Source organism: Malus domestica, chromosome 16, assembly GCF_042453785.1.
Source record: "Malus domestica chromosome 16, GDT2T_hap1".
NCBI lineage: Eukaryota > Viridiplantae > Streptophyta > Magnoliopsida > Rosales > Rosaceae > Malus > Malus domestica.
In genome coordinates, this window is record NC_091676.1 from 30,420,231 (window position 1) to 30,492,319 (window position 72,089).

At 37.4% G+C, this 72,089-nt stretch overlaps 1 long non-coding RNA gene across 1 annotated transcript; it reads left to right on the top strand.

Annotated features, from left to right (window-relative positions):
* The first annotated feature begins 19,684 nt into the window (after positions 1 to 19,684).
* On the top strand, positions 19,685 to 21,286 carry LOC139192917 (uncharacterized). The gene is made up of 2 exons (XR_011577471.1): positions 19,685 to 19,772; positions 20,991 to 21,286. It is a non-coding gene; the product is annotated as an uncharacterized lncRNA (long non-coding RNA).
* The last annotated feature ends 50,803 nt before the right edge of the window (positions 21,287 to 72,089 follow it).

Here is a 72,089-nt window from a genome sequence, read left to right on the forward strand (position 1 = left end):
GGCACGGATAGAAAAGAAAAAAAAAGAGTGAAAAGAAAAAGTTTGTTAAAAAAGGGTCCAAAACATTGAATTCGGCCCTAAGTGTTGCATGAATCTTCCCTTTGTATTTAAAAGTTGATTCCGCATTCTAAAGTGAATTCCAAGTGTCTATTTCATTGCTTTGCTTGCTATCGTTTTAAGAACGTTTGTTATTGCTATCCTTTCTTTATTAGTCATTACCCCCAAGCCCTGTTACAACCCTTGACTTCAATCTTGAGTATTGTGTGTTTCAATCTGCTCACATATAACTAGTGTAAGGTGTGTAGTCAGAAAATATGTGTGAAAATAGAGAGTATCTTGTAAGGAATTGAGCAAATTCTCTAAGGCATGTTACTACATTCAAAATATCGTTTTAATTGGTTAATTGCGAACTAGTAAGTGGTGACTATAATTAAGTATGTGCTCAAGTGTGAAGATGACTAAAAGTTGTGGGAATGATGATTCTTAACATGTCATGTGCATTGGAAATCCCTGAGGCAAATGTTGGAAGTTTAAGTTGTGTTATGTTTGTTTTGATTCGTTTGTTTCTTTTGTTTTGCTCGAGGACTAGCAAAAGCTAAGTGTGGGGGAATTTGATAGGAGCATATTTATGCGACTGAGTTAGCTTGTTCTCATGCATTTATGTTGTTATTCCTTAGTAGTTTTAGTGTTTAAAGTCATTTTTGTGCAATTTCAGGTTCTAAGGACAAAGTATGCAAAAATGTGCATTTTGGAGCCTTTTGGAGCAATTTTGGGCTTGGAATAAATATCACATGCTTGGAACTAAAGGAATGGACGAAATTGAAGACCTAAAGATGAGGATTCCTACTTGAAGTAGGAAAGTTAAGCCAAGGTTCCCTATTTTGGTTTGATCTTTCCTAAATCCTAAATGTCCCTAAGTTCCAGCAACATTGAAGGTTTCCTATGCATTTTAGGACACAAATTAAGGGTTCCTTGTACCATAACAAACCTTTGCCGTGCACTCCATCCATGTTTAATTCTTGCATCAATCATCACTTCACTTTCACCTTTGAATCATTTCAACACCACTCCATTTTACCCATGCTTTGCATCATTACTTCACTTTCACCTTTAAATCATTTCAACACCACTCCATTTTACCCATGCTTTGCCTTGCACTTCCTCTATAAAAGGAAGTGTGTGTAACATAAATGGAGTTCATACTTGGTTAGATCATTCATCCCTATTTCAATACAACCTTCACCCAAACACATCCATTCATCTTCACATCCATTCCTCCATACAAACAAACCTTCAAACACTCACCAACACTTTGTGCCGTAGCAAAGGAAGGGAAGGAAAGTGCTTGGACGTGCTTGCTGTCCAACTTGGATCGTTGGAGCGCTTAGGTGTTTTCTATCTTTTGTTTCTAATGTTTAAATTCATTTCCTTTCATTTTGTTGTAAATATGAGTGGCTAAACCCCTCTTGGACAGGGGTGATTTCAAAGCCATGATTATGTGTGCAATATAATTTGATAAATTCCAGTTATGAACTCTTGAATCGTGAATGCAATTGGCTTAACTATTTGATTGATAACTTATTTGTATTTGTTAATTAAGGGTCGACACTTAATTGGCATGCATAAATTCGTTGCTAGAATATAAAGAAGTTTCACATAATCGTTACAAACTTTTATTCACATGTAGTGAAGGTCGCTTATAAACGATCGCGCTAAGTTCAATTCCTAGCATGAGTGACATGATGTCATAGTTGCAAGTGCTTTGTCAATACTTATGATTTTCATTAAACGTAATGATCTTTTATTGTATCTCTATTATGATGTCATGTAGGGAACTTTAGAAGAATGTTTTGGGTTGTCGAATGATGTCATCCAATCCAATAAAACAAGGAAAATCTGAGAGTTAACTAGTGATGTCACGGTTAATTTGGAGCATTGTCGTTCATAATTCAATGAAGTAGTAACTGGAAATTGAGTTATTTGCATACATGTCATGTGTGGAGAAAAAGCCTCTAGCTATCCCATCCATCATCTTATTTCTCAAATTTTTTTTACAATCTATCTAGTTTTTCATACTTGTTTGTTTGTTTCAACTTCGTCCAAAACTCAATCCCCCTTTACTTTAGTGTGTCTCCTTTACTTTAGTGTGTCTAATTAGTTAGAATCTGTTTTAATTTGTGTTTTTAAATGTTTTGATTCAAGTTAAAGTCAATTTTCATCCAAAGTCATTCCTAGTGTCTAGTTTAAGTTTATTTAGTTGTTTTAAGCTGTTTTGAGTATTTTAAGTTCGCTTTGGAGTCTTGTGAGTCTTGTTAAGTATTTTTTAAGTTTAGTTTTATGTTTTTTAGTCAGTTTAGAGGTTATTAGCAAGCCTTTCTAATCTCTGGTCCAGAACGATCCCTACTTGTACTTATACTACGATTGTCAAAAGAGGGTTAAATTTGTGTGTTAAGTTAATTTCGCACCAAATACCTTCCAACACAGTGATGAGGATTTGGTTTTTAATTGCATGACTGTTAAAGAAAGTTACAAACATGGGTGGAAGTTTGATATGTTCTTTGGTTAGTACTTGGTTGTAGTTGTCATTAATGAACTCACATGTAATCACAAAGCAAAAAAAATCAGTTTTTGTAACATGCTTGAAGGAAGGAACTCAAACTAACGCTACAACCCTGAGAAACTTGAGCCTAAACTTTATTTGGAGAGTTATTAATCCGTGATTTCTTGTTTTCTTAAGTCGTTGCATGATCTCATTATTCTTTGCTTGGTTGCTACGTAGAATGCGTTTTACCATTTTAGTTCCAAATACTAGAATTCATGCCTGTTTCATTCTGAAGGGAAAATTATGAGTTTTCACATATAGGGATTTCAAAATGACTATCATGCATATACAAATCAAATTTAATATACGAAAGCAGCGGAAGCATTTATAACAAATTATCAAAGCTATAGTCATGCAAATCCCCTTCAAGGTTCATAGGTTTATATATAATGCATCAAAACAATTTATAGAGAAGAACAAAGTGAAGGTTTAGTCTTATACCTCTTGATCTAGACTTGAGACCAAGGATGGACCACCTCCAAGCCCTTTGTTCCTTGAACTCCTTGAGCCTAGCTTCCCTCCTTGCCTCCTCCACTTTGATAGTATGAGTGCTCCTAGGTTCTCTTCAAGTTTCCAAAGTAGGAAACCTCTAAAGATCCTTACCCACTAGTGTAGTGAGAAGGATGAAGGAATAACCAAAGGGTGAAAGATGTGTTAGTAAAATCACCCCAAGGTGGCCGGCCTTTGATGTGTTTTAGAGAGATATTTCTTTTGCCTCTTTGTTGTTTTAAACACACAAAAACCCTGATGAACAATATCTCTATAAAGTTCCTTATATAGACAAAAGAAACCTAGCCAACAACTTGACTAAATATCTCACCCTTTCCACACCTAAAATGGCCGGCCCTTTAGTGTTTGGTTTGGGCTTTGGGCTTTTATTATTTCAAGTCATCCAATGCTTGAATAAAAGCCCAATGGGTTTAGGCCCAATGGGCCCAATTAAACCCGAACGTTTCTTTAAGCCCAAAACGATCTTTATCGCTTTTATGATTTCTTTAGACTTTCTAAATTAATCACAACACTTAATTAATCCAATTAATTATTTCCATCATCCATTAGTTACTCACTACAATAGTGTATTGGTGAACAATCTTTTAGGTTCTAATTAGCAAGGCAGTGAGGTGATTGGCATCAATCCAATTGATTATATTTAATTCAATCACTTAGTGAATTAAAACTTCATTTTAATTCACCTTTCTTCTTTGACGACTACATTTAATCATCTAGAAGAACTCACAAGCTATTAGTGACATCTAACCATATGTCATAGCTACCCAAGCTAATGTAGAAGTTTATTCGGAGAACCTATTCAGTTGGAATTACAATGTAATTCGATCCTTCTCTAAAACAATACTCTCAATCACATCATTAGGGTATGGATATATTATGTCAAACCCCTAATGTGATTATTCCTTCTTATATGATTCAATTGAGTCGTATAGGAACGCTTTCCTTTATTACGCTCGATACTTCGGCCGAAGATTCCCGAATCATATCTTAGAGTATTCTTCCTCTCTTATCGAGGATTAGAGATTCCTTGTTGCGCATACACTTGCCTTCATGACTAAGTGGCTTAACCCCAACTATGCCGTTGACATTCTGATAGAGTGACTTTTGACATAATCAAAGATCAAGTACTTAACCACAAGACAACGACGATGCCTCAGGTCAAAGGACTACTTACATTATTCCAACCATTAGAGTTACTTGCTTGACATGTGAGTAGACCTCCATGCAAGTACTCTCGTTCGATTGTGTTCAGTGAACTCATTCCCTTAATGAGCACCTACATACTTGTCTTAGTGTCACAACACGAATGGGATGAGACTTTCCATCCTTCCAATTGAAGCGGACACAATATGTACCGGTCTACGCATTGTCAGTATCCCTCCGACAATCCAATGACCAGGAACCTTTTTGGACATTTGGTTATGTGAAGAAGGTCTCTGTAGTCTAACATCATTAGATTACTTCTTCAATCGATCCATTGTCCATGGATACACTATTTAGGACATATATCGTTTATTGAGATAGTCCTAATTAGTATCTTTGCCATTTGATGTATAAGAGTCATCCATACATCGATTCAATTGTCCTGAAAGGTTTCTTCCAAAGATTGACTTTCAGGGCATATTTCCAACAATCTCCCACTTGCACTAAAGTCAATCACTAGTGTATCTTATACATCTTGTTGAGAGAGTTTATGCTCGTAGGTTAACTTGGTTATGTATTAATCCCTTTTATTATTCAAAAGGGATTTACTTATCAAATGTTTCCAAAACATTTGATGATGTCTCTTTATTGTGTTCGAATACTTTGATGAGACCTTGATTCCATGGCTTGAGCTATCGCCCCATTACGTCGTAGTATCCTACTAACGACCTTATGGTTTGGATTCAATCATTGGTTCTATAAGAACCTCTTCCATTCAAAACACCTTTTTGAAGCAGTTTCTAAAACTATATATCGACATATATTTCGTTTGTATACTTTATACAAACTTTGCTCCAACCTTGAGACCATTGTAGTACAATACTAACAATTCATTCATATGATTAGTACTTCATCCATTATGAAGTTCCATTTGTTAAAATGGCTTATTTTTCACTTTGGTTAACAACCTAAGTGAATGCACGCTTCCAGAGTCCCACTCTGATGTTTCTTTCTTAAAGGCAATAATACTCTATCAGTTGCTTTGGTTCTGATCCTGGGATATAGTAATATCTTAAAGTGACAAACTCAGTGGTTTCTTCACCTTTGGATATCTACTTCACAAGTCAATACATGTGTCCCTTTTGTGATTTTATGACACATTCATTATAAGGGTTATGAAAGTGATTTCCTATCACATAGGAAAATGCTTTCTTAAATCTACAACATTTGAGATTTAATTCCCATATAACATTATTGAGATAGCCTTGCTATATCAATAAGTCCAATTTCAAGTCTATACTTTAAAATTGACCGTGTCATGTTTTGTCATTTCTCAAGTAACATCCATGTTTTATCAAGTCTATCAAATAGACTTTATTCACATCTTGTTGCTCAAATTATGACATCACTCCCACTAGCCTTGTTGTAACTTAGCATTCATTCAAAAATAACAATTATATTTTTCTTGATTTGAATGCATATTGCTCCCACTAATTTAAATGAATCATACACAAAAGAATTCCTTCTCAAGTAATTCCTTTTGATATGTGTGACTTGTTTCATTAAGTCTATTCATTTAAATTATATGGTGTCATACACCATACTTCAAGTTTTAGTCATACTAAGACCTTTTAATGTAGTCATATAAGAATTATCCAAGTCTTTAGTGAAGCATGGCTCCTTCTAAGGATATAGAAACTCAACCATTCCTTCTAGGTGGTTAATATAATTCTTTATCAAAACTACATAGAGCAATATTGTTACATGAGATGTTGAATTTGGTTTGTCTTGTTGTTAAACCATATGTTGTGACTCATTTTGAAACCTTTTCCCTTTTGTTTCATCAACTTGTCCATATGCTTGGTTATTTAGCTTGTCCTCATAAAAGAGAATTATGGACAACTCCCAACATATAACCATTTTATGCTAGGTTGACAAAACCAACATTCAAAGACTATTCTTTAGAATGTCACACAACATGGAATTTTAACGTTTGAAGAGCTTGAGCCTTTTAACAATTAAAATTGCAAACTCTTAATAATAGTCAAGTACTATTATTCTTTAGACAACTATAAACCAATCACATTCAAGTTTATATCCATTTTCACACCTCCCACTATTTCTCATGACTTTAATGAGAAATCAATTCATACATTCAAAATGTATAAAAGTGGTATATATTGGAATAAGACATTGTGTAGTAGCTTTAAAACATTTCAAGCTTATTTGTTTCAATCTTCACTAAGTTAATGTCTTGTTATTAAGTGACTAAAGTCTTTAAACATTTTATAGATTTAGACACTTCTTTCTTGGTTTAATCACTAACACATTTGACATTTTAAAACCTTTTTAAAGAATGCCCAATTAGTTGTTCGAAATTACTAATTGAATCAAGAGTGATCTTGATCATTGTGTTTTAAGTGATAACCATATAAGAAACGTTTTTCTTATTACTTATATCATTATAATGTGATCTTCCTTTTCTTCAAGAAAGGATTCTCTAGACTTTTGTCAATTCATATAGAACTCATAAGTAGACAAATGGAACCAAATCTAAAGATTTATTGTATCCTTTTTATGTCCTACATGTGAGATCTATCCATAATTGATAAATATAAAGTTTGGTTATCACATTACAATAAGTGATATAACTCTTGTATCTCATCTAGGATACAACAAGACAATTTTCAATTCATAACACTATTTTAAGGAAATAGTATATTAAAAAGGCATTCTTCACATTACATTAATATGATAGTTCAAACATTCATAATGTTTAATACAAAAAGTATTAGCTCTATACATTTAGAGACTAATATAAATACCTTTATATATTTAGTCACTAATAGTGGTCTTCCATCATATGAAGCCACATAATAAGTTCTTATCAAAACAAGAAAGTTTAAAGACAATCTTTAATGCCTAACAAACTTCCTAAGTAGTGAGCAAAAAATATAGTGGCCCAACCCTTCACCACATTTTCCTTGCTTGTTCTTCTTCTACTTGGCTCCTCCACCTATATACAATTATACAAGTGATTAGCCCTTTATATCAAATATAAATATTTAGAAGATCTAACATTTAGAATTGAAGATAAGAACATAAACCATACCTTGTGGCTTGTCCTTAAGAGTTGCAAGGTATAACCTGCAATTCCTCCTCCAATGCCCCTCCTTTCCACAGTGGTGGCAAGTCCCTTTGGGCTCCTTTGCCTTCTTTTTCCTCACTCCTCCTTTTGGTTTAGGAGTGGGTGACTTCTTCTCCTTCCCTTTGCCTTTGCCTTGCGGCATGGCCTTGGAAGAGGATGGCTTGTTGTAGGCTACTGCAGCAGTCCCTACAACGTTCTCTTTCTTCATAGTCTTCTCGGCAGTTACTAACATATTTAGTAACTCAGAGAGAGAACTATCCATCTTATTCATATTGTAGTTCATTACGAACTGCGCAAATGAATAAGAAAGAGAAGCCAATACGAAGTCCTGGGCCAATTCCCCGTCAAGTGGAGTACCAAGGTTCTCCAATTGTTCAATGAATCCTATCATCTTCAGTACATGTTGGTGTACTAGAGCCCCATTGACCATCTTGGTCTTTACAAGCTCACAGACAGTGCTAAAGCGAAGGTTGCGCGTCCCTTCACCATATAACTCCGTAAGATGGAGTATTATGGAAAATGCACTGTCCATGCCCTCGTGCTGTCTCTGTAGCTCCTCATTCATGGAAGCCAACAAATAGCACTTGGCTTGTATATCATCCTCAACGTGCTTGTCATACTTAGCACGTTCATCCTCAGTAGCCTCAGGGCTGAGAGGTATGTGAGGTGGAGCCTTGTCTAGTACGTAAACAATCTTCTCCAATGTTAGGAGAATCTTGACATTACGGTACCATGATGGGAAATTGTGCCCCTCTAGGCAATGTTTGTCGAGTATTTTCGCGAGTGTGCTTCCAACCATATCTAAATACATAAACAAATAAAATAATTAGATTGATTGTTGATTAAGTCAAACGATTCGGGTCTTTAAACCGAATGACACCACCCACCATTTTTGGCAAATTCCATATCCCTCATGATGGAATCCGGGAGATTTCAAAGAAAGCTCCTAGCGGGTTATGGGAGACTCGCTATTACCAAGCCCACCTCACGATTATACGATGTTGGCTAGCAAAAATAATAATGAGAGGGTACACTTACCCATTCACAACAACCTCTTGTGATTACCCATCTATTTGGCCTCTAGAGAACAATGCCTCACGATTATACGATGTTGGCACCATTTCTCTTAGTTAAGTTCTTTCCCACCATGCCAGTTTAGATAGAGGTTCAAGCATGACCTCACGATTATACGATGTTGGCCACACTCGTTGCTTACCTTCACCTCATCAAATGTTTTAAATAAACTCCTCCTGAATATAAGCATGCACTTTGTCACTTCCCCATTATAGGGTGAAGGCGGTGTACAAGTCATAAACGCTTGGAGCCTACCACGGTGGAAGGCCACGAAAAAGTGTTCAAAGCACTCTTACGCTTACATATTGTTTGGTAGAGGGATTTTAAGGTCTCATCAATTTTATTTATTTAATCACAATCAAATAAATAATGTCCTATTACAACTACTAGTCCAAAGTTAATGAAATTAGTAGCATATGATATCCCCACTATTCGTTTTCATAAAACAAATCAATATCAAAACATTTTTCAAAATATTGGAGATATATATAACTACTAATTGTTTTCATTATTGTTTAGTAGCGTATGATACTCCCACTATTTTTTTTGAGAAAAACAAATCAATATCAAAAACGAATTTTTCAAATATTGGAAGTAACTACTACTACTAAGGTTTTTGCATTCCTTTGAAATTGGACTTTATAGTTATCTTAGGCTCTTGGATGACCATGGACTTATTAGGTTATTGCAACAACGAGCCAACATTGTTGAATATAAACTCGGGGAGGTTGTGTCAATTTAATTACGTGCTTATCAATCCAATTAAAACATTTTCATTGAGCCATTAGAAATGAAAGACAATCATTCATTGCTAATTAGGGCATTTGACCCATTTAATCTTTAATCTCATGTCAAAACCCTCTTTTAGTTATGTCTCCTTACCAATAGTTAAAGAAACTCTAGTCTAGCACTAGAGGGAATCAACTAACGAATAGAGATTAAGAAGTAATAAGAATTACAAACCGATTTGTACAAATTCCTATAAATTACATATACTAAAAGGGGAGAGATAGATTAACGTCAAACGTGACAAGGTCCAATTAAACAGTAATTAAAACACATTCCCAAGGTTCAAACAATTTGATTTTAGCGCCTTATCTCATAGCTCAATTATCGTTTAAGGCATAAGTCCATAGTCACCCATTTTATAACTATTTAAACACATTTAAATAATTAAATGGAATGCAACATAAACATTTAGATTTAGTGCATATGGGCATAATAGTATTATGAGTTTAAACAACTAACAAAATTAAAATCAAATATTTTAACTTTCTAGTTAGTAGGGGCTTAAATGCAAATATGAAAAAGTTAGGGGTCAAACCGTAAATACTCAAAAGTATAAAATATCTTTTTCAAATTACAAAAAGCCCCCCCCCCCAAGTGGATAAATCCACTAGGGTGGCCGGCCAATTAATGGGGGGGGGGGTGGGAAGTCTCACCCACATGCTTTAATTCAATGCAAAGTAGAAAAAATCCAAATTTTGCATGTCACTTGGTTTTGGCATTAAAAGGCTTTAATGAGAAAGGTGATGGAAATCTCCTAGACAAGTCTAGGGTTTTATAAGTTTTAATATAGTTATGGATGGTAAGAACATCATCCAAAACCATAAAACCATGCATGAAAACCAAATAAAACCATTTTCACCCAAAACCAAACTATGAACACCAAGAACAAAACCATGAACACTTTTTCAAGATTTGTGTATTCTTGGTGATTTTCAAACCCAAAAAACAAAAGTGACAAGGTTTCTACTTTCTAGCTTTAAAATGATGTGTGAGTGTCTTACAATAAAACACAAACACATGCTCAAAAAACCCCCAAAACCGTGCCAACCACAAAGAACAAAACCCCAAATTTTGTTCATGACTTATTCTTCATTAATGCATACAAAACATCTTTTTACATGCATATCTTTTTCAACTCTTGATTTATATTTTTCAACCATTGAAAAACAAAAGATAAACATACTTTTAAATGAAGAAATAATATGTCAAACTAGTTCTAAACTCATTTTTCATTCATGCATACAAAACATCTTTTGCATACATATCTTTCTCAACTTTTGACTAACATTTTTCAACTATTGAAAAACAAAAGATAAACATACTTTGAATGAAACAATAATATGTTATACATAACATTAATACCCATATGCATAAAATCCAAAAGGACACATTATACATAAACCTTTGGCTCTGATACCACTTGAAGGGAAAATTATGAGTTTTCACATATAGGGATATCAAAATGACTATCATGCATATACAAATCAAATTTAATATACGAAAGCAGCGGAAGCATTTATAACAAATTATCAAAGCTATAGTCATGCAAATCCCCTTCAAGGTTCATAGGTTTATATATAATGCATCAAAACAATTTATAGAGAAGAACAAAGTGAAGGTTTAGTCTTATACCTCTTGATCTAGACTTGAGACCAAGGATGGACCACCTCCAAGCCCTTTGTTCCTTGAACTCCTTGAGCCTAGCTTCCCTCCTTGCCTCCTCCACTTTGATAGTATGAGTGCTCCTAGGTTCTCTTCAAGTTTCCAAAGTAGGAAACCTCTAAAGATCCTCACCCACTAGTGTAGTGAGAAGGATGAAGGAATAACCAAAGGGTGAAAGATGTGTTAGTAAAATCACCCCAAGGTGGCCGGCCTTTGATGTGTTTTAGAGAGATATTTCTTTTGCCTCTTTGTTGTTTTAAACACACAAAAACCCTGATGAACAATATCTCTATAAAGTTCCTTATATAGACAAAAGAAACCTAGCCAACAACTTGACTAAATATCTCACCCTTTCCACACCTAAAATGGCCGGCCCTTTAGTGTTTGGTTTGGGCTTTGGGCTTTTATTATTTCAAGTCATCCAATGCTTGAATAAAAGCCCAATGGGTTTAGGCCCAATGGGCCCAATTAAACCCGAACGTTTCTTTAAGCCCAAAACGATCTTTATCGCTTTTATGATTTCTTTAGACTTTCTAAATTAATCACAACACTTAATTAATCCAATTAATTATTTCCATCATCCATTAGTTACTCACTACAATAGTGTATTGGTGAACAATCTTTTAGGTTCTAATTAGCAAGGCAGTGAGGTGATTGGCATCAATCCAATTGATTATATTTAATTCAATCACTTAGTGAATTAAAACTTCATTTTAATTCACCTTTCTTCTTTGACGACTACATTTAATCATCTAGAAGAACTCACAAGCTATTAGTGACATCTAACCATATGTCATAGCTACCCAAGCTAATGTAGAAGTTTATTCGGAGAACCTATTCAGTTGGAATTACAATGTAATTCGATCCTTCTCTAAAACAATACTCTCAATCACATCATTAGGGTATGGATATATTATGTCAAACCCCTAATGTGATTATTCCTTCTTATATGATTCAATTGAGTCGTATAGGAACGCTTTCCTTTATTACGCTCGATACTTCGGCCAAAGATTCCCGAATCATATCTTAGAGTATTCTTCCTCTCTTATCGAGGATTAGAGATTCCTTGTTGCGCATACACTTGCCTTCATGACTAAGTGGCTTAACCCCAACTATGCCGTTGACATTCTGATAGAGTGACTTTTGACATAATCAAAGATCAAGTACTTAACCACAAGACAACGACGATGCCTCAGGTCAAAGGACTACTTACATTATTCCAACCATTAGAGTTACTTGCTTGACATGTGAGTAGACCTTCATGCAAGTACTCTCGTTCGATTGTGTTCAGTGAACTCATTCCCTTAATGAGCACCTACATACTTATCTTAGTGTCACAACACGAATGGGATGAGACTTTCCATCCTTCCAATTGAAGCGGACACAGTATGTACCGGTCTACGCATTGTCAGTATCCCTCCGACAATCCAATGACCAGGAACCTTTTTGGACATTTGGTTATGTGAAGAAGGTCTCTGTAGTCTAACATCATTAGATTACTTCTTCAATCGATCCATTGTCCATGGATACACTATTTAGGACATATATTGTTTATTGAGATAGTCCTAATTAGTATCTTTGCCATTTGATGTATAAGAGTCATCCATACATCGATTCAATTGTCCTGAAAGGTTTCTTCCAAAGATTGACTTTCAGGGCATATTTCCAACACATTCAAAACTTCAAATTGAGTGCATAACATATAACAAGATGAAGTTGTTTAGTAGTTACCACTAGAGCCAAAAAGCCTTCATCCCATGCATTTATTTTGTAGGTTTAACCCCTTTGAGCTTTATTTAGCCTACTTTCCTTGTTAGCCACATTATCCCAACCTAGCCTAGAATAGGACTATCCATACCCTTGTTCTTAAAGTATAGTGGAGCATGACTTAGAGGGAATTCCTTTTGATCAAACATATTGTAGAAATCAAGTGTGGTACGTGAGTAGAAAGAAAAACGGGGAAAAAAAGTGAAAAAGAAGAAAAAGTTGAGAAAAAGGGTCCAAAAGTTTGAATCTGGCCCTAAGTATTATGTGAATCACCTCTTTGAATTGAAAGTTATTTGCTACATTCAGAAGTGAATTCTAAGTGTCAATTTCATTATTTGTGCTTACTATTGCATTAAGAAACTTTGTTTATCCTTAACCTTTCTTTGTTAGCCAATACCCTTAGCCCTATTACAATCCTTTGACTTCTATCTTAATTGTTATGTGTTTCAATATGTGGAGTTTGAAATTGGTACGAGCATATGGTATCCCTGGTTCTCGCGTCTAAGTAGTGATATCCCGTTCATGAGATCATATATATATACACATGCATTAATAATTTCAGAAAGTGCTTTCTTTACTTATAACATATGTGAGTGTTAGTCTACATGTTTACATCAATCTTCTCATATATACTTAGTGTAGAGAGTTTAGTCAGAAAATCTGTGTGAAAATAGAGAGTATATCCGGTGAGGAATTGAGGGAATTCTCTAAGGCATGTTACTACCATCAAAACCATGTTTTAATTTGATTAAATGCGAGCTAGTGAGTGGTGACTGTGATTAAGTTTGTGCTCGAGGGTAAGGATAACTAAAATCTATGGGAGTAGTGATTTTTAACATGTCATGTTTCATTGGAAATCCTTGAGGCGAATGTTGGAAGGTTTAGGTTTATTTTGTTTGTTTTGTTTACTTTGTTTTGCTCAAGGACTAGCAAAAGCTAAGTGTGGGGGAATTCGATAGGAGCATATTTATGCGACTTGGTTAGCTTGTTTTCTTGCATTTTCATAATTAGTTTGTGTTTATCATAGTGATTTAAGCTATTTTCGTGTGTTTGTAGGTCCAATTGGCAAAGTTGGCAAGAAAGTGCATTTTGAAGCATTTTAGAGCAATTTAGGCTGGATTGGATTGCATGCATGTGGAGCACAAGGAATGGACGTTTTTGAAGATCAAATGAAGCGAGGAATGTGCTAAAGAGATGGAGAAGTTAATTCAAGACTTGGAGGATGAGTAATCAGCTGCAAGGGGACCTAAAACCCTTCTAGAAGGCCTATCCCTTTTCTTATACATGTGCCGCACCAACCTTTCTAGAAGCCCTAGAAATGTGGCGCCCCAAACCCTTCTAGAAGTCTCAATTTCTGCACAAAACACAACCTTTCTAGAAGCCCTAGAAAGGTGGCGCCCCAAACCCTTCTAGAAACCCTAGTTATTTTCCCCCTTGGATTAGGCCAAGCCTTGTGCCGCAAACCCTAAGCCTTTTCCTCCAGAAATTATGCCAAACCCTAACCTATAAATAGATGTTTTCAGCCATAATTTCGACCGACCACCCCCTATATAATTCTACACCCCCTTTCAGCCGCAAAGCACCAATTAACACCCTTTGCCGCAACTTTGGAGAAGAAAAAGCCTTTCCTGTGGCTTCCATTAGAGAAGAAGGACCTTGTGCGCAAGCCACCTACAACCATTGGAGTTCTAAGAGTTCTTTCTTCATTCGTTTCTTTTCCATGTTTATTTTATGTTGCTTTTCAATTGTTATCAACATGTAGAACTAATTCCTTTTTAGTTAGAGGTGAATTCAAAGCCATGGACATATGTTTAATATGAATTGATTACTTTCAGTTTTTGTTTCTTAAAACATGAATGTGATTTACTTATCTGTTTGATTGAGAACTTATTCTTGTGTGTTGATTGAGGATGCATACTTAGTTTGCATACATGAATCTGATGCTAAAATATAAGGGAGTTTCACCTAATAGTTACAAACTTATATTTACAAGTAGTGAAGGTTGCTAGTCATAATCGTGTTAAGTAGATTCTTGGCACGAGTCTCATGCAGTTCATAGTTACGAATGCCATGTCAATGCTTATGATTTTCATAGAACATAATGATCTTTCATATGTATCTCTATCATGCTGTTCATATAGGGAACTTGATAAGAATAATTTGGTTGCGATGCATTGTCCATTCAATTCAATGAACTTAGGAAAATTTGAAAGTTAATTAGTGCATTCACAATTAATTTAGGGTGTTGTCATTCATGGTTTGAAGAAACAATACTGGAAATCAATTTATGTGCATATGTTTCATGTGTGGAGAAGGACTCTCTAACTAGTTTTTCACCCTTGAATTCACCTTAATCTCGTTTTAGCTTACTTTGTTTGCTGTAATTTACTTAGTTTTGTCAAATTCGTCAAAAAACCCCCCTCAGTTCTTATTTGGTGTCTTAGTTTAGTTAATTTCATTTAAATTTGTCCCCATTTAGTATTTTGAGTCAAGTTAGTTTAGAATTCATCCAAATCACTCTTTAGTAGTTGTTTTGAGTCTTTTTAACTTAGTTTTGCTGTTTTGAGTCAATTTGGTCAGTTTTGAGTCATAAAAGCCTAGTTTTGTGTTTTAAAGTTTAAATTGAGTAGATTAGCATCCCTTCTAATCCCCGGCCTAAAATGATCCCTACTGACATATACTACAATCATAGGGTTTTAATTTGAGTGTTGGAATATTTCACATCTGTATGTACTTATATTCAGAATTATGCAATACATGAAAATTAAGCCATGAAATTCTATTTGGCATTTGAGCCGAGTTGTAACCCTTGAAACCCCACCGTGTTGCTGCTGTTGTGAAAAAAGGGAAAAGAAATTAGCACGTATGTGTTCCTCGCTGCATCTCTGTAGCAAGTCATGACTGTGCCTTGTTCTTTGTTGCGTGTGTGCTTGCTGCGATGGCTGGTGTTAAAGACAATCTAGGGCTGAAGTTGGAAGATGGTTCACGCACTAACAATTTAGTTGTGAGTCCTGTGGTGATACATAATGATGCTTCAAACATACCGAATACCTTAAAACTCAATGGATCAAACTACCCTCTTTGGTCTAAAGTATTGGAGATGCATATTGTTGGGCGTGGTAAGAAAGGGTTTGTGACAATGAGTATCAAGGAACCCAAGAAAAAGAGTGCTGGGTATGAAGTTTGGGAAACCCAGAAGGCCACAAAACCATTTGAGGTCATCTTGGGCTCCAAAAACGCAATTTAAGCCCATAAACGTCATTTTCCAGCACCGCGCATCGCTCCTTTATTTTATTGCCAGAAAATAACCGCTTGGTGGGAAAATCCTAAATTTTGTTACAATCAAGCTAAGTAACTCACGAACGTTCTCCAACTGGAATTACTCCAAAATTCGTCCATTTGATCCAGTTTTGCTCCAGAGGAAGTCGAAAGTTTTATATAGAAAATACAATTCAAAGTATCAAAATTCTTCCAAAATATTAACCAAAATATACTAAGATTAGGGTAAAATATGTAATATAAAATATACTCATCAAAATACCCCCAAACTTAGCTTTTTGCTTGTCCTCAAGCAAAATAAGACTCAAACAAAAATAAAAACTTAACAAACTAGACAACTAGCTAAAATTAACTGACAAAAATTTTCACCTTCAAAGTTGCAATCCATAGCAAATTTTAAAAACTAGAACATCTTTTCAAACGTTTCAACCAATCCCACCATAGAGTCTAAGCCATTTAGAATCAATTAGAAAAGAATTCACAAACTTCCTTTGGTGTAAAGTGAACCAAAGTTAAGGAGACTCGACTAAAACTCTTACCTCTCGTCATTCTTTATTTCACACATACTAACTTTAAATATAACTATTTTTATTTTTCTTTTTCTCTTCAAATTTTTCTCTTTTTTTTTTCATGTATAACATTTTTTTTTTCAGTAACAGTAATGATCGTGCAATGTCAGTTCACTTAAGCTTTCGATCCAACCCATGTAGCGAGCTTTAGGTCAATGACTCCCAAACCACTAGGGCTTTAGGGCACTAGGTGTAGAACACCCCTAAGGACTTATTAACACGAGCTGAAAAGGCTATGAAACCAACTAACCACCCTGCCTCATGCCAAAACTCTACCGTTTGACGAGAGAATCACTATTGATTAGGCAGGACTAGCCCGGTTACTAGGCAAAACCTCAGGTGAGACAACTATTACTTTATAACACAATAATAACTGACTTTACTTAAATCAAAAATTAAAAATAAACTTAGACTAAAAGTAAGTGTTTTAATCTCACTCCCCAAAAACCATGTTGGTGTGATGTGCAAAGTTCAAAGTATAATTCATGAATTAGTTTCTAAGTAACAATAAATAGAAAAAACTCTACTATGGGATTAATCTTCACCATGTCCATTTGTTCTAACGTTTAAAATAATCTATGGATATTAACTTAAAAAGAATGAAAATTCTTAGTTGACATAAAAAAAGTAAAAGCCTAAAATTTACTTTCCCACCCCCAAACTTATTTCACACTTTGTCCTCAAGGTGTGGAAAATAAACAAAAGAAAACAAAAATATTAAAACCTTGAAAACGTAAAATAGCAAACATAGACAGAGAAAATAAACTAGGAAAACAGAAATAGCAAATAAAAGAAAGAAACAATAAAAGAAAGTATAAAATAACAAAGAAAACAGAAAATAAAAGAAAAGACAAGGAGATGGAGACACTTGGGATTTGAAGTGGTGACCTGGTGCAAGGAGAATATGCGTGATGTGAAAATTAAGTTGACACACAAATTAAACCCTATTGATGACAATTGTAGTAAGGATGCAAGTAGGGATCGTTCTAGACCGGGGATTAACTAGGGGTGCTAATCAACACAAATAAGACTCAAAAACACTAAACTAGACTCTATAGACTCAAAACTAACTCAAAACACTCAAAACAGCAAATAACAATAAAAAAGACTCAATTCTAGACCTAAAAAGTGATTTGGACGAAAATAGAACTTCAAAAACTCAAAAGACTTAAAGTAAACACGTTTTGACTCTAAAAACAAGATTTAAAAGCAAGGGGGTTGATTTGGACGAATTTAACTTTTAAAACATAAACTTTGAAAACAAACTTTAACAAAAACGATTTTGATGAAATAGAATGGGGAAAGGCTAGCTAGAGGGTTCCTTCTCCACACATGAAACATATGCATACGACTCGATTTCCAATTACTCTTTCAACAAACCATGAATGACAATGCCCCAAATTAACTAGATTGCACCAATTAATTCTCAGATTTCCCTAGATTCATTGAATTGAATGGAATACGCATTACAACCAAATTATTCTTATCAAGGACCCTAACTATGGAATACGCATGATAGAGACACATATCAAAGATCATTAAGTTCAATGGAAATCATAAGCATTGACGAGGCATTCATAACTATGGGATACGCATGTTACTCTTGCCAAGGATTTACTTAACACAATCGTGACTAGCGACTTTTATTATTTATGAATATAAGTTAATAACGATTAGGTGAAATTCCCTTATACTCTAGCATCAAATTCATGCATGCGAACTAAGTATGCATCCTTAATTAACACACAAGAACAAGTTATCAAGTCATATAAATTAACACACAAGATAAGTAAACCACATTCACGATTTATGAAATCATAATTGGAAGAAATCAAGTCATATAAAACATATGATCATGGCTTTGAATTCCCCTCTAACTATAAAGAAATTAGTTCCTCATGTTCGCAAATAAACAAAGATAAATAAATTTAAACATTGACATAAAGATAGAAAACACCTAAAATCGCTCCAACAATCCAACGTCTTGAATGGCATGCACGGCTCCAAAAGTTCTTCCTTCTTCTCCTTGCAAATTCACGGCACAATGAGGGATGGTTGGGTGAATGGTGTAGTGAAAATCTGGTAGAGGGTGGTGAGTCAAAGGGTGCGGCATTATGTGGTATTTATAGGCTTAAAATCCCACTCCTAGATAGCCAAGGACAAGGTTTTAAAGGCCTAATCTGTATAGGATAATAACATACAATCCTATAAGGAAAACAAGTCAAAAACCCAAAGGGATTGGGAGATAAGGTGCGGCACAAAGAGTGTGAAAAGATAAGGCTTCTAGAAAACCAAAATCCCAAGGGAAATAGGTCTAGGGTGCGGCACAAAGCTAGGGTTCTAGAAAGAAATACAAGGCAGATTTTTAGGCTTCTAGAAAGGTTTCCTAGGCGCCACCTTTGTAGGATAAGATTAGGTCTTCTAGAAATCCCATTTTAAACATCCTAATCTAGTTAGAAACCCTCCTAAGTGGCTGGAATGTGGATAGTTTAGGATTAGGATAAGATAGGATAGGATAAGGTTTGTTTGGATAAGATAAGCTAAGATAAGGTTATGGATGAGGTTTTGGATAAGATCCTTCTCTTGAGCTGATTCTTTGACTTTAATTCTTCTTCTTCATGTAGGAATACTTGCTTGAGTAGGAAACTTCATTCGTCTTGGAATCCATCTTCAATTAGGACTCCTACAGTGATTAGGAATCCTTCTTCATTTAGGAATTCTTCGTTTAAGCCCTTTCCTACTTCAACTAGGAAACTTTGTATCTTCAATTCTTCAACTTTGAAACGCCTTCCTAGCTTCATCAATCCTTCAAATTCGTCCATCCCTTGTGCCTCATGTGCATGAACTCCATTCTAGCCTAATTTGGCTCCAAAATGCTCCAAATTGCATCCTTTTTCTCACTTTGTCTCTAAAACCTGAAAACACATGAAAATAGCTTAAAAGACTAACTTAACTAAGAAAACACAACATAAATGCATAAGAACTAACTAACTAAGGCGCATAAATATGCTCCTATCAATGCGCTGGAAAAATAATGAAAAAGAAAGCACTGATTCATTGATTTAGAGACTTGAACGCGTGGCCTGAACGAAACTAGGAGTGCTGATGCCAAGAGTCCTAGAAGTGACTGTGATAGCAAACATGAAGAACATGAAGGACAGCAAACCCGAGATCCGGTGGACAAGAAACCGGTGGATTTCACGAGATCCTCAGATTCAGAATTACAAAGGTATAAAACATGCTTCCTTCATTGTATTGGCTGGGATTTCTTCATAGCATTAGGATGATGGCCCACTTAGAACTCTGATAATTGTAGTTCACCTCTGTAAATTTTTGTCTGTGCATGCGTCCATAGATCTACTATACTTATGCCATGTATTTGTTGTGCTTGCATGCCTCCATTAGATGAATGTTTAGCAAAAACATAGCATAAATCTGGATCTAAATGCTGGAGTTGACAAATGCCTTCCTCTGTGTTGCTTGGTCCACCCCCAAACTTGTATGTAATGGAATTTGTAAGTGAGAGAGAATGAGCGAAAGTTTCCAAACAGGGTAGAAAGTAGCACAGTAAACCCCCACTGTGAGTATTTCAGAACTGATTTTCATCCGTTGAGGTGTGATGAATGTGGATGAATGAATGCTGCAGAAAGCATGATTTAGTTGAATTTTGTGCGCATAATGGATATTTAGGCTCTTCGAGTCCAAATGCAACCTGCAAAAAACACAGATTTAAAATCTAATTAGAGTAAATCCCAAAATAAAATACTGATTAATGAAAAACAATTGTTGTTTTTGTGTTTTTCAATTTTTTGATTTTGTTTTTGTTTTTGTTTTTTTTTTTTTTTTTGTTTTTTTTGTTTTTTGTGATAAAGACTAGAAGGAAGAAAATAAAATGAACGAAAATAAAAAGAAAAGAGTTTAGAAAAATTGGGTTGCCTCCCAATAAGCGCTGTAGTTAATGTCCATAGCTAGACGTAGAGGAATGAATTGATGATCACATCACTTGTTCTCTTATAATCAACCACTCCTTGATATCATCATACAACAGCAGTAGGTACGGAATGAGATGATGTTTGTCAATTATGTGTTTCAGGGAAGTGGTTGAATCCTTCATATTAGCCCTTCTATGTGAATGAAATGTTATAATAAAATAGAATCCCTTCCAGCAATGTTTACGTCTTCGTCGAACTTCTTGACGAAGAATTAGGTTGCCATTAAGATTTTTCTTTGTTTCCTTGTGGATCATAGTTTGCTTGTATGACTCGCCTAGATTTTCTTTAAATTTGAATGCTTGTACTGCTGGACCATCCAATTCAACAACCTAAATTGTATTAGTAGTCATCTGCCCTGTCTCCAACAGTGTGTTAGAGAGCTGATCATGCAACATATTAGTTGTTGAATTTGTGTGAACCCCACCTAACATATGAACACTCATGTCTTCCTGCAGGCTTTGTGGGAAAGGTTTTGGTGGCACATGAACATGGGTAGCACTCGGTTCTGGTGGGATTATAAGATCAACATATGCTGCTTTCTCTCCTGGACGTGAATGGGTGGCAGATTGCTCTTCAATTCCTGCACCAATCTCCTCTTGATCATTAAAGCTCTTCCCATAGTTTAATGCTTGAATCAGAAATCCTTCATTGGTTATTTCAATGTATAAGTCAGTTAATTCCAACAATTTAGAAAGCTTGTCCTCCACTGTAAGCTCTTGTGGCACATTAAACTACTCAAAATATTGCCCAATATGCTCTTTCAAACTTTGAGTGTAGAACTCTGAATGGGGATTATTCCAGTTCCATTTTGAATTGTTTCTCATATATATATACTCTTGGACATAATCTAGAAAATATTTCCTCTCAGGACATAGCAAAATATCATGGGTCCTTGAATTGCAAAGAGCACAAACTGTAGGCTCAAATCCATAATAACCCTTTTCTGCTAATGACACCCAAAGAGGTGGTCCACCGGGTATTAGATTGAATTCAAGGGGAACTGCAAATTCCATTGTTGCACTGCTAAAAAAGAAACAAATTGTAACCTACCAAACAAAATCAGCAATATAATAAAAAGATATGTACACAAAAAATTAACTAAGAGTTGATATGCACGAATTATTTAAAACAATCCCCGGCAACGGCGCCATTTTCTTGATAATATTTTCTATGATTTCAATTATGAATATGCGTAACTAAATTCTTTTGCTAGGGCGAAGCCTTGAGCCTTAGCATGAATATGTGATTTTTATTTAATTGCTTATGATTGATTGCATGCATACTTTGAATTGTTAATTACCGGGATAAAAACTATCTAATTGTCTTAATGCCTGATCACCATGAGGATCTTTAGAAAAGTAATTTGATGAATTTTGGTCGAAAGGTTCCCTGAAATTGATGATGGCGTCTTGTGATTAATAATTGTAATTTCACTTAGGATGAACATCACGTCTTAAGGATTGCATGGTTTTTCAAAGGGTTTTCATAAAGCATAATGAGTCTTTCATGTTCAGATTTGATCTGAACGTCCGGACGGGTTACAAGTTAGATATACGTTCTATGTTGGAGGTTCCAAGTAGAATATAAATTAGGAAAACCTAACCTTCAAAGTGGCATGTGCATATCATAAGTAATTGGTAAAAGTTCATAGGATTGCTAGGTGATGGTGGAACCCTAGTGCTTTCTTAATTTGATTCTTCCAAAACTGTTTTCTTTTTCCCCCAGTTCTAATATTGCAGATTGTTTATTTTAATTAATTAAATTCGTTTTTATTTTAAGTAGGTTATAAAATCAATCACCTCAATTTCTACTTTACAATAACTAATTGAAACTTGGTTTGCTTTGAATTATTAAATAATCCATGTGGAGAACGACCTTGCGAGATCCGTTTATAATACAACAACCTTGTGATTCTTGCAAGTATAATAGGAGTTTTTAGCCCGTTCACATGAGTAGTAAAATCCCTATCAAGAATGTTTTTCTTCATGGGCATTTGGAATAAGAAGTGTATATGGATTTTCCTCCGGGGTATAATGCCTTGTGCGTGATTCGGGAGATTTACTCAGGTTATGAGAAGGAATGGGTATTATCAGAGTCACTCTAACCATACTTTGCTTACAAAACGGAGAAGTAGTATAGTGGCAGCTTTTATTAGTTATGTGGATGACATGATAATAACTGGTAATGATTCGGAAGAAATGATAAAGTTGGAAGCAAGCCTTGCCATCGAATTTTCGAATTTTCGAATTTGGGAGATTTAAAATATTTCCTTGGAGTTGAAGTAGCACGGTCATCTCGATGTATTTTCTTGTCTCAACGTAAATATGTTCTGGATTTATTAAAGGAGACATGCATACTTGGATGTAAACCGGTAGACACTCCTATTGTAGAGAAACACTATTTAGGGATTTATCCCAACCAGAAACCGGTTGACAAAGGTAGATATCAGAGACTGGTAGGGAGACTAATTTATTTGTCTCACACTCGTCCTGATATTACCTATGCAGTGAGTGTGGTGAGTCAGTTCATGCATTCACTGAACATGGATCATATGGCAGTAGTTATGAGAATTTTGGCTTATTTGAAGTCTGCCCCAGGAAAGGGGATTTTGTATAAGTGCCATGGTCACATGAGGATTGAGGGATTTACTGATGTTGATTTGGCAAGTGATGTGACTGATAGAAGGTCTATGTCTGGGTATTTTAAATTTGTTGGAGGTAATTTGGTTACTTGGCGAAGCAAAAAACAGAAGGTGGTGTCACGGTCTTTTGTTGGGGCCGAATATAAGGGTATGGTGCATGGCATATGTGAGGTTCTTTAGTTACAGAAGTTGCTTTGGGGTCTTGGTTTTAAACAGGACGAGATGATGAAATTGTTTTGTGATAATAAGTCGGCAAGAGTCGAGAATCCAGTGCAGCATGATAGGACCAAGCATGTTAAGGTTTATCAAAATTTCATTAAAGAGAAGTTTGAGGAGAAGATCGTGTCAATACCGTTTGTGTAAATATTAGAGTCATGTTTTAGGAAGGTTGTATTTGTATCCTTTGTTTTCTTATGCAATAAGGATTGTATGTACTTATATTCAGAATTATGGAATACATGAAAATAAAGCCGTAAAATTCTATTCATGCTATTGTCAAAGTTGTCATGCGGGGCGCCTCTCGTGTAGCCACATCATCCATATCACTGCTAATAACAACTTCTTTGAGTTGAGCTCCTTACAGAAGATAAGCACTCTTCTAACCTCTTCCATTTGGCACTAGCTTGGTCCTATCATGCTGCACTGGCCAACATGCGTCATTTTATTTTTTAAACTCTACTAATTACAAGTGCAAATTGATTATGTCAGTAACATACATTCTTCTATACCAAGACGTGACCATCACGACTTTATATGACATATTCATATCTACAAATTGTTAGTCATAAAATTTTTATTTTTGAAGAATACGACCCATGCTTAACATCTTAAAATAGGTTGACTCACCATTTTAATATGTGGTCTATGCATGCACATCAATTTATACTAACTTATCGACATTAGTTCAAAAATTATCTATTCTTTACTAGCACCTAGTCACATGACACATTTCATTCTCATGACTTTCTATTGATTGAGCCAGTGGCACCATCAATAGAACCCTGGAACTCCGATGAGTATGTTGGTGTTGCCGAAAATTGGGTGATTACTAGCTCTGCTAGCATTAGCAACCTGGTTCAAACCAAGCAGCTGCCGGAGGGAAAGAAAAAAAAAAGGGAGTTTTAACGAAAAGGGCTTGGTACTATTCATTCTTAACCATAAGGACATTTTATGTATGAAAAGTCTATAATAGATCAAACTCTTCTCTTTATTTACTCTTATGCCATTACATACGGACCACAACGATGTTGACATTTCTGTCTGGAAATACATTATAATGCTATTCATCTTATGCTAATTTAAAGCTAGTTCTTCAGGCTTCCATCATGTTGTCGATATTATGCATCTCTTCTTCTGACAAATTATTCCAATATTGTTCATCGCCTTCTACTAGCTCCGCATCTCTTTCTCTATCTTCTTTCACCTTGTAATATATTTCCGCTGTTTCTTCTTTGAACTTTTGGGGCTTCCAATAAAGCTGATGACTAATTATTATCTTGCTGTAAATATACATCTCTTCTTCTTCTGCTACTAGTACCATATCATACCTAAAATCTTCAAACTCATCTAAAGCAAACATTTGGATCCCTCTAAATTTTAAAATATCTTTGTATGAAGGAGTCCACTTATGTGAGGATATAGGGTTTAGTCTAAAGGACTCTTCATTGATCATGGCTATATGCCTAGCTTTCTCCTTATGCATGTGTACATACCAATCTGGAGGACTACTAATAAATCTTAGGCAAATTTCTTTCCACCTTTCTAGATAATCTTCTGCTACCTTAATAAGCTTTTCAGGAAATGATTCTAGTTGAGAAATACGGTTAATGAATATTTTATCGAGATAACCAAACTCTAATAGTAAGGCAGGGGTAACTTCTACCTCATTATGCTTTTTCTGATGCTCATAACTAAAATGCCATGATTTAAAATCTCTCATGTCAATCCTGGTCATAGCTATGCTAACCTCTGGTTTACAAATACAATTCTCCGTACTATCACAAAGACATGGAGGATACATCTTTGTAACAATATCCATCCGTGGTTTTGGATCAAAGATGGACTGATACAAGGCGCATTGTAATTGTAATTGTAACTCTTTCATGGATTGTGATGCTCTGCTCAGGATCTCATTTTGCATATCTGTTGGCATTATTCTTAGTTTTGCCTTTGAAATTTCTTCTAATAAAACATCGTCTAATATTAAGTCTGAAGATATATTCCTAAGAAAACTTTCATATTTTTCTTGTTTTTCTTTGTCACTCGGAACCCAATGCTGCTCATTTCTTTGATGTTGCTCCATTTCAACGTCTTCTTCTAAGAGCTCAATCTTAATTTCTTCTATGGGCTCATTAGCCTCTTGTTCTATGGGTTCAATAACCTCTTTTCCTTTATTCTTATGTTGATCAATTTCTAAACCTATTTTTAATTCTCTTTTCAAGGTGTCATTTGCCTTTTGCTGCATTCTAAGAGATTGGAGTTCTTGGTTCATTTTGGTAAACTTATCAAGTAATGACTCATGGTCCCTAGAGACGACTTGAAGGTTGTGCTCAAGAGAATGAATATGCTGCTGGTTTTGGTGGAAATTAAAATTAAAGCTATCAAACTCTTGTTCTAAAGCTCTAATTAATTTTTCATGACCTAACCTCATGCTTGGCTGCTTAATTTGGATATTCCAAAAATTATCTAAGAGAACCTGCTGCCTATCAGAAAGCCCTAGTACCCTTGACATGTATCTCAGAGTTGGATTTCTGATTCCTTCAACAATATTGCCATTAAAGTTGAACGTGGGTACTGGTGGTGATGCTGGTCTGCTCATGCTATTTTGAAATCCACTGAATGGTGGAGGTTGATGGTGCATCATCATGCCATTGAAAGAAACTCTTCTGCCTTGTGGCCTTGTGCTATTTGTTGATGATGGTCCACGATATTCCATACATGTTCAACAAATTAATCTTGATAAGATATCAGCTAATATATTGTCATTACCTTTTATATGTTCAAAAATTGGTTTAAAACCATTTCCTGTAATTGAATCAACAAAATTAGCCCATCTTCGAGCTGCCTATTTATTAGCATGTATCTTGTTATAATAAGAAACTATATTTTGACAATCTGTTCTAATCGTAAATACTTCATTAAGTAAAAATAAAGAAAATGCTTCAAGTGAATTAATTATCCCTAAAATTTCTAAATCTGTTGATGGTAATCTTGACTGTACATCACTAAACTTTCCTGAGGAATATCTACAAACTTGTTCGTCAGACTTTGGAGACTCCCTATGTTTTTTCTGGTATAGTATACCTGCCCATCCTAATGATGAAGCATCTGTTTCGACTATCTTGTAACTATCATCTAATGGTAATGTTAATGACTTAAGTTTAGTAATTTCTTCTTTTATTTTTTGAACTAATTTAATATCTTCACTATTAAAATATTTTTGTCCAGTTTTGCTAGTTTTACTGTGTAATACTGCTATTTTTCTTCCTAAATCAGGGATAAAATTTTTTGCATAATTTAGCAATCCTAAAAATGCTTGTAACTGTTTCTTATCTTCTAATTTATCTGGAAATTCTAACACCTTTTTAGTTATATGATCTTGTAATTGGATTGTACCTGACTTGATATACATTCCTAAAAATTCTATATCTTGCTTTTCTAATGCTATTTTATTTTTGCTAATTACAATTCCATTATTGATAAATTCTTGTAATACTATCTCGAAATGCTTCCTATGTTCATTTTTATTTTTACTATGTACTAAAATATCATCTACATAAACATTACAAAAATTATCATATTTCTTGAAAATTTGGTCCATCTTTCTTTGAAAGATCGATGGAGCATTTTTAAGTCCAAATGGCATAACGAGCCACTCAAAATGTCCTTCTGGACAAGTAAAGGTTGTACATTCAATTGATTCCTCTGCTAATCTCATTTGCCAAAAAACCTGATTTACAATCAAATTTGCTAAAATATTTACTCTCTTGAATTTTGTTTATAAGCTCATCCTTATTTGGTAATTTATAACTATCTTCGTATGTATTATCATTTAATCTCTTATAATTATAAACTATTCTAGCCTTACCTCTTTTTAATTCCGAATGTTTTCTTACAATAAATGTTGTTGATCTATGTCTAGACTTAGATGGTCTAATTACTTTTAAATTTAACAACTCTTTTATTTGCTGCTCAAACTCTTGTTTATCTATTAGACTACAAGGCATATCAGCCGTCTTAATGGTTAATTCTGGGTTAATTATATCTAATTTTGCTCCAATGTAACTGTGGGTTTTCTCCTATAATCCTAGTTTGTTCTGCTAATTGTAACAATTCTTCTAAACTCTTTGGTCTATCTAACTGTAATATTTCTATACAGGTTCCTTCTTCTAAAATCGGGTATTCATGTTAAAAAATGTCTTCATCAAATTCTTCTACGTTATTATGCTCATCATTTTCTTTTAAGTTTTCTAAATGATAACTATCTTGGCCACTAGTCTATTCTATACTTATGTTTTTGTATGCTTCTACAGTTTTACTTTGGTCAGTTATTGTAATGCCTCTTTTGAAAAATGTTATGTTAGGGTTCATAAATAAAAAACCTTGCAAACTTTTCAAAAAGTTTAATCCTAAAATAAATGGATATGATCCTGTAGACATCGAAATTTCGGTAAATAAATGTTGACCGATAAATCAAAGTTTCAACGCTCATGTATTACATAAATTTTACACGTAGCGTGTGTCTAAACAAAAAATCGAAATAAGTTGGAAAAGTCATCAAACAGGACACGTGTCAACAACTGGCAGAAACGACTTATTTCATCTGGAATATTATATTCAAAATTAGGCCATGGAAATTTCTATAAATAGAAGGCTAATTCATTCATTTGGGGGGAGGAATTCATATTACACCTTGAAGCTCTGAAACTCTGAAACTCCGAAGCTCTCAAGCAAATCCCGAAGGATCAAGAAAACCCTTTTCGTTCTTCATCAAATCCTCCTTCAAGATCAAGCCCCGACGGCCCTTGAAGAAAGTGTTCTTCGTTCTTCGTTCTTCGTTCATCATTCTTCCAAGATCAAGCCCCGACGGCCCCTTGGATCAACAATCATCCACCTTCAAGATCAAGCCCCGACAGCCCTTGAAGAAAGTGTTCTTCGTTCTTCGTTCTTCGTTCATCGTTCTTCTAAGATCAAGCCCCGACGGCCCCTTGGATCAACAACATCAACAAATCCACACGTCCAACCGTTCTTCAAGATCAAGCCCAAAAGCCCTTGGAGATCCGTTCATCACTGTTCTTCAAAGATCAAGCCCAAAAGCCCCTTTGAAGATCCGCTCAAATCCACCTTCAAGATCAAGTCCACGGCCCTTGAAGAACGTTCATCCTTAGATCAAGCCCAACGGCCATTTGGATCAATCGCACATCTACAAATACACACCTTACGGAGATTGAATCAGAGGATCAAATTTAAGAGAGATTGTAACCCAAAATCATCAAATACAAATATTTGTTTGTGCACGTTGTTCTTGTCTCTTTCGTTTCAGGAATTTTCCGTGTTCACAAATTGTCACGCCCAGTGGGACCATCTCTACCTCTCATCTCTTTCTCCGTTCAAGAAATTCGAGCACACTTCCAAAATCAATGGCATCAAGGAAGGCTCAAGCTGTTCCCACAACCAACATGAAGAACAAAAGCATCATTGCCGCAGGCGGCGCCATTTCAGGCATCGTAACTCGAAGCAAGGCAAGAGCTCTTGTTGCCTCCTCTTCCACCCCTACATCAACCCTGCCAAAGGAACAAGAGTACCCGAGGTACGAACCTATGATCACCCTGGCCTCGCTAAGGGCACCAAGGGAGGAAAGCCCGAAGAAGTACTCCGAGTCTTTGTTTTCCGATGCTGACTCAAGCGACAGCACATCCATGCAGGTTATGGCTACCGGAGCAACTTCAATCGATGAGCAGCTGGCTCAGATGAATGAAGCAATTGCAAGGTTAACCCGAACTGTGGAAGAAAAAGACTTACAAATTGCAGCACTCGTCAACCGACTGGAGCCGCAGGATGGCGAGAAACCCAACCCAAAGATTGATCATCTGAAGAAGGAAGACGACGAAGAAGACGAGCCCCCGGTGAAGAAAATCGATGTGAAGCCGAACCCAGACCAAGCAGCGGCACTCATAGGATCTCTTTCTATCCAGCAGCTGCAAGAGATGATCACCAACACCATCAAGGCACAGTATGAAGGAAGCTCTCATGCCTCCACGTTGTACTCGAAGCCTTACTCCAGGAAGATCGACGCCTTAAGGATGCCGAAGGGCTATCAACCACCGAAGTTTATGCAATTTGACGAAAAGGGAAACCCAAAGCAACATGTCGCACATTTCGTCGAAACCTGCAACAATGCAGGGACAGAAGGAGATTACCTCGCCAAGCAGTTTGTGCGCTCGTTAAAAGGAAACGCCTTTGAGTGGTACACAGACCTGAAACCCGAGTCCATTAACAGCTGGGAACAGTTGGAAAGGGAATTCCTCAACCGCTTCTACAGTACCCGCCGCACTGTGAGCATGCTGGAGCTGACGAGCACGAAACAATGGATGGAAGAACCAGTCATGGACTACATTAACCGATGGCGTAATCTAAGCCTCGACTGTAAGGACAGGCTCTCCGAGATTTCTTCAATCGAGATGTGCATCCAGGGCATGCAATGGGGTTTACAATACATCCTTCAAGGTATCAAGCCACGGACTTTTGAAGAATTAGCCACCCGTGCCCATGACATGGAACTGAGCATCGCCCACCATGGAAAGAAGAAGCCAATCACCGATTTCAAAAGGGATAAGGTGTTTACTTCAAGAGCAGACAATCATGGGAAAAAGCCCGCCAAGGAAGCTTTTACCACCAAAACCATCCCTATCAAGACCTCATCCGCACCCGTCAAAATCTCCTTCAATAACAAAGCAAAGGAGATAAAAAGAAGTGAGCCTTCCCACACCCAAGATAGGTACAAAAACACTTTGAGGGAACTGGAGCAGAAGGTATACCCTTTTCCGGACTCCGACATGGATGCAATGCTGGACGACTTGCTGGAGAAGAAGGTGATTGAGTTGCCTGAATGCAAACGCCCTGAAGAGATGAATCGTACCAACGATCCCAAGTACTGCAAGTATCATCGTATCGTGGGTCATCATGTGGGCAAATGTTTTATCCTAAAAGAACTAATCATGAAGTTGGCACAGCAAGGGCGGATTGAGCTTGACCTAGAAGACACAGCCGCAACGCATACCACTACGATCGTGTTCGGGTCCTTTGATCCCGTGCCTCTTCAAGAAATACCCGACCATTCCTATCAATGCACAAGCTACACGACACCTTCTGCACAACCATCATTGGGGGCAAACGACCAGGATGCACCTATCGATGATGAAGAAGGGTGGACATTGGTGACCTATAAGAAGACGAGGAAGCCAAGACCACAAGCTATAAAGCCAAAGGGGGAGCATGCGAGAAAGCATCGTCGCCGCAACAATAGGAAGCCTAAAAGAAGTATAAGAGCTGCTAAGTCAACATATGCTGGGGAACCTATGGAGCAAGAGCTGATGTGAGAATTACTTGACACACAAATTAAACCCTCTTTTTGACAATTGTAGTATAGATGTAAGTAGGGTATCGTTCTAGGCCGGGGATTAGGAGGGATTGCTAAACACTTGAAAACTGACTTAAAAACATAAAAACAAAATTTAAAACACTAAACTAGACTCAAAGAATGCAAAACTATACTTTAAAATACTTAAACAAACTTAAAACTCAAAACAGCAACCTAATGACTCAAAATAATGAAAACAATTAAATTAAACACTAGGAACTGAAATGGACGGAAATTAAATTAAAAGACTAACAATAAAGAAAACTAACTAAATAATATAATTTAATAATGGATGGGTGTTTGGTTTTGATGAAAAGTAAATTAAACTTAATTAAATTACAGAATTGATAAAAACATAAAATTAAGGTAAAATGATAAATGACGGACTAGCTAGAGGGTTATTCTCCACACATGACACATATGCAACTTAAATTGATTTTCAGTTGTTCTTTCAATAAATTGTGAATCTCAATACTCCAGATTAACCGTGAACAGCACTTTTTTAATCTTCAAGTTTTCCTTAAGTTATTGAATTGGACGGAAAAACGCATACAACAATTCAAAACATTCTTCAAAAGTCCCCTACGTGAAAAGCACAATAGAGATACAATCAAAGATCATTAAACTTTGTGAAAACTATAAGCATTGACGAGGCATTCGTAACTATGAAAAGCATGATACTCTTGCCAAGAATTTACTTAACGTGATTGTGACTAGCAACCTTTACTACTTGTGAAAATAAGTTCATAACGATTAGGTGAAATTCACTTATATTCTAGCATCAAATTCATGCATGTAAATTAAGCGTGCACTCTCAACCAACATACACAAATCAGTTTTTATACGAACGGATAAGTAAATTGAAATCACAACTTATGAAATCACAACCGAAGGTAATCAATTCATATTACAAATATATTCATGGTTTCGACTTAACCTCTAGCCAAAATAAATTTAATTACACATTATTAAAACAGAAATAAAATAGAAGTTTGGAAAGATTAAATCGAAAGAAGGTGATCTGTTGCTGTGCAGCTTCACTGCGTCATCAGTACGTGCTCTGTCAGTCCCTCCTCCAATTATTTTCTGTTTTTCCTTTTTTTATTTTTCCGCACACTGCCCTGTGCCCTCCTTCTTTTCCACGCTGCCCGTCTCCTGCTCTCTGCTGCAAAGGCAGCCCTCTGCTTCTTTCTCTCACGCTGCCCCAAGCAGCTTTCTTCTTCTTTTCGGTCCTCTTCCCTGTCCCGTGATATCTCCTTCTGTCCCTCCAGGCGCTGCCTTTTCTTTGCACCAATCCCCTCTGTCAGTCCTCACTTCCCTCCTTTTTATTTTCTCCTTTTTCTTATTCTTTCCGCCCTTTTTTTCCAAGCTCCCTCCCCCAATTATTTTCTGTTTTTTTCGTTGCCATCCCTCCAGCTGCCAAAGGCAGCTATCTTTTTTCTTTATTCCCCGCGCCTTCTTTTCTGATCTGCCAGTCTCTCTCCCCTTCTTTGGATTCTTTTTCCGTCCCCAGTGTGGACTCCTCCATTTCCTCTGCTTTGCCAGTTGCTGTCCCCTAATTCTTCTGATTTCCTTGGATCCCTTTGTCGCTGACTTGCTTTCCTCCAGCTGCAAAGGCAGCTTGCTGTCCTTGGATTCTTCCTTGACAAAATAATACAAAACTAATTTGTATCATAAACTCTAAATTAGTAGCAGTTGGGAATTAAGAACAAATTCAAGTAACAAATCCAAAACCAATATTCTTTCTGTTTATTATTTAAAACTCATTTGTGCTATTTTTATTTTCTTTGCATAACAAATCCTATAAACATAAAAATAACGTAAATAGCTCAAAAATATAAGGAACTAACTAAGAAAAGACGAGTGAATTCGAAGTAAAAATATATATAAATATGATCCGATCAAATACCCCCATACTTAGCTTTTGCTAGTCCTCGAGCAAAACAAAGAAAACATGAAAAAGTACTAACATGAAAAACATTAGTTTCCCCCTATGTGACCGTCATAGAATTTCATTCGAGAAAACAAATCGTCAAGAACCATAGCTAGCACCAAACAAGTTAATCCAAGTTCATCTTTCTTATTCAAATATTAGCAGTAATCTTTGAATCATCCTTGAAGTGTAGTGTGTGAGATAGCCATGCTAATGCAATTTCAAGTTTTTATTTTTAAAATCATCATATGCAAACTAGTAACCTTCTCACGGGATATACACTCAATCACATATGTGTTTAGTTTTAATGTGTTTCGCTCAAAGAATCAAATGTGAAATTTCTACCATAAGCTTGCATAAAAATCACTTCTCCACAGTCATAATTGCAAAACTTAAATCAAGAGGACTTTTATTGGATGTAATGAGGCTTAGGGATAAAGTTATTGAAACGAAAGAATAGGAAAACACAAGTTCCAAGCTACATTGCAAGCAATTCTTTTGTTTAGATTTATAAGAACTCAATATTTCCAGCGATTCTTCTAGCACCTCCAACCACACCCTTAAACTGAAACTTTAAAAACTTTTTATTTTCTTTGTGTACAATCTTTCTTTTTCTTTTTCTTTTATTCTCTTTTCTCTTTTGTTTTTTTTTTTAAATACAAACATGAAATACCCCCACACTTATTCTTTTGCCAAACACCTTCAAAGTACTTCACAAACATTTCTCATAAGACAATCTCGCATTGCTCGCTTGGAAAGGGTAAGGAAAAATGTTTCAGGTATAAGGGTAGACATATCTGGTGATAAGAAATAAAAGGCTCAACAAACACGGCTCAAATTGGCAATCTAATGATATCATTTTTCTTTGGGAAACATGGTTATTTGGGCCATGGTGGTAAACCTAATGCCTCTATCATTTCCAAGTTCATGCAATCAATGACAAACATTTCGAAAGATCGTTACGCAAGTTCTAGAGATGTATCTCACATAAGTTCATCACACATAAAAAAAATAGGAGTGTATGAAAAATGCACACACTTTCGATAGGCTCAAAAACTCACATAGGATGTATATGGTCACTAAATTCACATATGAAGCTTTAAGTCATACTTTAGTTTCACATTAACAAGGCTATGTGCATTTGGTTTTTCAAAGATGGTCAAACATGTACAAAACTAACAAGAGAATAAGGAATTTCACAAAACACATGTTAACTAAGTTCTTGATGATCATGGTTCGAATTTGATCCAATTATATCATTGGGTCGGGAAACTAACAAAAAATCTGATTCAGAACAATAAGGGAAACAAGACAATATTTTTGGATTTTTAAATTTTCCGATTTTTTTTTTATTTTTTTATTATTATTATTATTATTATTATTTTTTTTTTTTTTAAGAAAACAAAAACTAACAACACAGAAACAAATGAAATTCTAGAGATTTCTACCCCCACACTTAAACTTGACATTGTCCCCAATGTCAGAAAACACTATAATGCAAATAAAAAAATAAAATAAAATAAATAAATAATAAGAAACAAAATAACGCAATTGGACTGAAAACTTCCCTAATTTGCAGTAAAATCAAGCGATGACCCCCAAGCTAAAATTCTGCAATCAACTTCAAGGGTGGAAATAACCAAAAGTTCCTGCAAAGAAAAGAAATAATTCAGTTAAGTACGCAAGAAAATTAATTAAAAAAAAATTGCAAACGAAAAATTGAAAATTACGATAAAAGATAATGAATAAAACTAATAAGTAATCATTGGTCGTGCTTGTTGACTTTCCACAGCTTTCCTCTTGAACAGGGTGACACTTAGCTTTTCACTTGCAAGTGATGATTTTATGATATTGTACGGCGAAGCTTTGCTCTTTGGTTATGTTGCAGTTCCTTATTTGTTCTCCAAGCAGATGTGGCAGCTTCTCTAGTTCTTCAGTTCGGACTCCTTGTGCTGGGTTGATTGTACGAGCTGCATTCTTCTCTGCTTGTTTCTTCAGCACGGCGGGCAGGCACGAGGCAAAGGTGTTGGTCCTTATTTCTTTCTTCAATCTTTCCAAGTGCCCACCTCTTGCTTTCTTTCTCCTTGTCCCTAGCTGAATTGTCTCCACATGCTTCGAGGTATCATTTTCACTTCCCTTACTGTCCCCCAGGCAGATGTGGTAGACGAAGAGAAAGCATAAAATGATGAAGATGAGTACTCGAGAGCAAGGCTAGGTAAGCAATCAGGAAGGGGTTCCAGGCAGTTGGCTCCAGATTGGAAGATTGATACCAAATGCTGGCTGATTGCTCTCTTTCTCCTTGTCGGAAAACAAAGACAAGGAGAAGGACATGGAGAAAGCATGATATGAGATACTCTTGCTTTCAATCTTTATGATATGAAATACTTTTGCTTTGAATGGGTTGTTCGCAGGAGTATCCCAAGGAATGAGGAACACAGAGTGACTCGAGATGATTCTTTGGGAATGCATTTTCGGAGATGAAGAGGTGCTGAGAGAGAAGTGCTTAGAGGGTGTGTCTTTGCTGTGCAAGGCGAAGGTAGATACTTATAGGACTTGTCTTCACAACCGGAACTATTCTCTCACGTATTGTCGGCAGCCGGTGGATGAATGAATAGTACAAATTACGCGCTTTCTGACAAAGCTGCCCGTAATTTCCGCAAAGCAGATTCCTCATTGATATCTGGAATCGGCGCTTCGAGCTCTGAGCATCGTCGATTGTAGAGGTAGCATGTGACACCTGCGGATAAATCTGGAAAAGAAGATTTGCCCGTGGGTTGAAGCCTAGCTTTTGAGAAAGCTAGCGTGTCTTTGACTGTTGAATTTCCCTCTTCGATTTCTGAATTGGTGCTTCGACAAACTGCCCGAGAATTTCGCAAAGCAATTTGCGTGTGACAAGTGACGACACGTCAGGACAAATTGATCTTTTGAAATCCGGGGTTCGGCTCGTGGTTTCTGAGCAAGCCCAGCCTTTAAGAAATGAAACGCCTCTTTTGAGAAAAGAATCCGGCTTTTGAGAAAGGAGCCCCGACTCTTCGATTTGCGAGAGGACGCTTCTCTGAGGAGCGCCTCTTTGATTTCTTCCTTTTTATAGAGACGTTAAGCTTGTTCCACACACACTTGAGCTCCCTCCTGTAAACACTCCCTTCTTGCACTTGTTTAATCTTGATCATTCCGACTCTCTTCTTTCTTCACCACCTCTAAAAAATGTCTGGCCCTTCCGATCGTCGTTTTGACTTGAACCGTGGTGAAGAGGCAGCTCCGCCTTCACCAGACAATATATGGCGCCCATCCTTCATATCCCCTACCGGTCCTCTTACCGTGGGGGATTCGGTGATGAAAAATGACATGACTGCTGCGGTGGTGGCCCGGAACCTTGTCACCCCCAGAGATAACAGACTGCTCGCTAGGCGGTCTGATGAATTGGCGGTTAAGGAGTCTCTGGCTCTTAGCGTGTAGTGTGCGGGTTCCGTATCCAACATGGCCCAACGCCTATATGCCCGAACCCGTCACGTTGAATCCTTGGTGGCTGAAATACAGAGTCTCAAGCAAGAGATTAAAGGGCTCAAGCATGAGAATAAGGAATTGCACAAGCTCGCACACAGCTATGCCACCAGCATGAAGAGGAAGATTAACCAGATGCAGGACACCGATGGTCAAATTTTACTTGATCATCGGAGGTTTGTGGGTTTGTTCCAACAACATCTGCCTTCGTCTTCTGGAGCGGCACCGCGTAGTGAAGCTCCAACTGATCAACCTCTGCTGCCTCCTCCTTCTGTGGCCCCGCCGACTGCTGAAGCCCCGCCTACTACTGAAGCACCACCCGACCAATGAATACTATTAATTTACATCATTGTAAAATATTTGTACTTTTTTTTTTTTTTTTGTAATTTTTTTTATTTTTTATTATTTTTTTTTTATTTTTTATTTTTTTTTATATATGTAAATTAATGTAAAGAGACTTTGGTTAACCTTCCCCCACACTTAAACTAAATAACACAAACTCACAGAAATCAAACAAATAACACAACTAACTAAACAAAACAAAATGAAAGCATTAAAGATAAGGGTGTAAAAATGCAAATCTGATTGGGTTAGCGATTCCAAAGTCTCCCTTCGTTGAATGCTTGGGTTGCCTCCCAAGAAGCGCTTGATTTAACGTCTTTAGCCGGACGCATCTTTCCTTTAAATTTCCCTCGGCTCCATTTGAACCTAAAATCAAAGAAAGAAAAATAAATCAAATATCAAAAGTAAAATACACAAACACCAATATAAACATAAACAAAAACAAAAATAAAAGGATTAGCAAAGTTACTAATCCCCGGCAACGGCGCCAAAATTTGATGTGAGAATTACTTGACACACAAATTAAACCCTCTTTTTGACAATTGTAGTATAGATGTAAGTAGGGTATCGTTCTAGGCCGGGGATTAGGAGGGATTGCTAAACACTTGAAAACTGACTTAAAAACATAAAAACAAAATTTAAAACACTAAACTAGACTCAAAGAATGCAAAACTATACTTTAAAATACTTAAACAAACTTAAAACTCAAAACAGCAACCTAATGACTCAAAATAATGAAAACAATTAAATTAAACACTAGGAACTGAAATGGACGGAAATTAAATTAAAAGACTAACAATAAAGAAAACTAACTAAATAATATAATTTAATAATGGATGGGTGTTTGGTTTTGATGAAAAGTAAATTAAACTTAATTAAATTACAGAATTGATAAAAACATAAAATTAAGGTAAAATGATAAATGACGGACTAGCTAGAGGGTTATTCTCCACACATGACACATATGCAACTTAAATTGATTTTCAGTTGTTCTTTCAATAAATTGTGAATCTCAATACTCCAGATTAACCGTGAACAGCACTTTTTTAATCTTCAAGTTTTCCTTAAGTTATTGAATTGGACGGAAAAACGCATACAACAATTCAAAACATTCTTCAAAAGTCCCCTACGTGAAAAGCACAATAGAGATACAATCAAAGATCATTAAACTTTGTGAAAACTATAAGCATTGACGAGGCATTCGTAACTATGAAAAGCATGATACTCTTGCCAAGAATTTACTTAACGTGATTGTGACTAGCAACCTTTACTACTTGTGAAAATAAGTTCATAACGATTAGGTGAAATTCACTTATATTCTAGCATCAAATTCATGCATGTAAATTAAGCGTGCACTCTCAACCAACATACACAAATCAGTTTTTATACGAACGGATAAGTAAATTGAAATCACAACTTATGAAATCACAACCGAAGGTAATCAATTCATATTACAAATATATTCATGGTTTCGACTTAACCTCTAGCCAAAATAAATTTAATTACACATTATTAAAACAGAAATAAAATAGAAGTTTGGAAAGATTAAATCGAAAGAAGGTGATCTGTTGCTGTGCAGCTTCACTGCGTCGTCAGTACGTGCTCTGTCAGTCCCTCCTCCAATTATTTTCTGTTTTTCCTTTTTTTATTTTTCCGCACACTGCCCTGTGCCCTCCTTCTTTTCCACGCTGCCCGTCTCCTGCTCTCTGCTGCAAAGGCAGCCCTCTGCTTCTTTCTCTCACGCTGCCCCAAGCAGCTTTCTTCTTCTTTTCGGTCCTCTTCCCTGTCCCGTGATATCTCCTTCTGTCCCTCCAGGCGCTGCCTTTTCTTTGCACCAATCCCCTCTGTCAGTCCTCACTTCCCTCCTTTTTATTTTCTCCTTTTTCTTATTCTTTCCGCCCTTTTTTTCCAAGCTCCCTCCCCCAATTATTTTCTGTTTTTTTCGTTGCCATCCCTCCAGCTGCCAAAGGCAGCTATCTTTTTTCTTTATTCCCCGCGCCTTCTTTTCTGATCTGCCAGTCTCTCTCCCCTTCTTTGGATTCTTTTTCCGTCCCCAGTGTGGACTCCTCCATTTCCTCTGCTTTGCCAGTTGCTGTCCCCTAATTCTTCTGATTTCCTTGGATCCCTTTGTCGCTGACTTGCTTTCCTCCAGCTGCAAAGGCAGCTTGCTGTCCTTGGATTCTTCCTTGACAAAATAATACAAAACTAATTTGTATCATAAACTCTAAATTAGTAGCAGTTGGGAATTAAGAACAAATTCAAGTAACAAATCCAAAACCAATATTCTTTCTGTTTATTATTTAAAACTCATTTGTGCTATTTTTATTTTCTTTGCATAACAAATCCTATAAACATAAAAATAACGTAAATAGCTCAAAAATATAAGGAACTAACTAAGAAAAGACGAGTGAATTCGAAGTAAAAATATATATAAATATGATCCGATCAAATACCCCCATACTTAGCTTTTGCTAGTCCTCGAGCAAAACAAAGAAAACATGAAAAAGTACTAACATGAAAAACATTAGTTTCCCCCTATGTGACCGTCATAGAATTTCATTCGAGAAAACAAATCGTCAAGAACCATAGCTAGCACCAAACAAGTTAATCCAAGTTCATCTTTCTTATTCAAATATTAGCAGTAATCTTTGAATCATCCTTGAAGTGTAGTGTGTGAGATAGCCATGCTAATGCAATTTCAAGTTTTTATTTTTAAAATCATCATATGCAAACTAGTAACCTTCTCACGGGATATACACTCAATCACATATGTGTTTAGTTTTAATGTGTTTCGCTCAAAGAATCAAATGTGAAATTTCTACCATAAGCTTGCATAAAAATCACTTCTCCACAGTCATAATTGCAAAACTTAAATCAAGAGGACTTTTATTGGATGTAATGAGGCTTAGGGATAAAGTTATTGAAACGAAAGAATAGGAAAACACAAGTTCCAAGCTACATTGCAAGCAATTCTTTTGTTTAGATTTATAAGAACTCAATATTTCCAGCGATTCTTCTAGCACCTCCAACCACACCCTTAAACTGAAACTTTAAAAACTTTTTATTTTCTTTGTGTACAATCTTTCTTTTTCTTTTTCTTTTATTCTCTTTTCTCTTTTGTTTTTTTTTTTAAATACAAACATGAAATACCCCCACACTTATTCTTTTGCCAAACACCTTCAAAGTACTTCACAAACATTTCTCATAAGACAATCTCGCATTGCTCGCTTGGAAAGGGTAAGGAAAAATGTTTCAGGTATAAGGGTAGACATATCTGGTGATAAGAAATAAAAGGCTCAACAAACACGGCTCAAATTGGCAATCTAATGATATCATTTTTCTTTGGGAAACATGGTTATTTGGGCCATGGTGGTAAACCTAATGCCTCTATCATTTCCAAGTTCATGCAATCAATGACAAACATTTCGAAAGATCGTTACGCAAGTTCTAGAGATGTATCTCACATAAGTTCATCACACATAAAAAAAATAGGAGTGTATGAAAAATGCACACACTTTCGATAGGCTCAAAAACTCACATAGGATGTATATGGTCACTAAATTCACATATGAAGCTTTAAGTCATACTTTAGTTTCACATTAACAAGGCTATGTGCATTTGGTTTTTCAAAGATGGTCAAACATGTACAAAACTAACAAGAGAATAAGGAATTTCACAAAACACATGTTAACTAAGTTCTTGATGATCATGGTTCGAATTTGATCCAATTATATCATTGGGTCGGGAAACTAACAAAAAATCTGATTCAGAACAATAAGGGAAACAAGACAATATTTTTGGATTTTTAAATTTTCCGATTTTTTTTTTATTTTTTTATTATTATTATTATTATTATTATTTTTTTTTTTTTTTAAGAAAACAAAAACTAACAACACAGAAACAAATGAAATTCTAGAGATTTCTACCCCCACACTTAAACTTGACATTGTCCCCAATGTCAGAAAACACTATAATGCAAATAAAAAAATAAAATAAAATAAATAAATAATAAGAAACAAAATAACGCAATTGGACTGAAAACTTCCCTAATTTGCAGTAAAATCAAGCGATGACCCCCAAGCTAAAATTCTGCAATCAACTTCAAGGGTGGAAATAACCAAAAGTTCCTGCAAAGAAAAGAAATAATTCAGTTAAGTACGCAAGAAAATTAATTAAAAAAAAATTGCAAACGAAAAATTGAAAATTACGATAAAAGATAATGAATAAAACTAATAAGTAATCATTGGTCGTGCTTGTTGACTTTCCACAGCTTTCCTCTTGAACAGGGTGACACTTAGCTTTTCACTTGCAAGTGATGATTTTATGATATTGTACGGCGAAGCTTTGCTCTTTGGTTATGTTGCAGTTCCTTATTTGTTCTCCAAGCAGATGTGGCAGCTTCTCTAGTTCTTCAGTTCGGACTCCTTGTGCTGGGTTGATTGTACGAGCTGCATTCTTCTCTGCTTGTTTCTTCAGCACGGCGGGCAGGCACGAGGCAAAGGTGTTGGTCCTTATTTCTTTCTTCAATCTTTCCAAGTGCCCACCTCTTGCTTTCTTTCTCCTTGTCCCTAGCTGAATTGTCTCCACATGCTTCGAGGTATCATTTTCACTTCCCTTACTGTCCCCCAGGCAGATGTGGTAGACGAAGAGAAAGCATAAAATGATGAAGATGAGTACTCGAGAGCAAGGCTAGGTAAGCAATCAGGAAGGGGTTCCAGGCAGTTGGCTCCAGATTGGAAGATTGATACCAAATGCTGGCTGATTGCTCTCTTTCTCCTTGTCGGAAAACAAAGACAAGGAGAAGGACATGGAGAAAGCATGATATGAGATACTCTTGCTTTCAATCTTTATGATATGAAATACTTTTGCTTTGAATGGGTTGTTCGCAGGAGTATCCCAAGGAATGAGGAACACAGAGTGACTCGAGATGATTCTTTGGGAATGCATTTTCGGAGATGAAGAGGTGCTGAGAGAGAAGTGCTTAGAGGGTGTGTCTTTGCTGTGCAAGGCGAAGGTAGATACTTATAGGACTTGTCTTCACAACCGGAACTATTCTCTCACGTATTGTCGGCAGCCGGTGGATGAATGAATAGTACAAATTACGCGCTTTCTGACAAAGCTGCCCGTAATTTCCGCAAAGCAGATTCCTCATTGATATCTGGAATCGGCGCTTCGAGCTCTGAGCATCGTCGATTGTAGAGGTAGCATGTGACACCTGCGGATAAATCTGGAAAAGAAGATTTGCCCGTGGGTTGAAGCCCAGCTTTTGAGAAAGCTAGCGTGTCTTTGACTGTTGAATTTCCCTCTTCGATTTCTGAATTGGTGCTTCGACAAACTGCCCGAGAATTTCGCAAAGCAATTTGCGTGTGACAAGTGACGACACGTCAGGACAAATTGATCTTTTGAAATCCGGGGTTCGGCTCGTGGTTTCTGAGCAAGCCCAGCCTTTAAGAAATGAAACGCCTCTTTTGAGAAAAGAATCCGGCTTTTGAGAAAGGAGCCCCGACTCTTCGATTTGCGAGAGGACGCTTCTCTGAGGAGCGCCTCTTTGATTTCTTCCTTTTTATAGAGACGTTAAGCTTGTTCCACACACACTTGAGCTCCCTCCTGTAAACACTCCCTTCTTGCACTTGTTTAATCTTGATCATTCCGACTCTCTTCTTTCTTCACCACCTCTAAAAAATGTCTGGCCCTTCCGATCGTCGTTTTGACTTGAACCGTGGTGAAGAGGCAGCTCCGCCTTCACCAGACAATATATGGCGCCCATCCTTCATATCCCCTACCGGTCCTCTTACCGTGGGGGATTCGGTGATGAAAAATGACATGACTGCTGCGGTGGTGGCCCGGAACCTTGTCACCCCCAGAGATAACAGACTGCTCGCTAGGCGGTCTGATGAATTGGCGGTTAAGGAGTCTCTGGCTCTTAGCGTGTAGTGTGCGGGTTCCGTATCCAACATGGCCCAACGCCTATATGCCCGAACCCGTCACGTTGAATCCTTGGTGGCTGAAATACAGAGTCTCAAGCAAGAGATTAAAGGGCTCAAGCATGAGAATAAGGAATTGCACAAGCTCGCACACAGCTATGCCACCAGCATGAAGAGGAAGATTAACCAGATGCAGGACACCGATGGTCAAATTTTACTTGATCATCGGAGGTTTGTGGGTTTGTTCCAACAACATCTGCCTTCGTCTTCTGGAGCGGCACCGCGTAGTGAAGCTCCAACTGATCAACCTCTGCTGCCTCCTCCTTCTGTGGCCCCGCCGACTGCTGAAGCCCCGCCTACTACTGAAGCACCACCCGACCAATGAATACTATTAATTTACATCATTGTAAAATATTTGTACTTTTTTTTTTTTTTTGTAATTTTTTTTATTTTTTATTATTATTTTTTTTTATTTTTTATTTTTTTTTATATATGTAAATTAATGTAAAGAGACTTTGGTTAACCTTCCCCCACACTTAAACTAAATAACACAAACTCACAGAAATCAAACAAATAACACAACTAACTAAACAAAACAAAATGAAAGCATTAAAGATAAGGGTGTAAAAATGCAAATCTGATTGGGTTAGCGATTCCAAAGTCTCCCTTCGTTGAATGCTTGGGTTGCCTCCCAAGAAGCGCTTGATTTAACGTCTTTAGCCGGACGCATCTTTCCTTTAAATTTCCCTCGGCTCCATTTGAACCTAAAATCAAAGAAAGAAAAATAAATCAAATATCAAAAGTAAAATACACAAACACCAATATAAACATAAACAAAAACAAAAATAAAAGGATTAGCAAAGTTACTAATCCCCGGCAACGGCGCCAAAATTTGATGTGAGAATTACTTGACACACAAATTAAACCCTCTTTTTGACAATTGTAGTATAGATGTAAGTAGGGTATCGTTCTAGGCCGGGGATTAGGAGGGATTGCTAAACACTTGAAAACTGACTTAAAAACATAAAAACAAAATTTAAAACACTAAACTAGACTCAAAGAATGCAAAACTATACTTTAAAATACTTAAACAAACTTAAAACTCAAAACAGCAACCTAATGACTCAAAATAATGAAAACAATTAAATTAAACACTAGGAACTGAAATGGACGGAAATTAAATTAAAAGACTAACAATAAAGAAAACTAACTAAATAATATAATTTAATAATGGATGGGTGTTTGGTTTTGATGAAAAGTAAATTAAACTTAATTAAATTACAGAATTGATAAAAACATAAAATTAAGGTAAAATGATAAATGACGGACTAGCTAGAGGGTTATTCTCCACACATGACACATATGCAACTTAAATTGATTTTCAGTTGTTCTTTCAATAAATTGTGAATCTCAATACTCCAGATTAACCGTGAACAGCACTTTTTTAATCTTCAAGTTTTCCTTAAGTTATTGAATTGGACGGAAAAACGCATACAACAATTCAAAACATTCTTCAAAAGTCCCCTACGTGAAAAGCACAATAGAGATACAATCAAAGATCATTAAACTTTGTGAAAACTATAAGCATTGACGAGGCATTCGTAACTATGAAAAGCATGATACTCTTGCCAAGAATTTACTTAACGTGATTGTGACTAGCAACCTTTACTACTTGTGAAAATAAGTTCATAACGATTAGGTGAAATTCACTTATATTCTAGCATCAAATTCATGCATGTAAATTAAGCGTGCACTCTCAACCAACATACACAAATCAGTTTTTATACGAACGGATAAGTAAATTGAAATCACAACTTATGAAATCACAACCGAAGGTAATCAATTCATATTACAAATATATTCATGGTTTCGACTTAACCTCTAGCCAAAATAAATTTAATTACACATTATTAAAACAGAAATAAAATAGAAGTTTGGAAAGATTAAATCGAAAGAAGGTGATCTGTTGCTGTGCAGCTTCACTGCGTCGTCAGTACGTGCTCTGTCAGTCCCTCCTCCAATTATTTTCTGTTTTTCCTTTTTTTATTTTTCCGCACACTGCCCTGTGCCCTCCTTCTTTTCCACGCTGCCCGTCTCCTGCTCTCTGCTGCAAAGGCAGCCCTCTGCTTCTTTCTCTCACGCTGCCCCAAGCAGCTTTCTTCTTCTTTTCGGTCCTCTTCCCTGTCCCGTGATATCTCCTTCTGTCCCTCCAGGCGCTGCCTTTTCTTTGCACCAATCCCCTCTGTCAGTCCTCACTTCCCTCCTCTTTATTTTCTCCTTTTTCTTATTCTTTCCGCCCTTTTTTTCCAAGCTCCCTCCCCCAATTATTTTCTGTTTTTTTCGTTGCCATCCCTCCAGCTGCCAAAGGCAGCTATCTTTTTTCTTTATTCCCCGCGCCTTCTTTTCTGATCTGCCAGTCTCTCTCCCCTTCTTTGGATTCTTTTTCCGTCCCCAGTGTGGACTCCTCCATTTCCTCTGCTTTGCCAGTTGCTGTCCCCTAATTCTTCTGATTTCCTTGGATCCCTTTGTCGCTGACTTGCTTTCCTCCAGCTGCAAAGGCAGCTTGCTGTCCTTGGATTCTTCCTTGACAAAATAATACAAAACTAATTTGTATCATAAACTCTAAATTAGTAGCAGTTGGGAATTAAGAACAAATTCAAGTAACAAATCCAAAACCAATATTCTTTCTGTTTATTATTTAAAACTCATTTGTGCTATTTTTATTTTCTTTGCATAACAAATCCTATAAACATAAAAATAACGTAAATAGCTCAAAAATATAAGGAACTAATTAAGAAAAGAATAGTGAATTCGAAGTAAAAATATATATAAATATGATCCGATCAAGAGCCACGTATTCCTGTCTCCTTGCACGAATACTTCCCGAAGGACTTCTTCCAACAGTGCACTATCACTGCATGTCACATGGTCGAAGTAGAAATGGAAGAACCCTCAAAAGGCAAAGTTGTCACCACTGAGGGGGAAAAGACTCCTACAACTGAAGAAGGTCTGCCAACACACTTTAGCATCGAGGGAGCGCTCCGGTTGCCAAAAAAGATGCGAAAAGCACTGGCAGCGGTCTTGGCAAGTTCCGACGACCATGAAGTGCAAGAAAGCAAGAACGAAAGCTTGAAGCTTCAACCACATGAATGTGCCACATGCTATGCCGCCGAGGACGCAATCCACTTCACCAATGAAGACTTGCTGCTAGGATCCAAGCCTCACAACCGACCTCACTTCATCTCTGGTTACGTAAGGGAGCACAAAGTCAGCCGCATGCTTGTGGATGGCGGATCAGCCATAAATATCATGCCAAAGTCAACAATGACCACAATCGGCATCAAGGTGGATGAACTATCCCTAAGCCGTCTACTAATCCAAGGTTTTAACCAAGGAGGACAAATAGCGATGGGCATGATCCGAGTAGAGATGACCATTGGTGAACTCAAGTCAAGCACAATATTCCACGTGATTTATGCAAGAACTTCCTACAGTTTGCTCTTAGGAAGGCCTTGGATCCATGCGAATGGAGTAGTACCGTCCACCCTTCACCAATGCTTAAAATTTTACCGAAAAGGAGTAAAGGTGATCTATGGCGACACCAAGCCATTCACCGAAGCCGAATCACATTTCGCAGACGCCAAGTTCTACATGGATGAAGACATGGTGCCCGAAACTCTTCCAAAAGAGATCAAATCCATGGGCAAAGCAACACCTAAAAAACAGGAGTGGCAAGCCGTGCCCAAGAAGAAAGAAGAAGAAGCTATGTCATCTTCAAGCAAAAACGACGATGAGCTTGCTAAACCTGCAACAACCAGAGGGAATAGGACGCCTTCAAATGGACCAAACATACCCGTTTTCCGATACATCCCAACGTCAAGAAGAAAGAATGGTCAATCCCCGTTTGAAACTGCAGCAAGCAAAGCCGATACATAGCGGCACATGGATAATGTAAAGTTGCTCAAAACAAATGCAGTTTTGCCTTTGACACAGCTAAGCGACATTAAGGTTGCAAAGCCATCACAAGGCTTCATAAAAGGCCTGCCAAAGGGGGTAGAACCAAGCTTTCTCCCAACCAAGAGGACCGAAGAAGGTTTTGATCCAAACGCCTACAAACTCATGTCGAAAGCTGGGTACAACTTCACCTCCTCTGTAAATTTGGGAAAGAAGGATTTGAACACCATCAAAGACAACGAACGTGATCTTACTAAAACTCAGAAGAAGTTGGAGGAGCATGGTTACGGGGTCAACAACAACAAAGCTGGACTTGGCTTCACACCAAATACACCGGTGAAGATCTCCAGCAAGGCAAAAAATGTTAGCGCTCAACACATCAGCGTGAGCATCATACAAGATAAAGAGGAGCCTCGAACTGCCCCTTAGACGTCAGTATTCGATAGAATGAATCGTTCAAGGACCAGAGTTTCGGCACCTAAACTCATTGGCGGTCAAAACAAAACTTCCGTCTTCAAAAGGCTTAACACGTTAGTATCTCGAAGCTCTGTTTTCAAAAGGTTATCGAAACCTAAGAAGCAAAGCGATACGACTAGCTTTCCTCCACGACAGTCAGTCATGGAAAGACTTGGAGAAGCCAAAGAGCCTTCCAAAAGGAAAAAGACAACACCAGAAGTAGAAAAGATCGATGGTCTTACAGAAAAGGATGACGTTCGAAGTTCCATTCCTTCAAGAATGAAGCGCCAAGCAATTTTAGAGGTTAACACAGTTGGATCACTGAAAGTGAAAAGGCGCACCATCATCCACACTGGACAATCTTCATGCCAACAAGCTCGAGAGGTCAACACCGAAGAAGAGGCCTAAGACGTCTTCCACATCACAATCCAAGAAGGTGAAGAAGATGAAATCCTCGAGGAAGATGTCATTGCAGCACCATCACAACTCGAAGATGGGGGGCAAGCCACAGTTGACGATCTCAAAGAACTCAACTTAGGCACAAGTGAGGAACCAAAGCCTATCTTCGTAAATGCATTACTAAGTGCAGACGAGATAGAGAAGTATTACCAGCTGCTATTAGAGTACAATGACGTCTTTGCTTGGACCTACAAGGAAATGCCCGGCCTCGACCCTATCATTGCTGTGCATCATCTTGCAGTCAAGCCTGGAACGCGACCAATAAAGCAAACTCAAAGACGCTATCGATCCGAGCTCATCCCACAAATCGAGGCTGAGATTGACAAGTTGATCGAAGCAAGCTTCATTCGAGAGGTGCAATACCCTAAGTGGATCTCTAACATCGTCATAGTTCTTAAGAAATCTGGACAAATACGTGTTTGCGTAGACTTCCGAGACCTCAATGATGCTTGCCTAAATGATGACTTCCTATTGCCAATCATTGAAATCATGGTAGACGCGACCACTGGCCATGAGGCACTATCATTCATGGACGACTCTTCTGGATACAATCAAATTCGTATGGCTCTTGAAGATGAGGAACTAACAGCCTTCCGCACTCCAAAAGGTATCTACTGCTACAAGGTGATGCCCTTTGGCCTGAAGAATGCTGGAGCTACATATCAACGCGCAATGCAGAAGATCTTCAATGACATGCTACACAAGAATGTAGAATGCTATGTAGACGATGTGGTGGTCAAGACAAAGAAAAGACCAGATCACTTGAAGGATTTGCGAGTAGTGTTCGAAAGGTTGCGAAAATACAATCTCAAGATGAACCCGTTAAAATGTGCATTTGGCGTCACATCTGGAAAGTTTCTCGGCTTCATTGTCAAGCATCGTGGTATTGAAGTGGACCAATCAAAGATCAAGGCCATTCAAAGCATGCCCGAGCCAAGAAACCTGCACGAGTTGAAAAGTCTACAAGGACGGCTAGCCTTCATCAGACGCTTCATCTCCAACCTTGCAGGGTGTTGTCAACCGTTTAGTCGACTCATGAAGAAAGATGTTCCATTCGTATGGGACAAAGCATGCAACAATGCTTTTGAAAGCATAAAGAAGTATTTATCAAGTCCACCTGTCCTGGGGGCACCTGTACCAGGGAAACCGCTCATATTGTACATCGCTGCTCAGGAAAGTTCAGTTGGAGCACTCTTGGCACAGAAAAACGAATCCCAGAAAGAATGAGCGCTCTACTACCTCAGTCGAACGCTCACCGGCCCTGAGTTGAACTACTCCCCAATAGAAAAAATGTGCCTTGCCTTGATGTTTGCCATCCAAAAGCTCAGACATTACATGCATGCTTACACCATCCACTTGGTTGCTAAAGCTGACCCGGTCAAATATGTCATGTCCAAGCCAGTTTTGACAGGACGACTAGCTAAATAGGCATTGCTTCTCAATCAATACGAGATCATCTACGTCCCAGCTAAAGCCATCAAGGGACAAGCGCTAGCAGACTTCCTTGCCGACCATCCAATCCCAGTCGATTGGAAAATCTCAGACGACTTGCCTGACAAAGAGGTGATCTACATCGACATATTTCCGACATGGACGATGTTCTTCGACGGATCTGCACGAGCAGACGGAACGGGAGCATGAGTAGTATTCATGTCGCCACAAAAGCAAATACTACCTTATTCATTCCAACTAAGTGAATTATGCTCCAACAATGTCGCTGAGTACCAAGCACTGATCATCGGGCTCCAAATGGCAATCAACATGGAAATCATAGCCCTTGAGATATATGGCGACTCCAAGCTCATAATCAATCAACTCTTGACTGAATATGAGGTTAGGAAAGATGATCTCGTCCCATACTTCCAGCTGGCAACACAATTGCTACAAAGATTTGAGGCCGTAACACTAGAACACGTGCCAAGAAAAGAGAATCAAATGGTAGACGCTCTCGCTAACCTAGCCTCGAGCATAACGTTAGGAGAAGACGAAGCAACAAACGTGCCAGTCTGCCAAAGATGGGTAATCCCGCCTATCACTGAAATGGTACTAAGTGATACAAATGTTATTTCCATACTTCCGGTCAACATTGAAGAATGGAGACAGCCGCTGATCAACTACTTGGAGCATGGGATACTCCCAGATGATCCAAAACACCGTTCTGAAGTACGTTGACGAGCGCATCGCTTCCTCTATTACAAAGGGACACTCTACCGGCGATCTTTTGAAGGATTACTTCTGAGATGATTAGGCGAGGAAGAAGCCAATCAAGCCATGGAAGAAGCACATTCAGGAATATGTGGAGCGCATCAGTCCGGACCGAAGCTTCATTTCCAGCTCAAAAGAATGGGTTACTACTGGCCAAGCATGGTAAAGGACTACCTAGAACACGTCAAAAGGTGCCAAGCCTGCCAATTTCACGCCAACTTCATACATCAACCGCCTGAACCATTACACCCTACAGCTACTTCATGGCCATTCGATGCATGGGGATTAGACGTAGTAGGACCAATTGCGCCAAAGTCATCTGCAGGAGAAGCTTACATCCTGGCTGCAACAGATTACTTCTCCAAGTGGGCTGAAGCCATACCCCTGAAGGAAGTCAAAAAGGAAACTGTCGTCCGTTTCATCAATGAACATATCATCCATCGATATGGCGTGCCTCGTTACATTGTCAATGACAATGGAAAACAGTTCTCCAACCGACTCATGGACGAGCTCTGCGAGAAATACAAGTTCAAGCAGCACAAATCCTCCATGTATCATGCTCCGGCCAACGGTCTTACAGAAGCATTTAACAAGACATTATGCAACCTCCTGAAGAAGGTAATCGGCAGAACAAAGAAAGACTGGCATGAAAGAATAGGCGAAGCACTTTGGGCATACAGGACGACATATAGAACGCCTACCCAAGCTACACCTTATTCTCTTGTATATGGCGTGGAAGTTGTTCTACCGCTCGAAAGTCAAATCCCCTCGCTAAGGATGGCTCTACAAGAAGGCTTAACTGACGAAGAGAATGCAAAGTTGCGCCTTCAAAAGCTGGAAGCCCTAGATGAGAAAAGACTCGAAGCCCAGCAACACTTGGAGTGTTATCAAGCACGACTCTCCAAGGCCTTTAACAAGAGAGTTTTCCCTCGTTCTTTTCAAATGGGAGATCTCGTCCTTTCATTGCGTAGGCCTATCATCACAACTCACAAGACAAAGAGCAAGTTCACGTCAAAATGGGATGGACCATACGTAATACAAGAAGTCTACACCAATGGTGCCTACTTAATCATGGCGGAAGATGGCTTGAAGATCGACCCTATCAATGGCAGATTCTTGAAGCGCTACTACCCCTGAAAGGTGACAACTCATGCTCTTTGTTCGCACGAGCCTAAACTGCATGAACCAAAGCTCCTGGCCCGTAAGAGCATAAACTGTGTATGGTAAAATCATCATCAAAATCACTGTTAAATTCATCACTCATTTGAACTACGTTATGACTTGATCCCTCCTTAACAAAGGGTACGTAGGCAACTTGAAGCATCAAAACTTCAAGTACAGTCACACCATCTAAAAAATATATATATATATATATAACACTTTGAAGATTGAAAAGCAAATTCAAGAACATAAGTGCTTTATTTCTCTAGAAGAAGGAGTCGGTTCCAAAGCCTTATTATTAAAAAAAAAAAAAAAAAAAAAAAAAAACATAAGGTACTACTTGAAAACTATGTCCTTAAAACTACGAAGGCGCTCTTCAAGCGAGCCTTCCAAAGTCTTCAAAGTCTCTACCTCGATGGGAGACAAGATGGGCAACTCTATAGCCATGCATTTCTCTCGTTCTAGGCGTGAAATCTCCTCTTGGTACTGAGAAAGTGCAGTTCCCTGCTCCGCAAGAACACTTTCAAGTTGCGATGCTTCGATTACCAACTGCTCCCACTCTCGCACCAATGCATCTAGACGCCCCTGGACAGAAGTTAAAGAAGTCTCCGTGACTTGATAATTTCCTGAAACAGCTTGTTGAAAAGACCAGACTCGAGCCAGTGATGAGTTTATCGTTGCTAGCTGATGAGCTCTAACATCTGGACTCAACTTCTCCAAGGAAATAGCACGCAAGGAAGAATACTCAGTCGAGGCAGCCATAAGTTCGACAATCTTGATCTTCAAGGATGAGGAATCAACGTTAAGGTTGTCAATCACAGAAACAAACTTCAACAAGTCCTCATTGAGCAACGTAAGGTCTTCCAGTGGACACTTAGAAATCCTCGCTTCAATATGGCCCTTAATCTCCATTGCCGCACCAAGACTGATGCGATGGATGAGTCGCTCAGTACCGTTAAGGTTCGGCCCTCTCAAAGTGATCTCAGAGCTAGCTGGCAAAGGTGTTGGACGCATGACAGGTTCTTGCATACCTCCACCTACACATGGCAAACTCGGGAAGTTCGGCGGATTTGGAACAAGCTCTACACCAGGCGGATCCCTGATCTCTCTGTCTGTAGGTAGGCCGCCTATAAATAGCATCTCCGTATAGGAATGAGCATCTGCAGTTGCCAAATCAAAATGACAGGAAGGCCCAACCTAAAGACAACAAAGAAAGATGTTAGAAACAAAAGCCAAAATCATAAAAGCAGAAGAAATCATGAGAGAAAATAAAGTACATACATCTCTCTCAAATGGCGCACGGTTATCGAATTGAGGAGGTCTAAACACTTCTTTCTTCTTATGACGAAAATTGACATCACTGTCAGCCTGAGCATCCTCAAGTGGTCGCTTGTTTGAAACTTGTTGACGCTGCTGCAAAATAAATCCATCTTCGTGCGAGTCACCTTCATCTCCTGCCTCTTCAGAAGCATCCGAATGTCGAGGAGACAAGCATGGGCGTTGAGGAGCTAAAGCTACAGGTCTATCTCGCAAAGGAGTGACACTCGCACAATCAAAAGGTACCAACTGTGTAGGAACCACAGAACAACCCTCTTTTAACGCATCATGATGTGAATGGGAAGAATTGGTACCACTTTCCGTCCCTAAATTCTCATAATATACCTTTGACCACCAACGTACGTAAACACGGGTTACTGGATTACTCTTGAACTCGTCATTGGTCCGCAGGGTGATAGAAGCATTTGTACATGCACGGGTACACGACTCCCAATGCATATACACAGCTTGCAAGGATTCTGATCGAGCTTTCTCCCTCAAAGTGCCTGGCACATTTTGGACAAAACCAAATTGCCTACTAAAGCGATGAGGACTGTACGGCTGAATAATACATCGGTCTTCTTGCCGCAAAGAAACATACCCTGAGCAGAGACTTATAAGGTAAGACAAGTCTGAAAAGTGGATATGTGAATCATCTATGATGTCTCGCCACACCGGGCCAAACCTCGCCAGGCGATCCATCTTCAATCCTTCACAACTTCTAAATAATGCTTGCGCCTGCTGATCGTCGAGACTCTTCGCAGAAAACACGCCAGAATACTTCGTCATCAAAGGTCCTAGCTTGACTACGGAAGGCCCAGACTTGTCTAAAGTTGATGAAGAAAAATGAGTACCAAAGTACTCACCCAACCAACTGTACACATAATGGTAAGGAAGTACCGCATCACGATCTTCAATGCTTGCCAAGTCCGAAACAACTCTTAAGCCGTCGTAAATATTGGCTAAGACCGGTATAGCAAGGCTAAAAGATTCACCTGCAGCCATCTTGCTAGCAACTTTGAAGACTCCAAGACGAATCAAGTTGACATCGTCTTTAGGGAAGACAAATTTACAAAGCCAACAAGCTAAGAATGCTGCTAAGTAAGATTCTTCCAAGTGCTCTAACGCCATGCCGAGATCCTCAAATGTCCTTAACGCGTTAAGGGTACAGCGCCCAGCTAGACCAATGACGCCTGACGGATCAGAATCTCCCTTAGGCCTGGTTGTTTTGTTACGACCATTTTTTTTCGAAGGCCTCTTGTACTTCACGGCATCCCAATACCAAAACCGGATCCACGAAGAAATCTTCACGCCTGACTTACCGGGGGCCTCTTGGAAAAGCTTATGGTACGCCCAGAACAAATAGCGGCAGCTCGCAGGCAATCCTCGACTGTTGCGACAAGAAAACTCCTCCACACTAGGAATAACCTCGTCATAAAATTTTCCCTGGATGGGCAGACCCCCTAGCTTGTGGAGATCCCTAAGTGAAATCGACATCTCCTCTTGAGCCGTGTGAAGCATGTTGGTCGCTGAACACCAATGCTCAAAGAATGCACGAATGACGGAAGGATGGCGATCATAACTAAACAAAGATGCGTATACAGCATGATAAAGGCCTGTGTTGGTAAGTACATCTTTGGAGCGGCTCAAGACATCTTCAAGCCATTCCCAATAAAACTCAACGAATGCGGCTCCTCCAGTAGTCGACAGGGTGCTATTCCAAGCTATAGCTCCGCTACGGATACGATCACCAAGAAGCTTAGACTTAACCAAAAGGTTGGCACGATCATGGTACGAAGAGTTCAAGATAAGAATCCTCGATCTGCACACCTTCCTCTTTGTAGTTGGTCGAACAGAGTCTACCAGCTCCCAAGATACCTCAGAAGACCACGACTTAATATGCATGGAGTTGTCTTTTATGGGAAGAACAAGTGCCTTAGGGCCAGTCAACATAAAGCTTCAATGTCGTTCCACTATCTTGTGGATCGCCTTCCCTCGCAAGAATGGTGATGGTGTTGTTTTTAAAGCACTTAGGAAACACCATGACTACAACGGAAAAGTCAGCCACAAAGCTTGAATAGGCACGGCAAAAGTGGGCAGCTACAAGACGGTCCTTCAAAACACGTTACAGTAGCAAAAAAAATCCATCAGTGAGGGCACAAACACACTGTGTATAAAAATAGACACATTATATGGTATTATATGTGTGTGCGTATATGGGTGTGTGTGCGTATATATATATATATATATATAAGACACGGCAACCAAGTTCCATATACAAATATATATAATGTGTACACAATGATGGTGATGGGACGATTGAAGGAATGTATATATATTCTAGCATCATAAACAGATTATATATATATAAAAGCTTGAAGGAAAATACCTAAAAGCTTGCTGTTACTGCACCACGATTTCACCCGTCTGCATCCTTCCTCTTCATGGTTGTAGCATAGTTATGTGCGAGCTTGTACAACTGTTTATTCTCATGCTTAAGCCCTCTAATCTCCTGTTTGAGACTCATCACCTCAGCCGCCAATGATTCAACTTGACGGGTTCGAGCAAATAGGCGTTGGGCCATATTAGACACAGAACCTGCACATTGCACACTAAGAGCCAGAGAATCCTTAACAGCCAACTCATCAGACCGTTTGGAAAGTAGTCTGTTATCTTTGGGAGTGACAAGGTTCCTGGCCACCACCGCAGCGGTCATATCATTCTTCATCATCGAATCCCCAACGGTAAGAGGACCAGTAGGGGATATGAAAGATGGACGCCATATGTTGTCTGGAGAAGGCGGGACTGCCTCTTCACCAAGATTCAAATCAAAACGACGGTCGGAGGGTCCAAACATTTTCAAAGGTGTTGAAGAAATAAGAAGTCGGACAAAATCAAGATCTTAGAAGTGCACAAAGGGAGTTTCTACAAGCGAAAATTCAAGTGAGCTTTGAAACGAACTGCGTGCCTCTATAAAAAATCAACACTCGACGGGATTTCAGAGATCGAAGAGGCGAGCTCAGAATTCGAAAAGGCCAATTCAAAAATCGAAGAGGCAAGCTCAGAAATCAGAGAAGCATCTTGCTTTTCCAGACGCGTCAGCACCCATCATGCGCAAATTCAGCTTTGCGGAAATCACGGGTAAGTTGTCGAAACGCCGATCCCAGACATCGAAGAGGCGCCAGTCTTTTTCAGCCTCGTCAGCACCCGTCATGTGTAAACTCAGCTTTGCGGAAATCACGGGCAATTTGTCGAAGCGCCGATCCCAGATATCGAAGAGGCGCTAGTCTTTTTCAGCCTCGTCAACACCTGTCACATGCACACTCAGCTTGACGAAAATTACCGATAATTTGTCGAAGATTTCTGATAAAGAAGAAAGCACGTGAAGCCATACTGATCAATCATGCATTGGTTGCCGACACGAGTAAAAGAATAGTACCTCTACAGGTACTAAAGAATTTCCTATAACTGTCCACCTTCACCCTCCATAGCAAGGCAGACATACATAACCTTTCTTCATCTCCGAGAACCTTTCTTCATCTCCGAGAATGCCTTCCCAACAAAGCCTCTTGAGTCACTCAGTGTTTCTTATTCCTTGGGGTACCTCTGCAAACAAATGACACCAAAGCAAAAGTATCTCATATCACCAGGGTAGAAAGCAAGAGTATCTCATATCATGCGTTCTCCCTGTCCTTTCCTTTGTCCTTGTTCTTACCTACAAAGACAAGGATAAAGAAAACAATATGCCGGAACCTCCACTCAAACTCGGATGCCACATTTGCCTGGAGAACAGATAAGGCAAGTGAAAATGATACCTTGCAGCATGTGGAGACAACGTGCAGAAGAAACAAGCAGAAAAGAATGCAGTCTTCACAGTCAGCTCAGCAGAAGGAGTCCGAGCTGAGGAACTCAAGAAGCTGCCACATCTACCTGAAGAAACAAGCAGAGAAGAATGCAGCCTGCACAGTCAGCTCAGCAAAAGGAGTCTGAGCTGAAGAACTCGAGAAGATGCTACATTCTGCCAGAAGAATAGATAAGACAAGGGAAAATGATACATTGAAGCATGTGAAGACAAGCACAACAAAGCACGTGCCGATTCATCTGCTACTTCTTCAAAATCAAAAGTATATCATATCATCAGGTTTGCAATCACTCTGGGTGGAGGACTCGTTTTGACCCTCAAATTCTTGGGTCGACTTGCTAGGCGTTGTGGGCTGCATGTGCCGTTTCACCACCCTTGGATCAAATCCTTAAAGATCAAGTCACCAACTGGAAGAAGAACCCATCAATCTTGAAGATCATACTGTTGACCAAACTACTCAGGTGTGAATTAGAAAGATTGAACAAAGCAACAAGCCGTCACCTTCACCTCGTGCCTGCTTGCCATGTGTTCGAGTCAACCTTCAAGAATCAAGCCTCAACGGCCTTTGAAGAAGTTTCCGGCCAAATTCAAGATCAAGCCTCGATGGCCCTTGAGGAAATCACAAGTTCGATTCAAGATCAAGCGTCCACCATATTTGAATCAAATCCAGTTCAAGAATAAGCTGTGGAAAATCAACAATTGGAGGAATCCAGAAAATCCTCCAACCCAGTTCAAGATCAAAGCTGTGGAAAGTCAACAAGCGCAACAAAATACGTGCCGATTCATCCACTACCAAAGCCAAAGATCATCTACCACATGAAGCTCTTTGTGGTCCAATTTCAACCTTCAAGATCAAGCCTCGACGGCCCTTGAAGAAATCTCCAACCCAATTCAAGATCAAGCCTCAACGGCCCTTGAAGAAATTTCCAGCCCAATTCAAGATCAAGCCTCGACGGCCCTTGGATCGACATCTACATTAAGGGACTTCAAAACGCATCTCCTACACGTGACAAGCACATGTATACGACGCGCCTTGAAGTGGGGGCATTTGTAGACATCGAAATTTCGGTAAATAAATGTTGACCGATAAATCAAAGTTTCAACGCTCATGTATTACATAAATTTTACACGTAGCGTGTGTCTAAACAAAAAATCGAAATAAGTTGGAAAAGTCATCAAACAGGACACGTGTCAACACCTGGCAGAAACGACTTATTTCATCTGGAATATTATATTCAAAATTAGGCCTTGGAAATTTCTATAAATAGAAGGCTAATTCATTCATTTGGGGGGAGGAATTCATATTACACCTTGAAGCTCTGAAGCTCTGAAACTCCGAACCTCTCAAGCAAATCCCGAAGGATCAAGAAAACCCTTTTCGTTCTTCATCAAATCCTCCTTCAAGATTAACCCCGACGACCCTTGAAGAAAGTGTTCTTCGTTCTTCGTTCTTCGTTCATCATTCTTCCAAGATCAAGCCCCGACGGCCCCTTGGATCAACAATCATCCACCTTCAAGATCAAGCCCCGACGGCCCTTGAAGAAAGTGTTCTTCGTTCTTCGTTCTTCGTTCATCGTTCTTCTAAGATCAAGCCCCGACGGCCCCTTGGATCAACAATCATCCACCTTCAAGATCAAGCCCCGACGGCCCTTGAAGAAAGTGTTCTTCGTTCTTCGTTCTTCGTTCATCGTTCTTCTAAGATCAAGCCCCAACGTCCCTTTGGATCAATCGCACATCCACAAATACACACCTTAAGGAGATTGAATCAGAGGATCAAATTTAAGAGAGATTGTAACCCAAAATCATCAAATACAAATATTTGTTTGTGCACGTTGTTCTTGTCTCTTTCATTTCAGGAATTTTCCGTGTTCACAGATCCTACTGGTGAAACAAATGTTAATGGTAAATTAAATTGTTGTTTTTCTACTTTAATAAACTCATTATTTATACAATGTGTTAAGTAAACTGGTCTCTCATCAAATTGTGTTATTCTTACTGGTTTTGCTAATTTTTGTTTATATTTTTCTGGTACTAACTCTTCTCTTATGACACTCTTTGTACTCCCTGTATCTATCATAGCTATGGTTTGTATCTTATGTTCTTTTGCTAATTCTATTTCGCAATTTATAGTGATTAAAGAACTATTTTTTGGTTTTTCTATACTATGAACAATATTTCCTAATATTTCAGATTCTGCTGAATTAACTTCTAATAACCTATTACTATAACATTTTTCACATAATATTGAGTATGTATTGTAGTATTTATTTGCAACTAATTTATTACACTTATGACATTTTTCTGGCTAACCTAAATTAATGTATTTATATTCTTCTTCATGCTGTTCTTCTATGAATGCACACATATACTCTTCTAGATCACTATTTGTGCTACTTGAATCTTCCGAGTCTGAATCTATCACGTTAATACTCTCTATACTATAAATACTCTCATTATCACTTAAATTATCTAAACTGTATATTGACTGAATATCCTCATCTTCTTCTAACTTAAACAACTGTTGGAAATGTGCCCTAAAACCAATCATATGATGATACTTTACGGACATTTCACATGTTAAACTAATCTAGTTTAACTATAAAGGGAAAAGATTATTGTTTGAGCCGTCTCATATAAATATTATATGCTTAAACGATAAAGTCCAAGGAATATGTAATTGGGAGAATACGATCTAAAGAAGTTAGATTCATGAGACCATTTTTTCGTAGGCACAACCTAAATGTTCCTGATCATAGGATTGCCAATTGGGCATTAACAGTCCGTTAAGATCAGTACGTACTGTGTCTTCTCTCAGGGAGAGTGACTAGTCTCGAGTCATTGTTGTGTGTGACATCAAGTCAAGTACGTAGGTGCTCAATAGAGAATGAGTTCACTAAACACGATCAACGAAGAGTTCTCATATTCATGTCACATGAGAACTCATGGTTGGGATAATGCAAAGTAGTCCTTTGACCTGAGGCATCACAGTTGTCTTGTGGTTAAGTCCTTGATCTTTGAATATGTCAAAGTCACCCCATCGGGGTGTCCACGGCATCATTGGGGTTAAGCCACTTAGTCATGGAGACAAGTGAATGCGCAACAAGGGATCTCTAACCTTCAAACCGTTGGGGGAGAATACTCTATGATATGATTTAGAATCTCTGGCCAGAGTATGAATGAGATTTAGAAAAGTCGTTCTAAATCACATTCAAGGAAATCATATAAGCACACGAATCACATTGGATAGTAGACATGAATAAATAAACTATCAAACCAAACAATGTGGTCAAGAGTATTGTATTCGAGAAAGACCGTATTGCATTTGTAATCCCAAACTGAATAGGTTCTTCACCTCTTCAGATTAGCTTGGGTAACCATGATATGCTGCTAGGTGTCACTCATGGTTTGTGGAAGCCCTAAACGTGTGTAATCACTAAAGGGAGAATTGAAAGTAAGTTTCAATTCACAATTGATTTGAAAGAGTTCTAATCGCCCACTGCCTCGCTAAAAGGAACCTAATGGATCGTACACCGTGTAAGGTGGAGATTGAAGAAACAATGGAGATGAGTAAGAATGATTAAATGGTTTAATTATTTATTTATGGCAAGGATTAATTAATATGTTAATTAGTCAAACGAATAAAGTTCGTTAAAAGACCACGGGTTAGTTTTGGGCCTCAAGGCCCAATGGGCTTCGAACGTCAAGTCCATTGACTTAAGTTGTATGACAACTTAATTCACAAAAGCCCAAAAGCCCAAACAAAACCCCATGGCCGGCTATTTAGAGGAAGGGTAGTGAACTTGCTTTAATTACAAGTTTGCCACTCAAATGAATAAAGGTATAAATATGACTTTATAGCCAAAATTCATTTAGGGTTTGTTTTGGAGAAAATTGGAGAGAACATGTCTCTCCATTTCTCTCTAAAGAGGTCGGCCCCTTGGAGGGTGTATCTAGCCATACTATTACTCCAAGGTCACTCATTTTCTTCTCCAATCTCTCCTTGGTGTGGAGACTTAGAGGTTCTCAATTTTGGGAACTTGGAGAAACCTTTTCATCCATCCAAATCCATAGATTTTAGATGCAAGGAATGAAGGCCCTCTCTTTGGGTGATTAGCCTTTGCTTATGCAAAGAGGAATCTACAAAGGTACAATTTCAACTCACTTTGTTTTGAGTTGAGTTTTGGTTCACCAATCTACTAGGCTTTGAATTTCTTGGTTAATGTTTTGTTTTTAAGTGCATGCAAGCATGATTCCGCCTTTAATTGTTAATTGCATGCTTATAGATGTTGCTTAAATGAACATGTTTTCACAAAATTATCCTTCAACAACTCCATCAAATGTACTTTTTCTTTCGACTGTTTACCTAATTTTGGACATTTAGGTCTAATATGTCCAGCTTCTCCACATGAATAACATTTACAACTACTCTTATCTTTTGGTGCTTTATATTTCCTAATCCAAGGTCTGCCACTTCTTTTTCTAAATTGTTTTGGAATATATTTTCTTTTCCTATATGTTCTTGAAGGTCTTATACTGAAATTCTTATATTGTTTGTAGGGTTTATATAACTTATATTTCTTTTTGTATATTTTCTTATGCTTATTTTTCTTATGGCAACCATATTGTTGTGGTAAATCTATATTTTTACAACTCATGTAAAATTGCTTCCTAATTTGTCTCTTAGCCTTTATTTGACTACACTCTTGTCTAAGTATATCATATACATGTTGAATTCTAGGTCCTATAGCAATATCATTTTTCTTCGAATGTTTTTGCCATTCATTCCAAATCTTTTCACCTATTGGTCCTTTTATTTTTGTCATATAAGTATCTAATAAATTAATATCATTAATTCTACCCGTTCTTCCTAAATATTTAAAGAAATCTATGGTATACTCAACTATATACTGTAAATCGCAAATTTGTAATTGTTCTAAATTTCTGATTGCTCTTATTTGTTCTTGTTCACTTCTGCCATCTAACCTATTATGATCTAAAAACTCTTGTTTAATCAAAGTAACAAAACCATCAATATTAAAATGTGTTTTAGCTGCCTAATGTTGTTCTGGATTTTGAACTTTCCATGACTGGAAATAATCAAAAACTAAACCATCCAAAGTATGTTCAAAGTAATCTAACATGTTTTGTGAATTACTAAAATCTAATGTTGTGGATCTACATTATCTAAATTTAATATATTACCAGCTATATTAATTTGTTCTAACCCTCTCAAATATGGAATCCTATTTTTTCTAGGTTTTATCATACTTTCTTCCATATAGTCTACTTTTGCTTTTTCATTATATTGTTCATTTGTTGGTCTTAAAAATTGTTGATCGGTTCTATTTGTGTATCTTGGATCTTCTACTCCTAATGTACTACTTTCTTCTGCTGGATTACATTCTGCTTTCAATTCTAATAAATTATTATATTCTTTTGATCCTAAAATGTGTTCTACTCCTATTTCTAAGATTAAAATTTTCATTTCTTTGTCTGAAATTTTATGTAGTCCTAAATCATATGTCTTATATTTTTCCAAATATTGTTCTTCATCTAAATGATCAATATCTTCTATAAGTTTATCTACAATATGATCAAAATTTTGTTCAACTAAATTAATATCTAAATTATCAAAAGCCATATGTATACTCTCATTTTCAATTTCCCTCTCATCCTCTTCTATTTTTTCTAGTTGCTTATAATTACTAAACCTAATTGTTGCTTGACCTGTACTAGTTTCATATATTTGTACTTTATCTGGTTGTCTATTTGGTGCTATTTGTAAATTAGGCAATGTCCACTGAGTTCCTTCTAAAAAGCTATTATCTATGGGTTTTGCTTCTATCATATTTACATGTTTACTGCCAAATGTTTGAACTAAATTTTGAAACTCTAAATTAAACTTATGATTATATCTATCAGACACTTTACCTATATACATTAAGCTAATACACAAATTTTTATACTCTCATTTCATATTATAATTTTTTGTTCTTATGCTCACTTTAATATATTTACTAAATTCATTAATCGTCATAACATAATTTGGAATACAACCTATAATTGCTAAGTTTGAACTTAAGTCTACTTCAGCTGTTGCTATTGCTGCTTGTTGGTGATTATCCCATCTATCATCATATATGTATACTAAAGTTTTTGTACCTACTTGTGCTCTGGTTAATCCTGCTATTCCAATTAATATTGTTCCTATATGAATCTGACTAAAATGGGATTTTCTCAAATGAGTAACTGCTTCTTTACTAATTAGATTAAGTGTGACTTCTTTATCAATACAGCTAACTTCATGTTGACTGATGCTGCTTACAATTCTACTTCTGTTTTCAAATAAACCTAATTGATACAAGTTATATTTATTTTTCTGTGTTCTCTCAAAACCTCTTCGAATAAATTCTTGTGCTTCTTCTTCATTTGGATAAATATCTTTCGCTCTAACTACTTCTTTTCCTTTTTTCCTAAAGAGTTCCATTTTCTATTATCAAAAGGATTTAGCGTAGGTCTTCTATTATTATTTGCACTCAAAGTTAAATTTTCTAATTTATCTAGCAAGGATGGTGGAAGTGATGAAGATGCGTTATGTAAAACTTGGTTTATTTCTGCTATTTGTTCTTCAATTTGATCTAATTTTCAGCTAAACTTAAAACTAATTGGATAATCAAATTATTTTGCCTAATGGGAATATTACTACTGGATACTTGTGTTGAAAAATCTGTTAATCCTACTGGTTCTTTATCTAATTTACTAATTTCTTTCAAAGCTTGAATATATTTTTTGCTAGTTCTAGAATCTGTCATTAAACTAATAATTTATCTATTTTATTATGCAACTTATCTACTTGTTCACTTAACTCTTTTTGTACTAATTGAATTTTTTGAACTTCTGATTTTAGTTGTTCAACTATTTCTAATTATCTAAGTTCTACTTGCTTCGGTTTACTATCTATAAGATCAACAAGCTCTTTTATCTCTCTTTTGCTAGGAAACCTTTGAATATTTCTATTATTATCTTCTAACTGAGATGTAATATAGTCTAAATTTTGTCTAATTATTTTTATGGAGTTTTTCTGGAAATGTTCTAACAACTGGTTTAACAAATGATTATGCTTATTATTTTCTAATTTTATATTTTCTGCTTGACTAATAATAAAATCTACAATAGTATTGGCTTGTGAATTTTCTTCACTGTGCAAAATATGATTATGCTTTCTTGATGGAAAATAACAAACTAAAATATTTTGGTCTAAAGTTATTTTTCTTTTTTGAGGTTCACTAATTTCTAAATTAAGATAATTTATCATAAACTACAGTCTACCTTTCTCTAGGGTTACGGCTAACTGGTTTCTTAAAAACTCTCTTTCTTCTCTTAATGTCTCTAAAACTTGATATGTTGTTCTTTTTGCTTCTAAAACTTTATGCTGCAATTCTGTGTTATTATATTTACGAATAGATGAAGGATGTTCAAGATATCCAAGATAAAACTTTTGCTTCTTCAAAGTACTAATAATTCTTTTGGATATATATGCTAATCTTCTCTTTATGCTAGTTATAGTTGGATGTCTGGGACAATAAATACCTGGTAATTGTGGTTGACAGGGTCTACAGGGACAATAATATATGTTGTTCATATACAATAAACAAATATGATATCAGTTGTATTAATGACTTCTATCCTCAAGGTACTTTACTATTATGCTTATATTATTAAAATGCTAAACTTGGCTCTGATACCAAATTCGCAACGCATGCTCGGTTAAATAGTCGGATGACCATTATAACAACTAGACATAGAACCTTGCACATGGAACTCGACATGTTTCAGCATGACGGCCACTCACAGTACAAGTATAAGGCCTTAACGGCTGAACTCAGAGGTACAAAGAACTTAGAGGTACCCTGGTTGATGTCCAGTTATTTGTATGGCAAACATTCAATTATAACAGAGTGCTCGAACAAAGTACGATCGTCAGTTTAGCAGGTTAATAATATAACCACAATAGTGTTTCCCTGTTTTGAACTAGAAGTCTAATTAAACAAACACACTAAAGAAGGAAAAGAAAACTTACTTAAGACTTGGAGATTGCTTGAATATGTACACTTGAACTTTTATTGATATATGGAATGTTTACAGAGATGGTTGTTTACAAGAAAGTGATTATAAAGACGTGTTTACAAGGATGCTATGAAGGCTACGAATGCTTGAGTGTATGGTGTTTTCAGATATTGAGAGATGTGTGTGGTATTCAGGTGTCTTCTGTATGGGAGGAAAGACTCCCTTATATACAAAAGCTGATTCCTAAACAACAAAATAATTTTTCAATATTTACAACTTTTTGATAGTGACAACACACTGTTTCTGAAAGCTGTCAGCACTGTTTCTGAAAGCTGCTGAAGGCCACGTGAATCCATATTGTCTTGGTTGCTGCAAAGTTTGCCACCTTATCTTTGGCATGCAAAATTTTTCTGAAAATGTCATCTTCATTGCTGAGCAATCTTGTATGGATGTGTGAATGGCATGATTGCCATTTTTGCTAAGTTTTGTCCTAATGATTAAAGTGAAACTTTTGAGGGTGTTTTGGTTAGTTTTCCAAAAAAAATGACGTGCTGAAAGCTGCTTAGGCAAACTTTTCAATATGACATGCCAAGCAAACGAAGAAAATAGACAAGCTCATGCTCTAGGGATCAATTGAGCTCATGCCAAGCAATGCAAAGAAAATGAAGACAACATCATAGCCGAAATCCAATCACGCAAGAACCCATCTCATAATCCCTCGCTCGTCTATGATTCATCACTATGCTCTTAAGTTATTCCAAGTTTGGGTGATTGACAATAAATTCACTCTCAATCAAGCAAGCATGCTATAATCATAACCGCATGAAGATCTATACCAAGCTAAACCATGCTAGCGCCGAGAAAAGAGAATTTAAGGTTCTGTTTCTAACTGCCGGAAGAGCTCTAAAAGCTTCCCCATGCAACTAAAACTTCGATCAGCAGTGCAGGAAGCTTTCCCTAGGAACCAAAACTTCATTTGTCAGTCAGGAAGCTTCCCTAGGCAACTAAAACCTTGTTCAGCAATGCAGTAAGCTTCCCCTGGGAACTAAAACTTAATTCGGCAGTCAGGAAGCTTCTCTAGGCAACTAAATCTTCGTTCAGCAGTGCATGAAGCTTCCCCAGGCAACAAAAACTTTGTGTAGCAGTGTAAGAAGCTTTCCTGGGAACTAAAACTTCAATTGGCAGTCAGGAAGCTTCCCCAGGCTACTAAATCTTCGTTCGGTAGTGCAGGTAGCTTCCCCAGGCAACGAAAACTTCGTTCAGCTGTGCATGAAGCTTCACCCAGGAAAAGGCAGTGTTGGAAGCTTCCCCCGGGAACCTAAACTTCATTCACCAATGCTGGAAGTTTCCTTCAGATCCTTCGAAGCCAAATTCAATTCCATTCGCATGCTCAAGCATCCAACGCTATTAAAGAAAATGAAATTTCAAGTGAAAACATTAAGTACATAAGCGAATTGTCATGCAAAATCAAGCGTGGAGGCTAGCATCGATTTAAAGTATTCCTGATAACATGCACTTGGGGGCTAGATATCCAAGCCTTATAGTCATTGCGAACTTAAAACCCTCAGGCATAACCAAAGACTTGTCTGAACTCAGTGCTGGTAAAAGGACATTCACACTCGAGCTGTTGCAGCCACCTGCAAAGGAAAATCATTAATCATGCAAAATAAAGGAAGTAGAGAAGAAGAAAATCACAATGGAATGATATGGAAAATTCACGCTAGAAAGCAACCTGACTCATGCATGCAGAGTATGACAATACAAAACATGCCAACATTTATCCGGAACAAGTCAGCACGTCTAGAACTGATCACACACGCACACATAATCCGTAATAAAGCAAGTCGTCACTAATCCTCATGCAATGCTAACTACGGAAAAGGCAACCACCTTCATTTCCCGCCGCAACCAAGGCGTGTATACAAAACCTACATGGGAACTCCAGCATGCATACCCACGTCATTAACAAACATGTCCTCTACATCGCCACTGCCTTTTCCCACTACAGCCTCGGCCTCTGAAATGGTCCGGATCACCTTTTCCACTGCAGCCATAGTCTCGGAAACGATCTGGATTGCCTTCCTCACCAGCATTCTCAGCCTTGGAAAGGGCCTTCGCCTTTCCTAACAGCAGTCTTAGCCTCGGAAAGGGCTTGACTAATAGGAACATATTTCTGTAACTTTGTTATCTTAGTTCTCTATTTTATTTAGTTAATTTCCATTTGTTTTAATGTTTTATGGTATTAATTTTTTGATTTCATGTCCAATTGCCAAAACTGACCAAAGAAGGTTAAATTGAGTAGAAATGAGCTGCTTTGGACTTGGATTGGATGGTATGTGTGGACTGCACTTGGGATGGGAATTTTGGAGTCTAAATGAAGTTCTTACGCTGCAAATATGAGGGTATTGATACATAAGCAAGTTGTGACATGCAAGTTGTGGCAGCATGCAGGAATTAGCAGTTCTTGTTTATCAGTCCGTTAATGTATAATGCTCGGATCTAGATGATATATTCATCAACGTTGTTGCAAATTGTGTCTACTACAACATATCCAAAATTGGCATCAATCAAAGCTCTATATCATCCCCAGCTCATCCCGCACTGACAGCTGTTCAGATTTGCAGTTCATGGGTTGTAAAGTTTAAAAACGCCAAGATAAAGTTCTCAAATGAAAATGACTTCTTCATGAAGGTTACTCCAAATTGTGTCTACATTAACATATCCAAATTTGTGGATAATCTATTTAATGAAGTGGTCTGAGTGATTAAAATACTGAGACATGTCTGAAGTAACTTTAGCAGCTGTCCTCTAAAACATGAGTTGGACTCTTTGCTATGAATGGAAAACAAGTTGAGAGCTGCAGCCTTTGTGGATCAAATGAAGAAAGGAGGAGGAAATGATTCATGTGGGAGACAATAAATGATAAAAGTAAAAGAAATAAAGAAACCAATTCACTCATCTACTACAAGTTGTACTAGTTGCAGTTGCCAAGTTTATTCTAGCTACTGTCCAATTACTTTGTATTGGCTGTACTTCCAGCTTTTATGACAAGATGTGACAAGAAATGACATGTGGTGCAAGGCCAAAGGAAAGAAGGCAAAATCTCCAACTTCATACATTGAAGCCGCCATGTTTAACTTGAGGTTTAGCAATCTTCCATTTTGGACTCACTTCTACCCAACTTGATTTTCATTTTCCGAAAGAAGGAGAGGCGCAGCAACAAGAAAGGAGTGCCATGTGTAGGAATATACAAATAGAATAGACATAGAGATAGTGATGAGAGAGACACAAATTGATAGTGTTGTAGTTTTTCTTCTTTATTTTCCGTTCAAAATGCTAGGTGCTATATCTAGCTAATTTTCTGTACTAGGGGCAATTTTGAAGCCCCAAACATGTTAGATTATATTTAGTAACATTCAGTTTATATTCCTTATGATCCTTGATTGAACTATTTTTTTTCTTTTTCACTGAGCTAAATAACATGATTTTTAGTTTGTTTGTTTAGGTGGCCAACTACATAAGCATGCTAGGACTCTAATGTTAGTATCATATGTGTAATCCGTAATTGTCATGCATGTGTACACTAAGTAGCAACTGTTAATGATCTTAACATGTGAAACAAACTCTAGGTTCAACAAGACTCCGTGAGTACTTGTAACCCTAGTATTGGCTTAGACCATTTTTGGCGTTAATGATCTTAACATGTCCTTAGTTGCATCTCTTTATAATTTCATCAAAACATTCAAAACCCTCCTTGTCACACTTTCTTTTAATTGCTGTCTTGATTTTATATTCTTTCATTCTAAGGTTTTCTTTTGAACATTTTAGTGTATTCAATTAATAATTTACAACAATCCTCTGCAGGAAAGACCCTTGCTTCAATCTATACTAAATAACGACTTAATAGTGCAAGGTTAATTGCTTGTTTATTTTAGGCAAACCAATTTTGGTGCCTTGTCGCTGAGGATTGTTTTCCCTAATTGTTAATTAAAATTAGTGTCATTAATTTTCTGTTTTATTTTTTCTTTAAACTAATACATTAATTTTGTTTTGAATATTTTTAGTTACTTGGGTTCATGTCCCAAGGCTTTGATCGTTTAACTAGCATAGCAGAGCGCCTTGAACAACTCAAGAACCCAATTCATTTTAAACAAATAGTGTACACTTCTCTAACACCTTCACATCCAGGTTCAAGCTCTAGTGGAGAGAAGGAGGAACAAGAAATGGCAGCCAATGTCAACCTCTCCATGAGGCAGCTCGTGGCAATTATTGGACTTGCCACACCATTATGCATCACCTATCCAACTAATGGAGGTTTTGAGCTCGAGTCTGGAATGCTCCATTACCTTCCCATATTTCATGGTTTTGCAGGAGTGGATCCTCATACACATCTCAAGGGATTTCATATGGTGTGCTTAGGGATGAAGCTAGAAGGCGTGAGTGAAGAGAATCAAGTTAAAAACATTTCCCTTCTCATTAGCTGATGGAGCAAGAGAGTGGCTATATGATCTTCCACCAGGATCAACCAGAACATGGGATGAAATGCAATGCCAGTTTTTGGAGAAGTATTTACTGCTTCAAAGGCTGCAACTTTGAGAAAAGCAATATATGGCATTCAACAACAACATGGGGAGCTATTATGCAAATATTGGGAGAGTTACAAGAAGCTATGTGCCGCATGCCCTCAACACCAGTTCACATATTTTTCTCTTGTGCAATACTTCTATGAAGGATTGTGTCCTAATGATAGAGCTATGCTTGATTCCGCTGCTGAAGTAGCTCTAATTGACAAGACGCCTGCACAAGCAAGGGCTTTGATTGCCACCATGGCTGCTCAAACTCAACAATTCGGAACAAAGAGCCAAGGTTCTCACAAGGTAAATGAGGTTAGTACAAATAATGAAGTACTTGATCAGATTGCTAAGCTAATTAACCTTGTGAGAAAGCAGTTATTCAACCATAACAGGTTTTTGGTGTGTGCTCAATGATGGGGCATACAACGGATGCATGTCCAAGCTTGACGGATCAAGGAATGTTGGAACAAGTACATGCTTTAGGTGGCAACTTCCAAGGACAACTGATAGGATTTTTACCACCTGCAAAATTAACGATAAAAACACTTAAAAATACTTGCAAGAGTACAAGGTTATTGTAGTATAACGGCTCAAGTAAGGTCGTTTTTCTCAGGGATTGATTGAATAATATATGCAAAACCAAAATCTTAGTTAATTATTTGAAAACAAAGACTGAAAAAATGATGATTTTATGACCTAGAATATTAAAAATGAATTTTAAATTAAAACAATTAAAGAAATTAACAAAGTAAAGAAAATAAAAGAAAACATTTTGAAAACCAAATTATAAAAGCTTAGGGTTCTGCCGTCCCCTTAACAATCCTATGTAAATTTACCAATTACTTATGAATTACACATGCAACTTTGAAGGTTAGTTTTTCCTAATGCATATTCTACTCGTGGTATTCAAGTTAGAACGTATATCAAACATGCAATCCGTCTATAGTATTCAGATCAAATATAAACATGCATGACTCATTACACTTTGTGAAAACCCTTTGAAAAACCATGCAACCCCTAAGACATAGTATTCGCCCAAGTGAAATTACAACTATCAATCACAAGAAGCAATACTCAATCCCCTGGTGGTATTCCAACCAAATTGTATCCGATTACTTATCTAAACGTCCTAATGGTAGCTAAGTATTAAGACATAGAGACAGTTTAAACAGAGTGATTAATAATTCAAAGCATGCATGTATAATGTCATAAGCAATTAAATAAAGACTACATATTCATGCTAAGGCTCAAGGCATCGCCCTAGCAAACGACAATTAGTTACGAACAACCATAAAACAGAAAGAATTTTATTGAAATAGAAAAAGGATAGAAAAGACCTTGAAATACAAAATGTCAAAGCCTAGCTAAGTTGTCCAAATAGATCCTCCCTCTCCCTAATGGCTAAAAAGCCTTATTTATACTACTAGAAAATTAAACCCTACCTAGAAAAGGTCTTAGAACAATACTAGGAAACCAAATAAATAAAAATAAATTAGAAAACATAATCCTAATCAAATATGGGAAATCTGCCCAGCCACAAATCAGCCACGTTTTTGGACTTCCAGGGCTCCAAAACAGGCCCAAAATGACTTGAATTAAATCTTGAGATGTCCCTAACATAATTGAAGAAGGCTTCAAACCCAAAAGACATCATCTTGGATGCCAAAAAGCCCAAATAAGCCCAAAACATCAGTTTAACAGCACTACACACTGCTTCTTTATTTCATCACCAAGGTCAAATGGCTTGGTAGAACAATCTGAAATTTTGATACAATCATCTTGAAAGACTCACGAACATCCACTAAATAGAATCACTCCAAAATTCATCCGTTTGATCACTTTTTGTTCTAGACGAAGTCGAATGTCCTACATTAAAAATACATAACAAAGTATCAAAATTCTACCAAAATAACCAATAAACTATAACTAAAAATAGGGTAAAATACATAGTATAATATCGACTCATCAATAACGAAGGCCAATGAATGATCCATTTTCTAACACTTATAATGATGAGTGTTACCAAGCCAACCTCTCCCAAATCCAAAAAGTGGATTTGAGCAAACAAAATCTCTAACACCAAGGCGTGGTAAGAAAGCTTTGGAAGAGCCTCTTATGACCAAGAAAGCAAGGTTATTGGAGGAGGACATGGCTACAGCAAGCAATGAACAAGGCTTCCCTAGTTCTGAAACCGTGCAACCAATGCCTTTCAATTCAAAGGTATATAGTGAAATTTTGATTTATACTAATGTTCCTAATGTTCCTAGTGTTCCTTTTCCTCACAAGTTTGCAAAATTAAAGGAGGAACATGAGAAGTTCATTATGGATACAGTTCGCAAAGTTCAAGTGAACATCCCTCTCCGTGATGCCATCAAGCAAGTTCAACATATGCAAAGTTCTTGAAAGATCTTTGCTTACAAAGAGAATGCAAAGTTCTTGAAAGATCTTTGCATTACAAAGAGAAAGCATCAACAAGGTGAGACTATTAATGTAAGTGAGAATGTGTCTGCCGCTCTTTAAGGGAAACTGCCACTTAAATGCAAGGATCCAAGTACTTTTACTATTCCGTGTACACTTGGAAAAACAAGGTTTGAATGTGCAATGTTAGATTTAGGTTCTTCTATCAATGTTACGCCATATAGTATTTATGCAGCTTTAAGTTTAGAAGACCTTAAATATGATGGTATTATTATCCAACTTGTTGGTCATTCTAATGTCTATCCTAAAGACTTGTTGGAAGATGTTTTAGTGCAAGTTGGAGAATTCATTTTTTCTGCCGATTTGTATGTGCTTGAGATGGAGGAGGAGTCACCTTTCAATGATGCCATGCCCTTGTTGCTTGGTAGATGACACACCCCGACCTGAATAACCTTCCAACTAAGGGTGGAAATGTGCTAGCCGACACTAAATAGATGATAAAACCTCACCGAAAGGGTGACAAAATATGCGATGTGAAATATTTCGAACCGAAAGGCTTTTTTGTTATTTATTTAACCTATCAACTAGGTTCACTGCACAACCTCCCCACGTGGGGACATAATGTAGAACTAATTCCAATTTTAATTGCTATCACATCATCAGAGCAACAGTAGTGCATACAACAATAAACCACAAAAGTATGTGTTGTGCTATATATAATCAAAAGTAAGTTTACAATTGATTACAACATGATAGAGGCTAGTAAAGGTGAAATTACCCACATGGAGTAATTCCACTGCCACCACACTCATTCACCTTTCTCAACGTACGCCTTGCACTTGCTAGGACCTGAGGGGATGCAAAACAAAGTGTGAGTGGACCAATTTTAATTATCAAGTCAAAATCATTTTCAACATACTAACCCCCATTTTGTAAAAACATATATAGTGAAACTACATAATAATAAATGAATATCACATCAATTTCCATAACCAATAGCATACAATCAATAATTCAAAAATTATACCAGGGCTGGGCCGGGCCTAATTTTGAAGGAACTGGACCGGACTCGGATTAAAAGAAACGGGCTAGGCTGGGTTG